We start from the raw sequence: 72,089 nt of genomic DNA on the forward strand, positions 1-72,089 counted from the left end.
ATGTTTGTGGGACAGATTATGATGTCGAGACTTGTGATGCGGATGTTGTTTGTTAGTGGTGATGATGGTATTGTTGATGTTATTGATGGTGGTGCTGATTATGCTGCTGGTGCTGCTGCTGGTGTTTGCAACCTTCGCACCATGTTCTCCAAAGCCGTCAAGAGAGCGCGAAGTTCGTTAACTTCTGCTAGTACACCGGAATGATTGGCGGTTGGAGTGAGCGAATGAACAAGATTTGTAATATGGGATAGTATATAATCGTGACGAGATACTCTAGAAATGAGAGAGAAAATGATGTTTCGAATAGGTTCACCGATAAGTGCTTCAGGTTCATCGCCAAGAGGGCAATTTGGTGTATGGAATGGTTCACCTTCTTCTTGTCTCCAGTGATTTAGTATATTACGAACCCATCCCCAATTCATCCAGAATAGATGATGGGAAATTGGTTGATCCATTCCGGTGACGCTGCTTTCGGATCCCGAATGGAAATCCATATCAGCATAACTGTCGGAATCTGAAGAATTCGAACTAGATGCGGAATCCATCTTGTATAATGGGGAAAATGAATTTTTGGTATGGAATAGATTATAGGAGTTAGATTTGGTACTCTTCAATACATAATTTACATATGTATATATAATACCAAAATCCCGTAAATTACGGAAAATCTTTGAAAAGATATCAGTCAAAGTTCGCAATAACATATATGCTAAGATAAGAATTCGTCTATACACTATCAATGCAGTAAATGCAGTAAAACGTGTCTAGACTTATGAATGATAAGCAGGTAATTTCCTAAGGATGATAAGCAGATGATTTCCGACTAGAAATGATAAGCAAAACTTTTGACATGTAGACACGGTCGAAGTCCAGACTCATTAATGCATCCTAATAACTACTAGTTAGACACACTAATGCAAGACCTGGTTCGCTACGACCACCGCTCTGATACCAACTGAAAGGACCCGTCCTAATCCACCTGGACGAAGTCATCAACATTTGGTCCCATTGCGATGATCGGCTCCAAGTAATGTCCTTATATTGAGCAAATGCACAGCGGAAGACTTAATTCGTACCTGAGAATAAACATGCTTTAAAGTGTCAACCAAAAGGTTGGTGAGTTCATAGGTTTATCATAACAATCATTTCAATATGTTAATAGACCACAAGATTTCATAATCATAAACATAATACACTCGCAAGTGTATGTAAAGCATTCTAAGTGGTTGAGCACTTGGTAACCATACTTAACATTTAATCAACGTCGCATATTCCCTTTATTATGAAATCTCACTACACCGTACCAAGTGTAGTCACCAAAACGAAGTACTGTGCAACCGTTGAATACTGGTCGTCCAGTCCGGTTGGGGTTGTCAGGCCCGATAGATCTATCAACAGGATTCGCGTTTACAATACCCATGTAAATAGTAGTTACCAAGCTACAGGGAAATATGCCAGTGGTACAACTCAACGTAGAATATATTTTTAAGTACTTGTGTCTATTTTGTAAACATTTATAAAAGCAGCGCATGTATTCTCAGCCCAAAAATATATATTGCAAAAGCAATTAAAAAGGGAGCAAATGAAACTCACTTTTGCCTTGAAGGTATTTAATTCGACTTGGTCTCCGATAGATATCACGAACCTAACCATATATATAATATATCAACATATTTTCTTATTAAGTAATCGTTACATATATATATACTTTTAATACTTTTAATATTTTCTTAGTCCGTAGTTAGCAGTCCGATGTTAGTGGTCCACAATTAGTTGCTTAAATAAAATAAATAAAGACCCCATCATATTCGTATTGATCAGAATTAATCTCGACCCATGGTACCATGTTGTCAAATGACGTGTTGCGTACATAAAGTACCGTGTTGTCAAATGACGTGTTGCGTACAATCATGAGGTCTTATGATTAATCTTCTCGTGTTGTTTACGGGTGGTCCTGAAATATATAAAATTAAATCATAAGTAATTATATATAAAATATCATATTAATTAGAAAAGATATGATTAATTTACTTTTTCTCCAAATATTTTCGTAGCTAAACTAGCTTCGGATACCCAATCTTGTTTTAGTCGTAGTTTCTTCATTACAACTCCATTTTTGTTGGTTCAACTTGCCACTTCCTTGGATCGAGTCAAATTTTAAGAATATGAACTGAAAATACCTTAGTTTGTATTTGAAATCATACGTTATAGGTCAAACTTATGAAAGTGATCATTTTCCATCATAAAAACAACATTTAATGATCATTTTTCTAAAAATACTTACACTTTGAGTTAAACCATGAAATTTTTATGTGTTAACATATTCATAAGAAATATCATTTTTCCAGAACATGAACTTCCAATTCAAAGTTCAAAATGGTTTTTAATTATCCAACCCAAAACAGCCCTCGGTTGCACTCCGACGACGTAGATTCGGTTTTTAAGATGTTCTTTGTAAAACCAAGTTATATCTTGTTAGGTTAACATATCATTATGATATATTACAGGTCTTGAAGTGTTTTAAAAGTCAAGTTAGAAGGATCTATTTAGTTTGCGAACAAGTTTGAAATCATTCAAACTATGTTCTTGTTGTTAAAATTTTATAACACAAAATAAGATAGCTATATGAATATGAATTGAATAAGATTATGAACAAGGTTACTACCTCAAGTTACTTGGTCAAAGTTACTGCAAAAGATAATAAATAATCTTGGAATCAAAGAGTGGTGGAGTTAGATCAAAAGGTTGGAAGTAAACTTCTTCAAATGGGTGGTTATTTTGATATGTTCTTGAAAGAGTTTTCTTATGGTGTTTAAGGCTTGTAATTGAAGCTAAATGATGGGGAAAATGCTTGGAGATGATCAAGTATGAAGTTAGGAGTATTTTAAGAGAGAAATGAGGGTGTAGGTATGAGAAAATGGAGTGAAGAAATGGTGTTCATTTATAAAAACGTTTTTAGTTTATAAAGAAAGAAAAGGATTCCTAATTTTGTTTTCTTACTAATAATTCATACTACTTGACAAATTCTAGTTACCTCATATCTAGGGCAGTAATAATGTTGATTAGGATGTTGATTTGATTTGTATATACCAATAGTAAATACGTATAGAAGCTGGGATGGGTACATATACCTTAGATATACGTATAGAAATCTTGAGGAAACGGAACGAGAATTCAAATATAGCTATCTTTTGTGAATATACTTATATTGTTTTATGTATTTAAGTCCTTAAAAAGTGATTAAATACATTATATATACGATACATGTATAAGCATTATAGATTATAAGTATATATATCAAAGAATGTTACGTATAGTTATCGTTTTGAAAACTTAAGTTAGTAGTTTCAAAATATACTTATAACTCATTGTCATTAGTACACAATGAGATGTTAAACCATCCTTAGATCATGTTAAATATATATAAATACATATATATACACAAACGTATAATTATCGTATGTTATATAGTTCGTGATATCATCGGTCATATTGGACGGTCAAACGTTGTGTAAAACTATTTTCAAAAACACAAGTCTCAACAATTTGGATTGCTTATAATGTTGGTATGGTTTAATTTATGTAAATATTAATCTCATAAGTATAATTTGGTCGGAAAATTCCGGGTCATTACAGATTCGACGAATTGAAGACGCAAACGACCAAAAAGCTTAAAAGTACAAAATACAATCAAAGAGGTTCCAATTATTGATAAGAAACGTCTCGAAATTACAAGAGTACAAGATTCAAAACGCAAAGTACAAGATATAAAATAGTACGCAAGGACGTTCGAAAATCCAGAAACGGGACCAGAGTCAACTCTCAACGCTCGACGCAACGGACTAAAAATTACAAGTCAACTATGCACATGAATATAATATAATATATAAATAATTCTTAAAAATTATATATATATATTATATTAATAAAATAAATCGTCGGCAAACAAAGAGCCAAGGATGAATGAGCTGGAATTTCAAACTCCGCGACTTGCGGAGTTCGAAGGCCAAATGTACCGCGAGTCGCGGAGCCCCAAATTTAGAAACTGCCTATAAAGCTCGCGCATTCTGATCGTAAAAATATATCAATATATATCCGTCTCTCTATCTATATTCGTAATATTTATATTTATAATTTATATTTTAATTTTAATTTTAATTTTAATCCTAATAATAAGGGTATGTTAGCGAATGTTGTAAGGGTGTAAGTCGAAATTATGTCCGTGTAACGCTACGCTATTTTTAATCATTGTAAGTTATGTTCAACCTTTTTACATTAATGTCTCGTATCTAAGTTATTATTATGCTTATTTAATCCGAAGTAATCATGATGTTGGGATAATTACTAAAATTGGGTAATTGGGCTTTGTACCATAATTGGGGTTTGGACAAAAGAACGACACTTGTGGAAATTAGACTATGGGCTATTAATGGGCTTTATATTTATTTAACTAAATGATAGTTTGTTAATGTTAATATAAAGATTTACAATTGGGCGTCCCTATAAATTACCATATACACTCGATCGGACACGATGGGCGGGGTATTTATATGTAATAATAATCGTTCATTTAACCGGACACGGGAATGGATTAATAGCCACTAGAATAATTAAAACAGAGGTGAAATTATGTACAAGGACACTTGGTATAATTGATAACAAAATATTAAAACCTTGGGTTACACTCAGTCGACATCCTGGTGTAATTATTAAACAAAGTATTAAAATTTTGTTACAGTTTAAGTTCCCAATTAGTTGGAATATTTAACTTCGGGTATAAGGATAATTTGACGAGGACACTCGCACTTTATATTTATGACTGATGGACTGTTATGGACAAAAACCAGACGGACATATTAAATAATCCAGGACAAAGGACAATTAACCCATGGGCATAAAACTAAAATCAACACGTCAAACATCATGGTTACGGAAGTTTAAATAAGCATAATTCTTTTATTTCATATTTAATTTCCTTTATTTTATATTTAATTGCACTTCTAATTATCGCATTTTTATTATTATTGTATTTAATTGCACTTTTAATTATCGTATTTTTTAATTATCACAAGTTTATTTTATCGCACTTTTATTATTCGCAATTTCATTATCGTTATTTACTTTACGCTTTAAATCAAGTCTTGGATTTATTTATTATTTTACATTTGGTTTTAACTGCGACTAAAGTTTTAAAATCGACAAACCGGTCATTAAACGGTAAAAAACCCCCTTTATAATAATAATATTACTTATATATATATTTGTATTTTTATAAAAGTAAACTAATATAGCGTTAAGCTTTGTTTAAAGATTTTCCCTGTGGAACGAACCGGACTTACTAAAAACTACACTACTGTACGATTAGGTACACTGCCTATAAGTGTTGTAGCAAGGTTTAAGTATATCCATTCTATAAATAAATAAATATCTTGTGTAAAATTGTATCGTATTTAATAGTATTTCCTGCTAAAATTTAATAGTATTTTATACCCCTTAGCTTTAACTATCAGTATGAATTTTCTGCACATCCACGGTTCCTTCTTCCACTTTCTCACGAACGAAGTGATACTGAACTCGTATATGCTTTGTCTTTGAATGAAATGCTGGATTCCTTGCAAGATGCAAGGCACTCTGGTTGTCACAAAATAGAGTGATATTCTCTTGTTTGTGCACGAGTTCCTCCAACAACATCTTTAACCGTACTGCCTCTTTAGTAGCGTGAGTAGCTGCTACATATTCTGCTTCTGTTGTTGATGTCGCCACAACTGACTGCAGTTTTGAAACCCAGCTTACAATTCCACCACAAAGTGTGAAAACATATGCAGTGGTAGATTTACTTTTATCGATATCATAATCTGAATCAACATACCCTTTGACAATAAATTCCGGTTCCCCATAACATAATGCAACATCTAAGGTTCCCTTGATGTATTTAAGGATCCTCTTTACTGCATTCCAATGCTCTTTACCAGGATTCGTCATGTACCGACTAACTACTCCCACTGCATGTGCAATGTCTGGTCTTGTACATATCATTGCGAACATTAAACTTCCCACTGCTGATGCATATGGTACGCGATACATCTCCTTCCTCTCGTATTCACTGCTAGGACACATAACGGAGGATAACTTGAGATTAGTAGGAAGTGGGGTTGAGATTGGCTTACTATCTTGCATATTGAAACGCTGCAAGATTTTCCTCAAATAATTCTTTTGAGAAAGCTAAATCTTCCTATTATCTCTGTCACGGTGAATTTGCATCCCTAGAATCTTGTTTGCGGCACCCAAGTCTTTCATTTCAAACTCCCTAGCCAATTGAGCCTTCAGCTTATTAATACGATCTTTGTTGGGGCCTGCAACCAACATGTCGTCTACATATAACAGAAAAATGACAAAATCATTGTCTCCAAACCTCTTGAAATATGCACAAGGGTCTGCATAAAGTCTGTTATATTCAAGGCTCATTATGAAAGAATCAAATCTCTTGTACCAGCATCTCGGCGCCTGTTTGAGACCATACAGAGATTTCTTTAACCTGCAAACCAAGTTCTTTTTTCCTTGTAGTTCAAAACCTTCTGGTTGAAGCATATAAATTTCTTCTTCAAGATTTCCATGAAGAAATGCAGTTTTCACATCTAGCTGCTCTAGATGCAAATCAAATGTAGCACACATCGCTAGAACTACTCGAATTGTTGTAAGTCGAACCACAGGAGAAAATATTTCATTAGAGTCTGTACCTTCTTTCTGAGCATATCCTTTAACCACCAGTCTTGCACGATACCGCTCCACTTGATCATCACCATTTCGCTTGATCTTATACACCCATTTATTTCCAATAGGTTTTCTACCTTTCGGCAATGGCACAAGTTCCCATGTTTTATTTTTATGTAGAGCTTCAATTTCTTCCTGCATAGCCGTCATCCACTGAGATGCATCTGAATGATTCAGTGCCTCGCGAAGAGTTGTTGGCTCTCCTTCCTCTGTTAGAAGACAATATGCAACATTGCTTTCCATAATATAATCTGAGTGCCACCCTGGAAGTTTTCGTTCCCGATTAGAAATACGAGTCGCTAGAGCTTCATCAATGACTACTTGATTTTCATCGTACTCTGGTACTGCTTCAGAAGAATCTTTATGAAATTCATTTCCAACCTGTATCGGTGTAGTTTCTTTTGAAGTGCTAACATCTTCAAGATCTTTGTCTTCTGTAAAGACAACATCTCTGCTTATGACTACTTTGTGGGCAGTGGGGTCCCACAAGCGATACCCCTTAACTCCATCAGCATACCCCAAGAACAAACACTTTCTGGACTTCGGATCCAACTTTGTCGTTTCTTGAGAATTGTACATTGCGTACACAGGACTTCCAAATATATGAAGGTCGGAATAATTAACTGGTTTTCCAGTCCACATTTCCATCGGCGATTTCAACTCAATTGCAGTTGATGGTGACCGATTTATCACGTAACAGGCAGTACTTACTGCTTCTGCCCAAAATGATTTTCCCAAGCTTGCAGTTGCCAACATCGCCCTTGTTCTATCTAACAAGGCTCTGTTCATCCGCTCTGCCACTCCGTTTTGTTGAGGAGTGTATGCTGTTGTGAACTGCCTTTTGATACCTTCTTGTTTTCAAAACTTATCAAATTCATCACCAGTGTATTCTCCTCCATTATCTGTCCTCAAACACTTGATCTGTTTACCAGATTCAAGTTCAACCCGCGCTTTGTAAGCTTTGAAAACTTCAAACACATCCGCCTTTCTCTTGATTGGGTACACCCAACATCTCCTAGTGTAATCATCAATAAATGATACAAAATACTTTGCTCCTCCTAGGGATTGAACTGGTGCTTGCCACACATCAGAGTGAACCAATTCTAGAATCAATTTACTTCTAGAATTTGATATGTTAAACTTCAGGCGATGCTGCTTGCTGATTACACAATGCTCACAGAAAGGTAGCGATACCTTTGTAAGACCAGGAATAAGATTTCTTTCAACAAGAATCTTCATACCTTGCTCAGACATGTGTCCAAGCTTTTGATGCCATGTCATAGCAATTTTATCACTTGAACTATTTGAAGCAACAGATGCTTCCGATTCCTGTACTGTCTCGCCTTTCAGAATGTATAAATTAGCACCCACTTTTTCTCCTTTCATAAGTACAACCGCGCCTTTCTTGATTATCATGATCTTCTCATGTATCACCATCTTACAACCAAGATCATCCAATTGTCCTAAAGACAATAAGTTCTTCTTCAAACCCTCCACGTGTCGAACACCTTGAATAGTACGAACTGTACCATCGTGCATCTTCAGAATGATATCTCCAATTCCAATGATCTTTAGTTCATGATCATTGCAACTGTATAAAGATCCTCCTGAGATACGTTCATATTGTTTGAACCATTCTCTTCTAGGGGTCATGTGAAAAGTAGCTCCCGAGTCAAATAACCAGACATCAACAAATGTTTTTCTGCCTTCATTTGCTACCACTGCCTCACTAACCAAAGCAGTCCCATCATCTGAAGTGCTTGCAATATTTCCTTGAGGATTTGAGTTATTTAAACTCCGACAATCCTTCTTCAGGTGACCTTTCTTGCCACAATTGTAGCATGTATAGGTCTTCTTCTTTTTAGACTTCGGTTTACCATGATTGTGACTCCCACTTGGGCCACGTTCCGCTGATCTCCCTCCTGACACCAATAAGGCCTCCACTTGTCGTGAACCGGCCTGTTTGTCCTCCTTGTTATTGCACCGATTTTCTTCTTCTAGAATAGCAGCCGCAACTTCATCATAGACTAGATACTCCGAGAGAACATTATTGGTTAAGTTAATAATGAGTTGATCATACGAGTCAGGTAGACTCTGAAGTAAAAGTTCAGCACGTTCTTTTGGCTCTATATTGCAACTTAATGAAGCGAGTTGAGAAAATAGAGTATTCAAAGAATTAATGTGCTCATTAACTGAAGTAGATTCATTCATGCGTAGCGCATAAAGTTTCCTCTTAAAGAATATCTTGTTGTGGAGTGATTTGGTCTCGTACAATTTTACGAGGTGATCCCAAATCTCTTTCGCCGTCTTCTTTTCTTCTATGCTAGACAAAACGCCATCTGCTAGTGCCAGATGATGATTTACGATAGCCTGGCCGTCCATCTCTTCCCATTTTTCATCAGTGACTTCGGCGGACCGTCCACTAATGGCCGCCAAACACTTATCCTTTCTCAGGATAGCTTTCATCTTTAGTTTCCATAACGAGAAGTTACTCCCGTTGAACTTTTCAATTTCGAATTTCGTAGACATTGCTATAATCACAATCTTCTTTTCGACAATACTATTTTTCTGAGAAATAGTACCCCGGAAACTTTTATCGAGTGAAAATAATCTTACTTATTTTCTGATGTGGACAATCCACTCCCGTGGCAACCACAGAGCATACGATAAGTAGATTAATACACACTAGATATTAGACCTTAGCTCTGATACCACTTGTTGAGAAAAGCGACACCGAATTATAGCAAACCGCTAGTAATAATTGAAATAACGACAATAATAGGACACCGAGATTTAACGTGGAAAACCCCAATAGGGTAAAAAACCACGGGCAAGGAAAGAAACGTTTCACTAATAAGAATAATAGGAATTACACTTCTCTCTAATTACAAGGATAAACACTAATCTTTATATCTCTTGTAATTAGGAGTTAACACTTTAACTCTCTATTAACTCTCTTTTAGTACACAAGAACACTTGTGATTTTGGGATGCTAAAATGAGATATATGATGCATCTATTTATAGCAAAATGGAGAATGTTTGGTGAGTATGAAAAGCAAGAGCCTCCATGGCAATAGTTATGAGCATAACATACATTTTTTTTTAAGGCGAAAAATTGAATTGTATTATTTGCAAAGCTCTTCATCAAAACAATGAAGATTCAATACAAGTTACAATGACGGAGACTTGCTCGGTCTAGATTGACAAAATGAAAAAATACAATGCGAATAATTAAAAACAAAGTAAACTTGGATTGTGCTCCCACACGTGAGATTGATTGCCATTACAAAGATTGAGATTTGAAGCCCAAAGAAACGTCTTTAACTTAATGCTACGAATTAAAGCCGAGCGACACGTGAACTTGCTATTGAAAATGAAATCGTTACGGGCCAACCAAATCGCCCAAAAAGTTGCGGGACCAATTAGCTTCCAATACTTAGAAGCTTTGATTCCCATTCCAAAAAACCAATCAAACGAGAATGCTTCTATTGAACCCGGAATAATCCAAGAGATATTCCACCAAGAGAATAATTCGGCCCATACTTTAAAAGACCATTTGCAATGTAACAAAAGATGGATGGTAGTTTCGGTGTTTTCCAAACACCAAATACACACATTCGCTTGAGAAGCCGGTAAAATATGTCTTTTAATGAGCACGTCTTTGACGGGAATACAATTGCGAATTGCTAACCAATGGAACAACATGACTTTTGTGGGAACGCTATTGCCCCAAATAACTTTCGGCCAAGTAGGAACAATGACCCCGTTAGAATGAATCAAAGTGCAAATAGCGTCGGACACCGAGAAGACCCCATTAGGTGAGACAGCCCATTCGATTTGGTCCTCAACCAAATCATCAAACACCACATACGACAAAACAGTAGACAAAAAATCAAGGTGCATGGTGCAAGAAAAAGACAGTGGGTGTACCAAGTTATAATCCCATTTACAATGATTGGACAAAAAAGGATCATAGACCTAAATTTGTTCACAGTAGCAAGCTTATCTCTACAAGATTCAAAAAGAGTAGGGAATAACTCTTTAAAGGGTCGATCACTAGCCCATCTATCATGCCAAAATAAAATGCAAGCCCCATTTCCTACTTTCCATTTCCAAGCATTGGACCCAATTATACCATTAAGAGAAGCATCACTTTGTAAATTAATCAAGTCCCTCCAAATAGGTGAGATTTGCGAAAGTAATAATGAGGAGGTATTGTTAATAAGTTTACCTTGGAATGAAGGATCGAAGGAAGAAGAAACAATTGATTTCCAAAGACAAGGTTTATGACAATTGAAACGCGCCCACCATTTGCAAAGCATTGTAAGATTTTTGATACGAAGAGGGGTGACTCCCAATCCACCTAATTCTTTAGGTAAGCAAACCGTGTCCCATTTTACAAGGCTAGTCTTCTTTTTTAAACAATCGCCCCCCAAAGAAAGTTCCTTCGATAACGCTCAAGCTTCTTAATGATAGCTAACGGGGCTTTGTAGAAAGCCATAAAATGAAGGGGAAGGTTGGATAAAACCGCGTTGACCATTACTAAACGACCACCAAACGAAAGGCATCTACCTTTCCACCCGGCTAGTTTCTTTTTGAATTTCTTGATGATTGGATCCCACATAGCACATTTGTTTGAAGTTAAACTAATCGGGATAACTAGGTAATCCATGGGAAAATAACCTACTTTACAATCGAAAATAGCCGAATAAGAAACCATGTCCTCCTTAGAAACATGAATGCCATAAAGAGTCATTTTTATGGAATTCATTTGAAGCCCGGAAACTTGATAAAACAACCCCAATATAAACTTAATACGATTAAGTTCACAAACGCTTGGTTGGGCGAAAATAATCGTATCATCCGCGAATTGCGAATGATTAATGACAAGATTATTAGCAAACCTACACCCCTTCAAGAAGCCATTACTCAAATCTCTTGAGAGAAGCTTGCTCAAAATTTCGGCAACAATGATGAACAAAAAAGAAGACAACGGATCGCCTTGTCTTAACCCCCGATCTAGTGATGCTTCACGTGAGGGTGAACCATTCACAAGAACCGAAAATTTGATATTTGAGATGCACGTTTTGATCCATGAAATAAACTTGAACCCGAAACCCATTCTATGAAGTACCAAAAGGAGGAAATCATGGGATATACAATCGTAAGCTTTTGAAAAGTCAAGTTTGATCAAAATGAGGGGACACTTTTTTAACTTTGCCATATGGACGACTTCGTTGACGACCATGACACCATCTAAAAGCAATCTTGATGGTACAAAACCGTTTTGATTTTCGCTAATAATTAAAGGGATAACGAGCTTTAATCTATTAGCGATTGTTTTAGCCAAAATTTTGTACGGAGCATTGATCAAACTAATAGGGCGCATTTGTTCAATCACTCTAGCACAATTGGATTTAGGGATTAGGACAATGAAAGACGAGTGAATCCCTTCGGAAAAGATGGATGTTCGTGAAATTGGTTAAACATTTCCATAAAATCGTTTTCAATGAAGGACCAACCTTTCTTAAAAAATTGTAACGAGTAACCATCCGGACCCGGTGTTTTGGACCCATCGAAATCCTTAATGACATTAAAAACTTCATTAGCAGAAAATTGGGCTTCAAGACTAAGAGTTAATTGGGCCGGGACCTGGGCTAAATTTAAAGACTCCCACTGTAAATCAATAAAACTTGAAAGTGACGGTTGTATCTTGAACAGAGATTCAAAAAACTCCACTGTGAACTCCTTAACAACATCAGGGTCATCTGACCAAACATTATCGATCATCATACCTGTAATATAAGAAGATTTCTGTCGTATACGAGAGACGATGTGAAAGAAACGAGTGTTTTTATCGCCTAGTCGCAACCACTTAAAACGAGAATGTAAACGCCTCTTTGATTCAATACGAACATAAAATTCTTTCTTTCTTTTTTTGAGAGCAACCAGATCGAACAATTCTGAATTAGATAAATCCCGCTGTTGAAAACACGTCTTCAGTGAATGGATGTTACCTTCGACAATTTTAAGGTTGACTTCATCATTATCTTGATTGGAAGAACTCCACAGTTTCAAATCCGCTTTTAAAAGACGCGATTTCTTTGCAATCTTAAAGGCAGCCCACCCCTGTACATCATATTCATTCCACAAGTCTTCACAGAATTTGAGGAAACCCGGTTTAAGGAACCAAGTATTATTGAATCGAAAAGGTTTCGGTCCCCAATTTGCTAACACATTTGCCCAGATCAACGGTTTGTGGTCTGATCGATCAGGAGGACCGGCTTAAAGAATAGCATCGGGCCATAAGAGGGCCCATTTATTATTAATAAGCACACGGTCAATACGAGAGAATTTTCCTAACGGACCTTCCCATGTAAAAACATCGTTGGATAACACTTGATCGATAAGATTAGCATGATTAATGAAACTGTTAAAAGAGTCAATGCTATTGAAATCAATGTTTTCGCGTAATCTTTCTTCGGGTGTGCAAACCGAGTTAAAGTCACCCAAAAAACATAAAGGACCCGGCCATTGATTTGCCATACTAGATAATTGAGACCAAATGAATTGCTTTTTGTGTTCGTTGTGGGGTGCATACACGTTAACAATAAGAACAATTTGGTTATTAGGGAGGTACCGTAAAATAGTGGCAATCCAATGTTGACGACACCAACTTTGAATCAAAGAGAAGAAGTCGAGTCTCCACATTGATACTAAACCACCCGAACGTCCATTTGCTTCCATTTGAATTGAATCAAAGGCGAAATGTTTCCAAACCTCATTAAGGGTGGGTTGATTAACTTCCTTGACCATTGTTTCTTGTATGGCTATGAATTGTAATTGGAACCGGTTAGCTATAACACCCACCATACGACCTCTTGAACCGTTACCGAGGCCGCGGGTGTCCACGAGGCGAGCCTCATGGCTTTGATTTAGGTGTTGGTGAATCATACTCGGCCATATTATGCATCATGGCCCTAAAATCTACTAACTCTTCTTGAAAGGTTAATTTCTTGCCCCCAAATTGAGAAGAAGAGATGCTTTTATTTTTCAAATCCTGTTTATCTCTAGTAACGTGGTTAATCTCATTTGAGGTATCAAAAACACCCTTTAAGAGTGGACTTTGTTCTCTCCATTCTTGATCTTTGTTATTGGTTTTGATGGGAGGTTTGGTTTCTTTTTGAAGAAAAGTGTTTTCGGCAGTGGAGGGAACACATCTAGCTTTTATTTTCTCACAAGAAGATTTACACCCTTTATCAATACAAGAGTTTGCCACATGGATTTTGGTGGGGCTAGAAGAGTTGACAATATCAACCAAGGAAGGGTGAGCAGCAGATTTGGAAGGTGAAACGGTGGAGTTAGGAAAAAGTGAAGATTTTGGGGAGTGGGGAGCAAGGGTAGGATAGTCATTAAGGTTAAGAAAAAAGGGGGCATGGGACCTAGGTGATGTAGGGGTTGAAAGAGGCAAATCACTTGAGTCAACATTGTCAGGTACATAAGCCACACTTTGTACCCTAAAGAGATTTGTTTTGATTTCTTTTTCTGCATTCTTAAACCCAACACCTCTGTCTTTTTGCTTTTTAACTGCACAAGAGACTTTTTCCATAGAGTTGTGAATGGCTCTAGGTACACTAGCCGAAAAGCTGTTGAAGTGTTTTTTAGGAGATTCAAAATTCAAACCTGTTTCTTCAACTTTAATTTCCCCCTCTTCTAGGATAATGACAGGAGGGACTTGAGCCGGAACCGGAGCCGACGAACCATTTTTCGGTGGGGTTTGAACATCATTAAAAGCATGAAAATCGGCTAAAGTAAATTCGTTATATTCGTCAATGATAACGTTATCAATTGTTTCTATGATATCCTCTTCATAGACTTCTTCAATCCAAAGCTTACCAAAGAAATTGTTTTCAATTTTGGCTTCAACATATTGACGGATATTCCCTGGATCATCAGTTTCTATAATTGCGTGTAACACATCGGGTCTCTGGAGGTTATGGGATAGTGTATCAACCTGAATCATTCGTCCAAAATAATTGGCGATTTCGATAGTGCAATTCGACGAGCAGCAGTTAAAAGGGACACCTCTAATGGCAATTTTGGTGATCCTTGAAAACTTGTTTGCTTTATCGGACATTGGAATAATATCAAGAAATTCCAAATCAGAAGACGAAGGGCCACTAGTCATACGTTTGTAACTAGGTTCGTCTTTGCAGCAAACAATATACCCGTAATGACCCCATGTGGAAACGGATTCAATGACTATAGATCTCTGTTTTAACCATTTGAAGAGTTTTAAAGCTTTAATTGGAGTTCTATCAACGATTAGGGCTGAAAGCTTGAGACGTTTGGTAGTTTCGAGGTTAATTGCAAGATTGATTCCAGGTTTCAAAAAGGTTGGGGGTGGAGGGTTAGGTTTAGGATCTACTGAACTGGTGGTATTGTGATCGTACCTGGGCACAAACTTGGTGTTCATGTCTTTTTTAGCGTAATTAACATATAAAGGACGACCAAGAAGGAAATTACCGTTCATTGTATTGACCACTTGAGAAGCTTGATCTATGGTTTGGAATTTGATGAATGCGAATGTTCTGTGCTGTCTCCAGGAAATGCCCAAAATTGTACCATGTTTGAAGAAAGCATTTTGAATGGATTGGGGATCAATCGTTGGATCTAAATTCCCCAGAAACAAAGTTGACTTTTTTGTAAATGAGTGATTTTGTGTTTTTGATTTTGAAGTATGCTGGATATGGATCTGGGTTTGATTTGCGAAAGGGATGGAATTTGGAAATGAAGGTTTGAATTTTGCATTATTGGTGTGGTTGTTTTGGGAGAGAATTTGGGGAACCATCTTTTTTATTCTCAAATAAGCTACAAGATGAGCATAACATACATGTGGTATTTGACCATTAAATTCACCAACTAAGGCCATCATATTTGACAAATTATTCACTTTCGGTGTTTTCTGTAAGATTTGTGTGGTATTAATCTAATTAATGTTATAATTATTATATCATTCAAAACTAGCCTTTTACTCTTCACATGATTATCAAATTACTAAAAGGTAGTTACTTAATTTTACACCTACCATCTTTATTTATATCAATAATATTTACTTGTTTAGTTTGAAGTGTAAGAATGAATGATGTACCCACGTGAAAAATAGCCGGAAATAAACAATATACGAATTTGGAAGTCAAATTATGTTGACTAGATCGCATATAATTATCAAGTCGGTGATTATAAATTTTAGAAAACATATATTTATAAAAATTATAATACGAAGTATAACAGAAAGTACCAGTGAAATGACTCGTAAAACCACGTATTTGTTTAAATCAAATAGTTTAATAATATATTTTAGATATTAAGTGAATGTAAATACTAAAGTCATTTAGTTAAATAACTCCTGAAACCACGTATTCCGACTAAGAAACGTGTCGTTGTTTTTACAAACATATCGATGTACTTAACTTTGTCTGAATAAATGAACTATATTTATTCTTTCACCACCCTCTTTCAATTTTCATCATAATTACAAGTAACGAACACAAGTAACATCAATATGTTTGCTTCAATTGTACTAGCAATATGTGTATCTTGTCTGAATAAATGAACTACATATTGCAGGTATGGTACTAGCAACAGGTATAGTACTAGCAACGAACACAAGTAACTTAGCTGAATAAATGATAAATTCTTGAACGATTATCCTCTTAGTATTATATAACGTGAAGCACTTTTTTGCGAAAAAAAAACAGATAGTCATATAGAAACAAGGTCATTTAAAAAAGACGTTCTCAACAAGGAATACAAAAAAGACGGAAGAAACAGGAAAGCTCGCACCTAGAAAACAACTATCTAAACGAAACTATCTATAAACGAGTCTCCCTAACAACCTGAAAAACCATATCGACAAACTAACCAAGCAAAACCGATTAAAACACGAAAAGAGGAATCACACCAAACTAACAATCAAAACAAACCCGACCACTCAACCTCGAGGACTCGCCCTTTTCAATTTACCGTTATCCATCTTTTTCAATGAATTCTCCCGGACCAATTTTCTATCTTGTACGATAACACATTGGCAGATACGTCACCCGGTGCGCTCTCGTCGGCCAAACGTGTCATCATAACATCGAAAGCCGCAAAAGCCTCTGTTGACATATTACCTCGCCCGATTGCCAACGAACCGCCATCTTTATCAACTTGGGGACTCATAACAAGTTTTGAATTGCGTTCCTGTAATCCAAGTCATAACCTTATCTTTAAGTTTATAAGTACCCGAAGTAGAAGTTTCGTTCATCTTCTTTCTAGACCTCGGATTAACTTCACCAAGCAAATCTTTAGAAACATCTTTATTCAAGACGTACCATGATTCACAAAAACCTTAACACGCAGGGATTTCGCAATCGCAATAGCATCTTCCACTACGAGCAATCAAGATCGGTAATGGCATATCTTCATTCGATTCTAAGTTCCGTTTAGCAAGCATTACTTCTTTCTTTTTAACGTGAAGCACTTGATAGTATTATGAATGAAACATTTATGGAACGTTTCTGAAAGAAACATTGTAATTTACAACATGGCTTGTTATTTAAAAAATTTCATGACTTGATATATAGATATTATCTTGTGCCACCAACATTCCGAAAGTATGGCGTCGCCCTTATGTTCATGTAGACGCTAAATTGCTTTATACACACTTCCCGTTTGTACACTTTCTCTTTTTGCTGGAATGGCCAAAGACACAGATTAACATGTAACATGTCTTTGCTGTTAAAAAAAACATGTAACATGTCACAACTCATAACTATCGGTATCGAATTATTGGTAGTAATATAAGAACAAAGTCCAGCCAATAAATAAATAAATTCTCTAATAACAGAAAGATATAAAAGTCCGAATAAATCTCATGAAAAAAAGGACAAAAATAACTATTCTTGGCACCTTCTCTTCCTCTCCCTCCTTTCTCATCATGTCTTTCTTTCTCTCCTGCAACCTTCCGTTCTTGTTTCCCATACAAAATCATCCCGTTGTACCGTTTTCCGAAACCTCAACGGTTGTCACCATTGCCTTGTGCAATAGCCCCTTCAATGGGCGCGCACTTGTACGTGCGCGCACCACTCTCAACCTCATCATCTTCTCCCATGTGGGCCCATTTCGGTCGTTTCATTGTCTTCCTCCTCATACTCACAATCTCAACCATGCATCTTGCGAACGCTTCAGATTTCGAAACGCTCATTGAGTTCAAGAAATCAATCAGTGGTTACAATTTAACCACCTGGAATACAACAATGACACCATGTGATAATAATGTAGCCAATTGGGAAGGTCTTCTTTGCACCAACGGGACCGTTTGGGGCATAGAACTCGAGGGTAAGGGGCTTAAAGGTAACATTGACACGTACATTTTGGGTGAATTGTCGTCTTTAGTTAGCATTAGTTTTAATGATAATAATTTAGAGGGTCATTTTCCTGATTTCGGAATGCTTGATGGGTTGAGAGAGATCTCATTGTCGGATAATAATTTTAATGGTGAAATTTCCGCCAACGCCTTCAATGGGTTGAAATGGCTCAAGAAGATAAATTTGGCGAATAATAATCTCGTGGGCCAGATCCCTAGGTCGTTGATTAGATTGCCTAAACTACAAGAGTTAATGCTCCAAGATAACCAATTCGAGGGCGAACTCCCGCACTTTGACCCAGGTAAGTTAAGTCTTGCAAATTTCGCCAACAACCATTTTCGTGGCCGAATCCCTGAAGGACTTCAGTCGTTTCCTGCAAGCCAATTTTCAGGTGAGTAAAAAAAAACACATTTTATATATCATTTCTTATAATGAATTCTGGATTTCGTCCTAATTGGATCTTTATGAAAAAATTCATACATGACGTGTTGATTTAGTATATCCGTATACATGATGATCAATCTCATGTAATCACATAACATCATAAGATGAACATGAAAGTAAACTTACTTAATTGTAGAACCGACTGAATTTTAGGATTGAATGATAAAAACATCGTTGGGGATTGTCGATTCAAATAATGATGTCAATAATCATGTGGAGGAATTGCGCTCGTAGTTAATGGTGTTTTGTGAGAATACTTAATTGACACATATTGAGAAAATGACCACGTCCCTTCATTATATGTTTTTTTAGCCAAAATAATGAATACTTTTATAAAAAACGAAAAACGTTTTCGAACCGAAAACAAATTCAACGAGAAATACAAGAAAGAAACATCGAGGAAGCTCGTACCTAGAAAGCGTCTAAACAAAAGAACTATCCCAAGCCTCATCTGACCTAAACCGATCTCGAACCTAACTCACTAACAAATACTAACAATCTATATCAAAGAACAACGAATCCAAAATGATGGTACGACTCATGAACCCGATAAAGACGAACTCAAATATCTTTTATGAACATGCCGAATTTTTCCTTTTCGGCGCCTTGAACCAATTTTGACGTCCCTTCATTATATAGTTATGGTGGTAAAATGCCACATAATAGATGGATATTATAACATGATGCTCGTGAAGAATAACACCCTAAATATGCATAAAGATGTCTAAATATATAGGATGAACATTATTAATGACCTTTTCTCAAAAGGGTCTTCTAAAATTTTAAAAAAAGGTGTCATCTTGGTGATGTTTTTTCACTTCTTGAAACAGGTAACGACCTTTGTGGAATACCGTTAGCAGAATGTCAAAGGGATGGTACTGCAACCACTACGGTCATTATAATAGTGTTGGTGTTGGCAACATCACTTGCAGCGTTGGTTTGGGCTATTATAATCTTATGTCGTCGCCGACATCATGAACTTCCATCAGGATATCCACACAATAGTTCAATAATTCTAACAGCATCAGCTAATCTTAGCACGCATGAGAAAGGGGAAACGTCAGCTCAAAACGGAAATAAACCGGATCTTACCATGAAATTGACTTTCTTGACCGATGATGAGCATAAATTTGAGCTTAAAGATTTGTTGAAGGCATCAGCTGAGATACTGGGAAGTGGGATGTTTGGATCCAGTTATAAGATTGATCTCAAAGATGGGAATGTGATGGTGGTGAAAAGATTCAAGCAAATGAATAATTTCGGTAAAGAAGAGTTTTGCGACCATATTAAAAGATTAGGCAGGTTGAGACATCCTAATATACAACCAATTGTTGCTTTCCACTACCGAAAAGATGAGAAGCTTTTGGTTTCTGAGTATGTCGACAACATTAGCTTGTCTTATCATCTCCATGGTATGTTTTTATTCTACATGCATATCTTTTGAGATTTGCTAACGACGGGGCTGTCATCAACGTGCATAAAATGATCGTAGAATTCAATAACCACCACTATAAAGTCAATGTGTAACCACCATGTACAACCATTTTATGCACGTTAACGACAACCCTAAGGGCTGTGGTTAGCGAATTTCATATCTTTTTTATTATATCACCTTCTTCAACTCCTTTTTACAAGAAAACATATTTGTTGCAAGAAAAGAGATCTCTTAGTGATGAATCATAAATGTTTAAACGGGTAAACGGGTAAACGGATGAAGTTTTCCATGTTCAAGTTAGCTAGGGAGGTCAAGTCATTCTTTCGACTCAGATGTACGCGACCTAACCAGAGTATCCTCATAACCATTTCCGACCATTTGTGACCTCATGTGAGGGCATAAAGACAAGTTACCACTAGGCCACCTTGGTGAGTCATATATGTATATATAACTCTGATCAATTACTTTACATTATTTGTTTTCAGGCAACCAGTCAAATGAAAGTCAAAGCCTAGACTGGCCAACTAGGTTAAAGATAGTAAAAGGAGTAGTAAAAGGGCTTCAAAATCTTTACACAAATCTACCGAGCCTTATCGTACCACATGGTCACCTAAAGTCTTCAAACGTCCTTCTCAACAAAAACTACGAACCACTCCTCACTGATTATGGCTTAGTTCCCGTAACCAACCAAGAACACGCACGTGATTTCATGATGGCGTACAAGTCACCCGAATACCAACAACTCAGTCGCATCTCAAAAAAGACAGACATATGGTGTCTCGGAGTTTTAATTCTCGAAATTATGACCGGGAAGTTCCCGCCCAATACTCTTCACCAAAGCAAAGGGCACAATACTGATCTTACCGATTTCATCAACTATATATCAGAACAGTTCAGTGTTGATATGTTTGATAAAGAAATGTCGGGATTCGGTAAGAGTCGTGAAGGGGAGATGATGAAGTTGTTTAAGATCGGTTTAAGTTGTTGCGAAAAAGATGTCAAAAAGAGAATCGATATTCAACAGCTCGTGATGAAGATTGAGGATGTAAAGGAACGAGATGGCCCTGAAGATGATTTTCAATCGACTTATAATGATTTTCAATCGACTTATAGCAGTGAATAGTAGATGCGTTGATTTGATTCAGTACACAGTTCATCACTTATTAGTAGACGAGCCCTTGTTTATCATGTTCCTTCGCTAAAAAACGGTTACGGCCTTACGGGAGACTAACCTCGAGAGCGGTATATATTCTTGTAAACTTTCCCCTTATTATTATGGCTGCAATATAGCTAGTTGCACATTCAATGTAATAACATTTGATGCAAGTTTATCCAGTATATAGGTTACACTGTGATTTCGGTCAATTTAATTTTACCAAACGCAATTGGTATGATTATATTCATCTGCTACATCAGAGTATAAACTACTGAACAATAGTTGAATGTGAACTAAGTTATCTATGTTATCAGCTCAGTTATCTTAGAGAAAGGGACTACTATAAGCTTAGGTGCTATTTGTTTTTTGAGATGTTTTAGGTGCTATTTGTTTTTTGAGATGTTTTTGTAAAGAAGATTATATGTATGCTGAATATTTATGCTAAATAGTGAAGACCGTTTGTTTTTATGTCTACAAAATAACTTAATCCGTTTGCAGACAGGATAAGACATTATTTTGTCTTATGTCTTCAGAAAAACAAACAGTTTGCAGTAAAAATGTTTGCGGGCGAGACATAAGACATAATAAGATATGAATACTGAAAAACAAACAACACCTTAACTAAAATGGATATTGTTCAAACAGGACGAGGGGATTAACAGTAACCCATTACATAACCAACTTTGCGTAACCTCATAAACAGTTTGATTTAAAGAATAGGGATCGTTATTTACTTATTTATAAAGGATTAACTATTTACAAAAACACAAAAGGGAAACAAGAAAATGTTTACCTGGCGCGTTTTAACCATCTAAAATCTTTACCCGTTTTGACCCCTTATCTCTAGGTATTCATAATCTTCCGTAACCTGTAATACGTCAGTAGTTCCAGAAGACTTGATTACTCCGATACTTTTTCTTAAGATATACCGCAATCAATTCCTTATACGTCCATTTCTTTTGCCCTCTAAATTCCATAAGTGCGTCTGAACTAGAATGAAAATCGCCTTTTCCCATAACCTCGAACACAATTGGGTCAGTTAAAACAATAGCACAATCATTCACATTCATTTTTCGTAACACAAAATCCAAATTCCTCCCTAATCTCTTATCCAAATACGCATCAACAATACAACCATACGTAACAAGATCCGCATAAATTCCATCACGGTTCATATGCTCAACGCTTAGATGAAGATCCCAAAACAACGACATCTTTGAAAAAGCCACAGCCCGAATATTAAAAGTAGTAATATCGGGATAGAATCCAGTTTCCACCATATTTATAAACTCTCGTTGTAAACTCTTCATTTTAAAATTTGCAGCATACGATAATAATAATAGATTCCAAAGCAGATTACCCGAATTTCTTCTACCAAGACCAACTTCCCTCAAAAAGTTACCTAATTTATGAAACTTTTTATCTCGTATATAAGCATCAGACACAGCCATAATCCCGTCTTTTTCTATTAAAAATCTTGCACTTTTCAGACGCTTGTAAGCGTTTTCTATCATCGTTATTGAACCAAAACGACTATAATACACGATATAAGCATTACCTATAGCAGAATCAACATAAAATCCCTTCGAGACCATATCTTTCAATGTGTTATCCATCAGCTCAAGCTCTCCTATCTTACCGAAACAAGAAACGGTGTGTGCGTACACTTCACGTTGTAAACGTGGATGCCTAACACTCGTCTGACGTACAGTTCTGATTACTTCATCGAAAAGCCCAACTTTCATATAAGCATCTATAAGTTGTGAAACTACATGAATATCAAGATTATAAGAACTGTTTATAATGTCATGCCATAACGCATTTGCCTGAGTGAAATTTCCATTATTTGCATAGTATAACATCAAAGCTGCCAGGGTTGGATAATCGAGAAGAAAACGTTCATCTTGCAATCTGAGAACTAGCTCATTAGCAGTACGGTTTAATCCGTTTCCGGATAATAAACTTTTTAAACCAAAAGTATAATCCTTATGATTATCAACCTTTTTAATCGATCCATACCGTTTAAAGTCCTGAAATCGAAAGATCCAAAAAGAATCAGGAAAGGGACAAAAACCACATGATGAATTATCCCCATTACAATATGAAAACCTTAAACTCCTTGCGAAAGGTACAATGACTTTCACCCCAATTTCTCTTGGACTTTATGAATAAACATGATTTTTCACCATCAAATAGTGACATAATTAGCTAAATTATCTAATAATTAACTTCTATTTTCATTATTTTTTTTTAACATTATGTATAAAAGTTAGCTGAATAGTACACATAATTGTTCCAAAAATTAATTATAAAGAAGAAAAAAAATGATGTAATAGTTAGACAAATATAAACAATTGCAAAAACATAATAATTATGCACACACACAAACAAAAAGATGATAGAAAATGGGTTACCTTATTAGATGAACCTCTTGTAGTCTGTGAATTGTGGTCGTTACGGGTGCAGATCACCTTAAAAGGAATCAATTTGGTTTCATCAGAATGAGTAACAGAGATAGCTTTCATATCTGAATGAATCAAATGTGTGTTGTTCATATATGGTAATTGGGGATTAGGGTTTTGTAATTTTGAATATAATGAGAGAACGGGAAAACAGATTGATAGAAGTAATTTACAACTACAAATATTGAAATTTTGAAGCTGAATCAAATGAATGGTGCGAGTATACATAAAACTGGTGAGTGGGTTTATCTTTTTAAGTTTTAACTAACCTCGATATTTTAACATTTTCTATGTTGACTAAATAAAAAATAAAAAACTGCTAAGAGCACCGGAAGTGGTGACTGAGCTCACTTGGCATGTCAGGCGTGACTTGCAGAGTCAAAAAAAAATGGGAAGTGGTGACATAATAATTATAATTATTATATTTAAAATTTATCAGTTAGTGTGTTAGTTAGTGTGTTAAAATAATAATTATTATATTTAATATATTATTCCTTTGAAAAAGAAAAGCAAAAAAAAAAAAAGAGGGGTAAACCTCGTCGCATGGGTGACTAACATATGGGTGACTTGCCCAAGTGAGGTTCAAGGGGAGTGGGTGACTAGTCACTTTGTGTGGGACGGATGGGGGACGGGGCAAGTGACTACCACCACTCCCACTGCTCTAAGTCCTAATTTCCACCAAAAACTGTCACATTTGCTTTTTCTGTTAATTGATTTCTCATTTTCTTCTTATCATATACCTATCACATACCACTACCGATCACGTCGACTCCTTTACTTAGTTAATCCCGCTTTTCACAACACAAGCTTACGACAACCATGCAACACAGCCAATGGCGAGTCTACTTAGGGCAAGTGGGGTCTTTTGACCCCATTAAATTATTATTTTTACATATAAAATACTATTAAAATAACTTAGGACACCACTAAATTTATAGATAGGACCCCATATAATTTTAAAATTGATGGTTTTAGGGAAGTAAATACCATTTTTTAGAAGAAAAAAAATATTAAGTATCACTCACATTGTATAGGACCCCGTTGAATTTTGATCTTAGAATCGCCACTGAACACAGCTTACCTTCTTCTCTTCCGGAGAAAAGACTTTATTATTATTATTATTATTATTATTATTATTATTATTATTATTATTATTATTATTATTATTATTATTATTATTATTATTATTTCCTCCTCATTACATGCCCCATCTTATTATTATTATTAATAATAAATATTATTATTATTATTATTATTATTATTATTATTATTATTAATATTAGGATTTTTATAAACATAGTCCTTAGAGCTATGCTTAAGAAACTAGAACATGCATAATTGATTTGTACATAACTCAAAACCACCTCAAATAACTATCTTAGTACTTATAATGTACAATAACCAAAGCTTGAAGTTTTTTCTTAAGTATAGCCCTTAGGGCTAACAATAGAAAAATCCTTATTATTATTATTATTATTATTATTATTATTATTATTATTTATTACACTAATTGGCATGAGCATGAAACTATTTATAAGGGCATCTTTATCTTTTTTATACTATTTATTTAGACAATGGCGGAGCTAGTAGGGATGCTTGGGGTGTCAAGCATCCCCTAATCATGTTTCCTGTATACACTATATAATTTGTATTTCAATGGATAAAAAATATTTTCAAGATTCAAGCATCCCTTATAGAGGCGGAGCCAGTAGGGTGGCGGGGGTGTTCAACATCTCCTAACTGTGATTGTATTTGATACGGAGTATATGCTTGCATTTTTATGGAGAACTTTTTAGTTGCAGATATATTAATTTAGGGTTTGGTTATTGAATGTGCAGGTGTAATTTGGGGGAGGAGACTACTCTCTCTCAATTTTAAATTTAGTCCCTCAACTACTGGTTTGGATTCAATTATAGCCCTTCGAAATTGTGTAATTGTCATTTCATCAATTTGTCAATATATACTTCGTATATAATTTCTTTGTAATGGTCGATAAACACCTTTTTTAATATTCCAAATACGATTGTGAACTTTTAATAGTTGTAAAAGAGTCGAGAACAAATTTTTATGTATATTTGTTAAAGACTTTAGTGGCCCACTAATATTAGAGGATCCATTAGTCCATATCTCAATTTTTTTTAAAACATAAGTGTGGATAGATATTGAAGCTTTTATTATCCGTAAGTCTACTGTTGTAAGCCTATAATTACGATAAAGAGTTAAAGACGATTCACTAATTTTGTGAGTCTAGTTCTAGTCTACGGAGTAATTGTTTTTCTTTTCAAAGTTTCTTTAGTTCATTAAATCTTTATTGTTTATATATATTTAACTTATACAATTATTATAACTATTTTTTGTCTCAAAACCTAAATATTTTGACCCAAAAACATCAAATTTTGCTCAGAATTCTCCAAAATTTACCCCAAACCCTTGCCCCAAAACCTCCATTTTTTGCCCCAAAAACCTCCATATTTTACCCAAAAAATTGCTGCGGTTTTATTTTTTTTTCCCCGGTGAAAAAAAAAATACTGCTTCCGTCACTGTTCGTAAGCATCCCCTATTCTGTATTCCTGGCTTCGCCTCTGTATTTAAACATATTTATGTCTTTGGTCCATGCAAGGTTGAAAAAGACGCGAGACGGGGCCGAAACGGTAGCGACCTTAAATTGTCGCAACGGAAAAAACGGGGCCGAGATGGGGTCGAAACGGATGTTGACTAATGTTGACTTTCATATATAAATATATATTTACACATATTTTAGAGCTAAAAAACCTTCGTTGACAAGTTTGTACCTATAATTGCTATTAGCGTTAATATAATACAAAATGGAATACTAAACTAAGTCAATTTTGATTGATTTGACCGACTTATGACCGATTTTAACAGAATTTCTGACTTTTGATCTGCGTTGACCCAATTTTTCCTGCATTTGACCTGACTTTTGACCGTTGACCAGCTTATAAGAAAACGGGACGGGGTCGAAACGGTTTAGTCACCAAAACGCCGCAACGGGCGTCGCAACGGACGCAACGGACGCCGTTTACAACAGTGGGTCCATGTACTATGTATAAAACTCCATGTTTACTCTTAAACGTTTTTTGACGTGATTGGTCCTCATAGTTTATACTATAACACTAATTAGCATGACATTATCCATAAGGGTATCTTTGTTATTTTTCTTTTTTATTTAGACATAATTGCGCCTTTGGTCCATGTGATATGTATCAAATTACATGTTTACCCTTAAACTTTTTTTTGACATCGTTGGTCCTCATAGCTTACACAAGTTAAGCGGTTGGTCCCCGAAGCTAGCAACCGTTAAATTATATAAATATACTAATCCTCATGAGCTGTCACTCTTTGCAGTTGCAGCCCCGTAAATACCCCAACTTCGGGATTATTTTTCCCTTTTCGTCACAAACCTTTTTTTACTTCATTTTTCATTCCCTTATTTTTTTAACTTTCAATTAACCGACCGCTAACTAATCAAAATTACCGATCATTAACCGACCGAAGCCACTCCGCAACGAATAGCGGATTTATTTCCCTCGTTGTTGTTGTTATTATTACTTTGTATTAATATTAATTATGAATATGAATATTATTATTACCCTTATATACTAATAAGCATGGGGAGTTTTGTCGTTTGCTTCACGGATACCTCAAAAACGACATCCGCTCCTCCTACTAAAATTAAAAGAATAAACTCAAAAAAAATGTACAGATTCATCACCAACTTCTCTCATCTCTTCTCCCTTGCGACCTGTTCTTCTTCAAATCTAGGGTTTTCACCTCTTTCGCAACAATTGCGATTTAACCCTTAGTTTTTTTGATCTTGTGGGTGAACAATCATGTGACCCGACGGTTTATCATTTGGGTCGAGGCGGTTTCGATATAACCCTTGGGTTTTGAAATTTGTGGCTTTTTGTTTGTGCGATAATCATCCAACCTCAGGGTTTTGGATTTTGTGGCTTTCTGTCCTGGTAGCGAAATTCTTGAATCATTACAAACCGGTAGGTTTTTGGTCTTCGATGTCTAACAAAAGGTATAATTCTTATTACAAATTCTTATTGGTTAATAGATTTTTCTACGTTTGATGTTGCTTTTTGTTGTGCCTTGATTTGTTAATATAAATATTCAGTTTCACCCTATTTATTTGCTTAAGAAAATTGTTCTCTTTGGCAGCTGAATTTCTTTGTTATTAAGACCAATTAGGTTAAGACTAATTAATCTAAATGGCAAATATGTGTACCGTTAAGGGCTATTAAGTTGTAAATTTAGACATCAATGGTGTTTGCAAAATTAGTTGGTAACAATATTTGATTATCAATATCATATGCTGCCGTATATATGAACATCCAAATTTTAAAGTTTATGGGTAAAATAATGTGGGTCAGGTTCATTTAAACCCCAAATAAAAACATGTATTATAATAGTAATCTAAATCTAATTTTTTAAGATTTGTATTTGGAGGCTTTTGAAAAAAAAACCCACTTTCAGCGATTTCCAACGTTTGTGACCTACTCATTTTCCGGTTGACTCTTTAATGATACACAATGATCCAAACCACCTCTGGATCTGCAGTATCTAATTTTTTTGTTCTGGTGCAGTTTAACAGTGGCGAATTTAATGGAATTGAACAATATGCTCGAAACAAACGTATACAAGCAACATTAACAATATTTTATAATCTATTTTGTAACGCCCGTCCTTTCGAGCTCTATTTTCAGGCGACTATTTACATCGTTTACAACGGAAGCACTAAAAATTACAATTTTATATCGTACATCTACATCTATTTACAGCGGAAGCTTTACATTTAACGTTCCTTACACAAATGTCTATAAAATAAATAGATGAGCATTTCCGAAACTTATAAATCTCTATCACTTCTATCTCGTCTTTAAGGCCCTGCTTCAACTTAATTTCTTGAACATTTAAACCTGAGATATATGCAATAACTATAAGCCTAAAGCTTAGTGAGCACGTGAATTTTGCTATAAAAATAACACATACACAATGTCATGACATGCTCATTACATAAAAAGACATACTGAGATCTCCGTGTTAATGCGTAACAGAACCGTAATCATTTTTCTGTATTTTGATCCAATCTTAAAAATATGGATCACGTTCTCTGAACAACATGAAGCCTTGCTAACACGTGTTAAACTATATACTTTCGTATCGTAACGGCCGACACACATTAACCTTTCATAATACATATACATATATCACATGCATAAAAAAATGTAATATAAATACATACAACATCTCTAGCATCTCTAATGCAACATTTACTATATTAACATACATACTAGCATATATCTCAGTTTTCGTAAATAACACGGTACTCACATTGGTTTAATTATAAATGCATTTGAAATAGAGATTGAATAACGCTTCATGGGCTTGTACAAACAGCTTCTTAACTTGTACTACATGCTTGATTTCTTGTACTCTTCTTACTTTAACTCTTATTCTTAAATAAGATACTTGTACAACTTGTTTAACCACTTGTACTCTAAGCAACGTACCATAACCAACGTACCATATCATAATTATGTATATACATGGCTTCATGTGTTTTCATACTTAGCTGGCATACTCTTTTTACTTAAATATATTGACTGTGCTTTCCATGCATATACCATAAGCTTCTCTACTTGTCCTTTTCTTGAATGAAACCTTCTACTTCTTGCTTTTCTAATATCTACTGCTACTACTACACTTTCTTCCTTTCAAGCTTACACAGTACTAATAGTAGTAATGTCTTAAACCCCTTTTTATTTCTTGTCTGCATATATAGAATGTAGAGAGTGAAAAGAAGAATAGTTCTTTTTTAATTACTCCGTATTATCTATCTCTATTTTACGGAAAAAAAAGTTTTCTTCTGCGCACAAATTTCTCTCCTGTTTATCCCCTTTAACCACCACCACCAAAACCCTTACTGCTCATCCCTTTAATCACCATCACCAACACGCCGTCCGGCATCTCCTTTTGCCGGTTTGTAGCCGTTTGTCTTTCTACATCTCCGACCGCCGGCATCTCGCCGGTGGTTCAGCTTTTTTCGCTTTATGTGTAATAAGGTCGTCCACCGTCTCCTTTTTCGGAGACTGGTTCTTGGTTTCGGTACGCCGTTCGTCCATCGGTTTCCAGGCGGCGATTCTGGGTCTTTTGTGCTCGGGATCTGGAATTCTTTAGGGTTTCGGAGTTGCAGGATCTAGGGTTTCGGTTTTCGGGTTTGGAGGTTAGGTTTCAGCTACTTCGATCTTGCCTCTTTTCGGTGTCGGTTTCTCACTGAAGGTGATGGTAGGCGGCGATTTCCGATGGAAATCTACTTCACTTTAGGTATGATTCTGGCTTCCGTTTTTAGGGTTTGGTTGTTTGCAGTTGATTTAGGTGTGGACGTCTTTTGTGATGAAATTCGGTGGATTCTGGCAGTGTCTGGCGGTTTCCGACGGTTTCTGGCAGTTTCCGGCGGATTCTGGTGGTCTCCGGTGACTGACCTGTCGCCGTATGCTACTAACGGTGATTAATGAGGTAGTGGTGGTTGCTGGCGGCCTTGTTGTCGCTACAATCATCGTCGGTCCTCGGCAGTCACTATTGGCTAGTGTATAGTGGTGGTTAGTGTCTGGCGACCGTCCGATGGCTTCTCGAGGTGCTGGCGGCAGAAAGTGTGATGACCCGTCCAAATCCATTTGGACGAATACATCATTCATCAATTTCACAGTGAGGTACTGACCTCTACATGATACGTTTTGTAAACATTGCATTCTTTTGAAAAAGCACACCATAAATGAATATCTAATTCCAAGGTTTTTGACGTCTGACGATTTCTACATATAGACAATCACCGTAAATAATAGTTTACAATACTACATCCGTTGACAATGCAGTCAAAATAAGATACATGGTGATGAATTTGTGAATGCAACGTTTTCTCGAATAAAGCATGTATGACTCCATGCACATAGCTTGTATAACATATAAGCAAACAGCGGAAGACTTCTAGGAACCTGAGAATAAACATGCTTAAAAGTGTCAACACAAAGGTTGGTGAGTTCATAGTTTTAATGTTGCGCATAATATGTATATAAAGGTGGATCACAAGATTTCAGTTGTTTCATCCAGAAACGTTTATCAAAATATTCTACAAAATTGAGCACCCTGGTAACTAAACTTAACGTATATATAATAAGTACCCCTGTTTTAACATACATGCAACCAACATGTACAATACACGCAAACCAATGTGTATTAAACTCAAATAGCATACGTCCGCTTTATAGTTCAGGCTAGGGTCTCTATACCTGGAACGGACGGGGATGTCAAGCCCTATGGATCTATACACTACTACTCGCGCCCACCAGTTCTTATAACCGACAGTTACTAGTTACCAAAGCTAAGGGATTTTCGGTTCAAACTCAGTGTAGAATTTAGTATGTACTTGTGTCCATTGCGTTTAAAATAAAGTGCATGTATTTTCATCCCAAAAATATAGATTGCAAAAGCAATTAAAAAAAGGGATCTATAAACTCACCTTAGCAGCACATAAGGTCATTCACCGAAATGTGACCGAAACTCGGAATGCAAAATAACCGTAGATCTCCACCTAGAGAACATATGTTGGTCAATACATGTCTAACAATCTAGGTCAGGTCATAGTGTATCACAATCCTAATGCTCGAGACCGACATGCAAAAGTTAACAAAAGTCATCTCAAAAGTCAATCTGACCCAATATGATCTTTAAATCTATACATGTTTATTATATTAACATAGTATAAGTCTTGATAATTGAACGAATTTATAGTTTATCAAACTCAAAATATTATTTATTTCAGGAGTTATATTATATTTGATTTATCATGGCAATCGAAAATATTTTATTATTTCACGTAGTTTTCCAATACTTGTAAAATCAGATTATAGTGTTTATAAAGCTTTAAAACATGATAAGACAGTCAACTTTGACAATTGTTCAACAAAACAAGACGTGTCTTATATAAGAATTCATTTACTCGACTAGCAGTATCCAAAAATCCAATTTATTAATCTTATAAACAAGTTGTTTAAATATTAATTTACAGTTTCCAACACAATTTCAATTAACGTCAAACATAATTCAGTTGACCATATCTTTTAATCTGTTCATCGAAATCACGCGATTTCTAAATGAAAAGTTATTAATTTTTCGCCAGCTTTCCAATAACATGCATATCATATACCTTATATCAGTAGTATATGTATTAAATTCGTGATTCATCATAAAACTATCTAACGATGAAATTTAGCATACAAGCATGTATAAACATATATACTCGAGCACTAGACATGGATATGCTATTAATATATAAAAGATAAGATATGAATGCTCACGTATCAATATTGTGATTCAATATTGCAGGAAAGTATGTAGACGCAACGGAGATGATAAACGCTAGGTTGACCTTTGACTCATGATCATAACCCCCAAACAATACCCATAACCTCCATAGTTATAACCCATAATTCCCTTAGCTTTAACCCGTTTTGAAAACACTCGAACATCACTCCGTCGTAGTATTTTATGTATATACTAATAATAATAATACTACTAATGATAATAATAAGATTAATAATAATAATAATATTAATCTTAATAATAATAATAATAATAATAATAATAATAAATATAAATAAATAATATACGGAGTAATGTGAGATAGAGCGATTGAAAGTTTTGTGAATTTTTCGAACCAGAATTCGTTCGATATATATAGAATAAATATAATAATATAATAATATAAATATAATATAATAATAATAATATAGAATCAAAAGTGACAATTAACATTCAATAATATCTGCCGACAGTTTTCGCGGACCAATATTTCGTACTCTGTTGCTAATAATTGACGGGTAAAAGTATAAATAAAAAATATTCCACTTTTTATAATTGAATACATATATTTATTTTGGTCTTAAGCTTTATAAAACTAGTTGCAAAAAGATTCATTTATTTATAAAATTACTATATACGTTCAATGTAGCGTGTACGTACTAGTCTGCTGATCATTCTGTGCCACCGTGAATAATTGAATTCGTTTAATTCAAACGAATTAACGATTTTTAATATTTTTAAAAGTCGTGTTTATTAAATACTTCAAGGGTATTTTATGTAACTTATAATTAATATTTACTATCATGTCGCTTTCATGTGAATAGTAAATTAATTAATTTCGTTTCATTTACTATTCATATGAATAGTAAATAAATTAATTTCGATTCAACTATTTAAGTTACATTGTTGTACGTTGTGCTTTACAACTTGTACATCTTTGAATTAACTTCGTGTCTTCTTAAAAACTAAAAAAAAAATACATCATAAAAATAAAACGATTATATACGTAAACTTTTTAATTCGAAACTGCATCATTCAATAGTAAATTTTTATCAGTTCGTATATAAATATTATTCGCATGTTTTCGTATACATATATATATATATATATATATATATATATATATATATATATATATATATATATATATATATATATATATACACAATTATATAATTATCATAAGTTACGACGTTCGTGAATTGTAACGACCCTGGTTTTCCAACGTTTATTTATTAATAATTATTATTATTAATACTTGTGATGAAACGAATGTACGTTATTACATTTACATGTTGCCATGATTGCCCGTACTTGACTTTAATTGCCCGAAACGTCTTTGTGACACACGAAACTTTCACGAATAATATTTTTAGATATTATTTGCATTCATGATTAAGTTTTATTAATCATTTTAATTAACTATGGTTATTAGTTAGTTACTTGGGCTTTAATTGGTTTAACTTGTGAATTAATGAAACTTGGGCTTGTTTAATGTTAATGGACTCATGAATATGAGCTTATAAACCCACCCTACACCTTGTTGGATTAACTAGCCCATTTATACTACATGCAAGTATCATCATTAAGTGTAACTAGTTAGTTTAAGGTGATTGGAATCTAGTTATACATCTTCCCCATGAACTAACCCCTAATAACCAACTTTGTAAGACTTTACATGCAAGTGACCAAGGAATAAATCCCTCCCCCTTGGAGCCAAAAGCCGTCGGCCTTTAGGCCTTTTGATGGGGTTTTGGTTTCAATTTTTCATTACTTGTTTACTCACATTCTCTCATTCTCAAAAACACTCTCAAACTTGCAACTTTCTTTCTCACTTTTTCTCTCTTTTCTCTAGTTCTTGTAAGTAAACTTGAAGCTTTTTCTTCCTTTCTTTTTCTTTGTAAAACCGTGACCTTACACCTTAAATCATCATCATCTTTGTTCTTTGTTGTTAATTGTTTGTAGTTGTTAGTTGTTGTTACTTTGTTACTTGTTATTATTTACTTATTAGTTTCCAAGAATCAAACTCTTTAGTTTCATTCTTCATAATATCTTGAATTTTCAAGAACACAAGAACATAAACTTACTAGTTCATGATTCTACATTTATTGTTTCAAAAGTTTGTAAGTTCATAGTTGTTAAACTCATACTTGTAATTCATGTTAGTAAACTTTAAAGTTTACTTTCTTAAAGATCAAACTTTGGTTTGAATCTTTAAAGTATGAACAACCATGACATATTAACTTGTTTAATTAGTTTGTTATTTCATTTACTTGCACTTTAATTTCATGTTTGTTAGTTTAAATGGTCAAGTATTACAAGTTAGTCTTGATCTCATACTTTCTTGAACTAAAATTAACTTTAAAAGTTCAAGAACATGTAAGTAAGCTTTCTTTAATTATAACTTTGTACACTTATGTTAGATCTAGACTTTTGAGTCTTGGATCTTCAAGATCAAACTAAGAACTATGTTCTACAACTTAAGATCTTGATTTCATAAGTTCACTTTCAAGTTTGTAACTTATTATTAGTTTTAAAGTTCATGTATGTGTTAGATCTAAGACTTTGATGTAACTTTAGTTCATCAAAACACTTGCAACACTTAAGTGAGTTGTGCTTCATGTCTTAGACTTGCACTTGGGTTATGATGGTCAAACCTTGGTGAAAATGATGCAAACACGTCAACGAGTTGTACACTTGAAGCTATATGCATCAAGGATGAGAACCATGATAAGCATCGAACACCAAGAACCATCGGAACCTACTGACCTGTCTGTTTTCTGTATTCTGGGTCTGATCAGTAAGACCTGGGCTGTTGTGATTATGATTTTCAAATATCTCTTTTCTAGTAGATAATTTTTCATATAGGACTCGTCTTAATCCGAGTTACGGTTTAGGATTTATGGCCCTCCGATCGTCACTATGTCCTTTTAACGTTGTGCAGAAATTTCTGACCTACTCGTACTTAGACCATCGCCACGGTCAAACGAAGACGAGTTTGCTTCTGTAAATTTTATCACACTTAAAGGACTCATATATGGAGCCATGGCCACTGGTCTCACCTTAATTCAGTAAGGGTAGAGGCCGTGGTGACTGATCGAAGTCAGCCTTTGTTTTAAACTACTTTCATAAACGAAACCTACTTTACACCTTTTGTTTGATGATGAATGATGATGACCTTTAAGACCTTATTTACATACTTTTAAAAATTTTCGGACGATTTACTGACTTAGTACTATTTGACTTAGGTTGAGGACCCGTTTGGACGACCTTCATTACTTGCTTACTTTCCGAGTCATACTTTACCGCTACTTTATCATTGTGAGTTATAGCATTCCCTTTTTACTTTAACTTATTTTGGGAACTGAGAATACATGCGGATTTTATGTTTTACATACTAGGCACGAGTACCTAAACTTATATATGTGTGGGTTATATAACGTCAGAAACATTCCCTTTAGCTCGGTAACGTTTAGTCATTGGTTTTTGAACCGGTGAACGCGAATCTTAGATATGGATCCATAGGGTTTGACATCCCCACTCGGGCTAGTAGCGCTAGCATTTAATGAGTGTTTAATACTTCGTAGACATACGCACTTGCCAAGTGTACTTTCAGGGGGTATAAACGTTAAGTTAGTTACCAAGTGCCCACGGTTAACATATACTTTATCATACTGTTTTGAAATGCTCTTTGTAGCACTGAAATCTCGTGGCCTACCTTACATACTGTTATACTTAAACTATAGCTCACCAACATTTGTGTTGACATTTTTAAGCATGTTTTTCTCAGGTGCTTAAGGTTTGCTTCCGCTGTGTACTAGTCTTGCCGTAGACACCCGCTGCTCTAGTGTTATCACCGCATGAACTGGTTATCTTGCATTCAAACTTTAATACTTTTGAACTACGTTTTGTAACGACCTAAGGGTCTCATACATTTATTCATGCTTGCTATCCGTAGAAGCATACCGTTGGTGTAAAACAATTGACGTCGATTATGACGTCATCTTTTTATCGTGAATGCAACTTCTTTTATTACAGCATGTAGTACTTAACCTTGTAATGATCCTGTTGTTGATGATTCGTACACGATGGTTTTGTACGGGGCATCACATGAATCGTCGGACAAACAAGGTGGGCAACAGTTGTAACATCCCGCATTTTTCCGTTAAATTATTTTAACGCCCGTCTTTTTTTTAGATAATATCTTTCGTATTCTAAATTCGTATCTTTCATTAACTAGCGTTCTTGATATTTTCGTTATTCGATTATAATATCTTCCGTTTATTCTCGCGTATTTAAAATTAATTTGTTTGGTTAATTCACGCACCCGCTTTTAAACTCGAGTGACTAAATTCGCCATTGGGCCAAAGTGGCAACTAGTTGAACTAGTCACCACTCTTCCTCACCATTCATTCATTCACCTCCTCATCCTTCATACTTCCACTTTTACTCTCAAACACCCAAATCATTCATTCATCATCTAAATTCGATCTAGGAAGCTTGCAACAAAACAAATTACATATTCGTGATCCTCTCTTCATCCTCTACATTTTGGTACCAATTTCATATCGTTTGGGTAATATTTCTAAAACTCTAGATTTCATGTTCTTAGTGTTTTTGACTAGAAATGGTGTTAATTAGTGTCTATGGCTCAAGTCTAAGATGAATATGTGTTTGGTTTGCTCGATTTGTTATTTTGAGTAACTAGCTTGAATATGAAAAATGGGTGTGCTTAATCTTGAATTTTGAATGATTAAATGTTGTTTAAATGTTAAAGTTCATGTATTAAAAGTGTTACTAGCATCATTAGCTTCACTTTGATGTGTAGGTTGATTTAGAAAAAGCTTCATTTGCAAAATGGTTGAATTCATGATTTTGGTTAGGGTTTGATGAACTTTGAAATGAACTTTTGATGCGTTGAATACTATGAAATGTTATTAGTAAGTGTTTAGTTGTATTGTATGTTTAATTACCTTCAAAACGGCATATCACATGTGTAAATTAGATTCCCGAGTCATGGAATGCATTTTTATGAACTTGAAACTTTGATAATGAACTTTTAACGATCATTCGACGAGGTTTTTGTTTTTATAAATGATGTTTTTGTTTGATGAAATGTGTTTAGTTGTATTCTTCGTCAAAATACCTTTCCAACGATATAAGATACGTGTTTTGAATGTTTACGGTTCATAAGTTACGTTCGTTTGAAGTTTGGTTCGAGACTTGTTTTTTTTCAGCAAAACCCACCTGATCAGGCACAGATGCGGCGCATCTGAGAGGGATGCGGCGCATCTGATGCTGATTGCCCAAAAATCTCGATTTTCATTTAATTCTAACTATGCTACGCACCTCTGATTGACATGAAACTTGGCCAACATGCTCATATATGACTTCTAAGCTTAGAAAAATAGTTCGGGACCCGACCCGAACGTGTTGACTTTTTCGTTGACTTTGACCAAGTTTGGCTTTTAGTCAAACTTAACCAAATACTCATGTGATCATTCTAACATGCTTTTATACTTATATCTTGCATGAAACTTGACAATGTGATTCACATGCTATATATATTCGAGTCGTAACGAGCCACAGGACTAATCGAACACATTTCGCCCGACCTTGTGTAGTAACTGGTTAATTGATACAGCTTACTTGTTTAGGTCGAGGCTAAGCAACTTTCATGCACACGTTTACTTTGTGAAGTACATTTATACTCGTGCACTCGAGGTGAGATCATAGTCCCATCTTTCAACAACTTTTATACTTTTAAATCATGGGATGAGAAACATATACAGTTTTATACTACATACTTTTATACTTTGAACACAAGTACGGAAACAAACATTCCACAGCGAGTTAGAACAAAAATCCTCAATTCGATTATCATTAGCTACACTTGCAGGGTGTAAGCGAGAACTTATATTGTGTGGCCATACGGGTTTGACAAACCCTCATTCGGACGGTTCGCTACCGTTGTGCGGATGAAATATATTTTCAAGAAACAGTGTATGTTCTAACACTATTGTGATGGGGTTCTATGGAAGGAAAGTTAAGTCTTCATAATTGGGTGCTCGCGAACATACTTTTGGAATGCAAACGATTTGGATAATCAACGTTATGGAAATACTAAATCTTGTGGTTCAAAAACAACGATTACAAATACACCTATGATTTCACCAACGTTTTTCGTTGACAGTTTTCTATATGTTTCTCAGGTTCAAGAATGGCTATTTGATACATGCTTTCGCACACTTTGATTACTTGCTTGGAGTCAAGCATACATGCATACGCTAGTGATAGCACTTTTGGATTCAAACTTAAAGCATACATACTTACGCTATTTATAGCAACCGTGATTTTCAACTTATTATGTCGCAAATTATTTCATTTATACTCTATAACTTTTGTAAACTTAAACTTGTTGTCGAACCGTTTGGTAAACTAAACTTTGTAAGTCTTGTATGTTTCAAATGAATGCGACATAATTTTGGTCAAACGCGTCTCATATAGGGACTATGACCACGTAATGGGACCAAAGTTAATGGCGCCGTCAATGACGATTTTGTCGGGTCGTTACAACCGTTATATAAAACTCATTTACAAAAGTTTTAAAACTTGTCAAAATGCATTGCTTATCATGACGAAAATATTAAATCATATAGAGTTTTGATTTAAATAAGTCAAAATTTTCCGGGTCATCATAGAAAGGAACTCTGGTCTCTTTCTGGTTGTTGGCGGCCTTTGGAGGCTATCAGAGGACGCCGTGTACCGGATTCCACGAGGTAGTTTCTGCCGGTGATTCCTTGCGGTTGGCGGCGGGAACTGGTTTCTGGATCCACGGATTTGGAAACCCTTCAAAAATTCGGTGTGAATGGCTTGGCTTCTATTGGTTTGGCTGTGCGTTTGTTACTGTTTAGTGGTCGTTTCATTGGTGTGTTCATATTATTCCCGTAGGCGAGTCTGTTTAGGCGGACTCGCTGTTGTTGCCGGCGTGTGTCGATCTAGTTGACTTTGAAAAATAGGCCTCGGGTTTGGTGCTGCTGGAGTGCCCGTCGTTCATATTTGTGTACGGCTGTTGAGTAGTAGGGGTTGCGGGGTTGAATACGAGCTCGGTTTTATGGTATATTTAGATTTAGATTTGGTGATTATACGTTGTTGTGGCGTCTTTTCATTTTCATTTTGCTCGTTGTCTTTCAATCACTGTAATCGTCCTGTGTATAGGACGATAAGAGCGAGCTTTTTCAATTTCAATCATTGTCATTTGTATGTTCCACCAGATCGTTACGATCTTTATATATATATATATATATATATATATATATATATATATATATATATATATATATATATATATTAATATTTTTGCCGAAAAAAAATCTATCTCTATTTTATTTCCACTACTGTTTTTACTTAATCCACCTTAATATACTATAATACCCTTAATGATGAGTTACACAGATTTCTTGTAATAATCAAACAAGGGGTATTTTTGGAATAAAGACATCAAATGATGGTGGAAGAAACAATTTTAAAGGTGGAAATATCACCTCCCTTACATATATAAATCAAGTTTATCATTAGTCTAGGCTTCTATATCTCTTGCATGTTGGACAACACAATTAACTAGACTTAATATGTGTCTCTTCCAGATGGTTAGTCATTTAGGTGTAATAGAAGTCACCCACCTTACATGCTCTAACTCTTTCTAGACCTTTGTGTAGGATAACAACTAATGTCTTACCTGCTTCTTTTAGTTATATTGAGGCTTTAAATTCTTGTACCATAACTATATTGTATTGTATATATATACATTATTATACCTTCTATCTAAAAGGCAAAGTCCAAGTGAATAGTAACTCAAAAGTTTCACAAACCACCCCCACACTTTTACTTACTTACATTTTAACCTCAAAAAAATATTAGTAACCCAAGCGTTTCACAAACCACCCCCACTCTTTTACTTAATTACATTTTAACCCCAAAAAATTATATAACAGCTAACTTTATGGTTTTTACAAACTTATCACAAACTTTTAACATTTTATACTTTAACCATTAAACTTCTCATTCGTTATATCTAAAAGGCAAAGTCCAAGTGAATAGTAATTCAAAAGTTTCACAAATCACCCCCACACTTTTACTTACTTACATTTTAACCCCAAAAAAATATTAGTAACCCAAACGTTTCACAAACCACCCCCACTCTTTTACTTAATTACATTTTAACCCCAAAAAAATATATAAAAGCTAACTTTATGGTTTTTACAAACTTATCACAAACTTTTAACATTTTATACTTTAACCATTAAACTTCTCATTCGTTATAAATCGACTACATACTTTATATACTACCTAATAGACAAAAAAAATTAATAGTCGCCAGTGATGCTTTCGTTCTTTCACTTTTTCCCCCCTTTTCCACCTTTTTTTTTAAAAAACCCTCATAGTTTGTTCAAATATTAAAATCGACCCCCAAACTGGGAGTAAAATGTCAAATACTAATTTTCATAAAAAAATTTAAAAAAAACTACACCCAAATATTCAACGGGTCATATCTTCTCGCTCGCACCGAGTTAAATTTTTCTGAAACCATCGTTAAACTCGAAACAATTTTAGGAGCACACTGTCACTAACTATACGCAAATCAGACGCTTTTTAAAAAACGCTAAATATTTGAGGTACTTTTCATACACGTCGATTTTGCGTTAAATTTTTAAAAGTCGACAATTCCATAGTGAAACGCGGAGATGTAAATATATTGTTAATTTAAAATAACATTTAAATCTTTCATGGATTATAACTTTTAGTTCGACTCGAGTTGCGCTTCAACGATATCATCGTTAGCCACAAAATAATTTTACAAACTAAATGCAATATAATACATTGAAAACCGAACCCCGGCGCGAAGCGAGGGTTCGAACACTAGTTAGAGCAAATTTGGGGTACTACTGGTGAATAGTACCCCTTTCAAGCTTAATTGAGTTGTACGTTTTGTAGAAACAGTTGTACCCACAAGGCTTTAGCATTAAGTTACAATTTTTTTTTCCGCTCTCATTTTCCCCTACCATTTTTTTACCATTTCTTTTATAAACTTAAAACACGATTTATTGAAATTATGAATAAATCATGTCATATTTAAAACACAAAAACATCAACGGATGGATAGTCAGACGCCTTACATGGGTATATAATATTCGTGATTTCGAGTCATGATAGCCTTTTTTTCAAATTATTTTTTCCTTTACATTTGAGCAAATACCGTTTACTGTTCATCAACAGTAGGGGTATTTTTATCCTTTTACACAAACTTTCACTCCTCTTCTTTCTCACTCCAGAACCTTCTCCCTCATTCTTCCACACTCCACTTCACCTCACTCTACTTCTCCAGCTCCTACCCACAACCAACCCCTCTCTACTTCTCGACGCCACCTCACCGACACAGCCACCATCGTCTCCTTCGCCCCATCATCACCGGTGTAACCGCCATCGTCATCATCACCTTCAGTAAGTCATAACCCTGTTGAGACTGATTTTGTCCCTGCGGTCGCTTCGGGTTTGACCTGTGGTAATATGCATCTTCCTTATTTATGAAGGTTTTGGGTACAAAGTCTTTTTTTTCTGCATATAGGTATGTTTTCGCTGCCCCATTTTTTTTGGTCCTTTCCTCCGTATCCTTTTTCTCACCTGATTGTGGTATGTTTTATGTTCTCTGATTGTTTGTTACTCTCATTATTTTATATGTTATGTCAGTTATTTGTTACTGTTATTGTTGATCTTTGGGATTGATAGTTATTTACTCTCTGAGTGTTGCCTTTGCATACAAGGTGTTTGATTAAATGTCTGATAGAAATGTTTGTTGTTGTTACAACATGTTTTTTAGTACCTGTACATGGAGTTTTATTTTGTATCAATTTCTTGCTGTTAATATATTTTTTTTTTTAAAGGCAAATTTCTTGCTGTTAATTGTAATGTGTCCTTTTTATATTTATATGTATTGTTTTAAAATCATACTGAAACTCAATGACACCATCTAACAACAAAATAAGTAATTAGTTTGTGTTGGATCAGAAGCTGCTGATTTACACAACATTACACGTGTTTTTTTTTTTTTTTAACATATCAGTGTTTATCAAATAGTATTGATGAAGAGTATGCTATTTTGAACGGTGGCCGCAGCGGCGACGACGGCAACAGATAACCCGAAAATAAAGTATGTGTAAGGTAATCGTTCATTCAATTGTGGTTGTTTGCAGGCTTTAATCGGAAGGCTCAACGGAGTAGCTGAGCTGTATCATCGAAGCCATGAAGACAGTTACTCATCGATCCCCCGAAAAGACCGATTCAATTTATGGAAACGTGTCCACTGACGACTTCAATTTATACATCTAAACTAACTGTTTATTTCGTCATCTGTACTCTTCGGACGTCTCTAAACAAGGGGTTAGCTTACATAAGTTTCCTTCCATTATTTCAATATACTTTTGTTTATCATTCACTATGCATATCTATTAAACTTCTGTGATTTCAACAAGTTTGAATAGAAATGATTTTTTCATTGTTGTTTCAGGTTAGTGAAATTGCCAAAATAACTTACAACTTTTTTTGGCTGAACAAGTAATCGGCTTTACTTCTTTTTTAGTTGTTTCTGAGTTATGTGCTAACTGATTCATTATTTTCATTTTTTTACAATTGACATTTGAAAGGTGTTGGGAAAAAAAGATGAATATAAAGTAGCATTTATAATAGCAGTCGTCATGAGCTTGCCATGATGAGTGTAGCTTTGTAGCTATTTCATCTTGATTTGGCTCCCCATCTATTTTTTTTCTTCCAGTTTTTATAGTCATTTTTATACAATAGGCAAGTTGTTGCAACAATTTGAAGCCAATGGGTGGTAGTACAATTTGAATAGAAAAGACATGTACCGATTTGTTGATCTCTTGCGAGTGTCGAAAATCGGGGAATGAGGAACAAGGTGTAATGGTATTCATGAGATCAATTGTTAGAATATCTTGCTAATTATGTTTGCAGTTGCTAATGGTCTGTTTTTTTTTCCTTTTTTTTTTCCAGATTATGTGCAAATTTACATATCCTTTTCCGATTTGCGACTGCTGTTCTCTCTTCTTTAGGGTAATCTATTTAGTTGTTGTTATTGTTTTTGTCCATTTGTTTTGTATTATTATTGCTTCTGATTTTTTGTTGTCTTCGTTATGTTATTGCGAATGTTAGTTATATATTTGTTTGGTTTTGTGTGTCTTAAATTGGTAACGAAAACGTAATCAATAGCCTTAACTAATAGGATGTTTAATAGGTATCGGCAGAGAAGAGATAAAAACAGTAGTGTTATGTTGATGTTTAATAGATATGGGCAGAGAAGACATATTGTATGCGCACTGGTATGTCCTTTTCAAGTTAATGTTTTGTTTAATTTCTTGCTTGCTTTTGTGGTTTTTTCAATATGTATTATTTTGTGGTTGTTGAGTGGTTTATGGTTAATGATGTTTTTCTTCTAAGTTACACACTTATATTTGCGATACTGATTTGGTTTTTTGGCGATTCTGGAACCATCTCCATTGCCTCCACCTGTGGCGATGGTGGCGATTTTTGGGATGGTTAATGTCGTCGGCCGGCGATCTATCTGATGCTTTATGTCAATCGGTTGCTAATGGTGAAAGTCAGGGTTTAATTTCTATTTTTTTTTCTAACTGATGCTTATCGATGAACGGCTTCCATTTTTTAAGCGATTGATGACGGCCAAAGGTTAGGGTTAAATTTATAAACTAAAGATGCATTAAATATGTTACGTCATATTCTGTTTTTACGACAACCTTTTTCCAGGTAATTCATGGCTCTTTACTGTTTTTTTTTTTGTAGGAGTATTGTGTTAAATATGCAGTAGGATAATTGTAGTAACTACTATGTATCTTAATATCTACAGAATTCCAATGTGGGCATGTGTTATCATACGCTAATGGTGTCGGGCGTGTATCTTCTTTCGAGTCGTCTCATGTTGTGAGTGTGTCATTTTGTTTGCAAATAAAAAAGGGCATTGGTACATGAAAGTTCCTTAAACATCTCAACCTTAGACGCGAGAGCCTTGAGAGCAAATGTACTTGACCCACAGATGCAACTGGGTTGAGATTGCCACCTATGGTTAAATCTATCATCTACTATTTGTTGTTAAGAGAAAAGTATTAAACTTCATAAAAAGTAGTCTTTTATATCATATATTTACGACTGCCTGGTAGCACTACAGTTGCTATTGGATGTCACTGTTCTACTAACCAGGTAAACCTCAACTTCAACTCGATCTGTTAAATTTCATGTTACTTATTCTGAGATTCGATGACGAAAGTTTCACCGATTTTAAAAAATATGTTTAATTGCTATTTTGGAAATATTAACACTGATTATATAAGCTTAAAACAATAAAGTAGTAGAAACTGATTGTGATTAGTAAGTTACCTAAGGAGTAACCTGCTTATTTTTACTATAAATAATCAGTTTCAACAACTATTTGAAAGCATTTTTTAATGAATACACACTTAAATAAGTAGTTTTCTGTTTACCTACAGATAAATTCTTGGAGGTGAATATCCCTTCAATGAAAGTTCGACTTCTCAGTGTTGTGAGTTCCAGGAAGTATGATATGCCGAGTTCACAGGCGCTAGGTACTATTGTTTTTGATAGTGGTCACAAGACTATGGGGGATTGCGATGTTGTTAGAGTACAAAGGCGGTATGTCTTAGGGAGTCAACAAGTTATATCCACTATGTACTCACTATACCCGTTCACATTTCTGTTTGGCCAACCATGTTATGTAGAAACATACGTATGATTCTATGTAAACCTACTATAAACTTTTGTGAACTATGAAGCTATGTATGATATGTATTATCCTGCGCGAAATATTCCATGTCAAATTGGTCGTTTCGTAAATCTCAAAAAACATAACCGCAACAACGTGCGGTAGGCCATCTGCTTGTTAAAAACAATTCTACATACAAATAAATAAATATCCTTTTCTTTTGAACTAACACATAGGAGTATATATAATATAATGTGTATTTTCACATATTTACATATAAATCACCATAATTTGTATAATTCTTCTAGACAACGTTTCTAAAATTTGGGATGTTACAAATCTATTATCCTTTAAAAAGTTTCGTCCTCGAAACTGATATTTTCTTAAACATAACTTTTCTTTACTATAATAAGCTTAAAATTTTCGTTCAGTTTTCTGATCACATACCGTCAATTTTTTATTTTATTTTTTCAAATACGTGTCATGTCTTACACTCTTTGCCAAGCTCATTAATTATTCATCCAACTTACATAAAATAATAATAATACATTAAATTTAGGATGTTACAAGTCTATATTTCTTTAAATAGTTTCGTCCTCGAAACTTATATTCTTAATAATTCAATACTTTTTATCTGTTACTTTCTTTGTAGAGATGTCTTTTTAGAAACTTTCCGTTTTCTCTACCATCTTTACACAATGAGGTAATGTCGAGTGCATATACATAAATGTACATTTACAGCGTCGTTGGCCGGACGTCACTGTCAATGTATTTTACATGTGTATACTTACTCAAATTATGTACGTAACGTACATTATTTTCTTGTATAACTTTTGTAATAAATACAATACTCTTTAAGATAATCGAAACACCCCTTGTATTCTTATGTTCTTAGATGTACACTTTTGATATCAAAATCTTAAATCGTACACTTGATTCTTACTCTTTCAGTAATGTAATGATAAATTATGTTTTAGTGAATACATCGAATGGAACTGTAAATTTCTTTCTTTCGTACCAAGTAATTAGTGTAAATGCACTAATACTTGTAGCATGACTGGTCGGTGCCCCGACATAACCAAGTATATATTAGTATAAAAACACTTATACTGGTTCTGTAAATCAGTAACTGTAGCTGTAAGTCGGCGTCCCGACATCTGTAACTGTAACTGTAACTCGGCGTGCCGATATCCGTCGATGTATCACACTAACATATCATCTCTTTTAAAACATACATTTAAAACTGGACTATCTCTTTTATAAGGCGTAATTTTTAATTACACCAGTTTCTCATTCATCTTTTAGTAACCACTTTTTAAGTTTAAAACTAAGTTAGTCACTTTTTCTTTATTCTCTTCTTTTCATAAGTTCATACATTAATTTTTAAGAAGAATTTTTTCTTCATGAGCTTGTATTGTAAGCTTTGTTTGTTTTTACTTTTAAACCATTTACTTGAAATACTGGTTATTTCTCGTATAATATAACATTATATTTACTTTCTCATTTACCATGCTAACATTATAAGTCATCCATGATCTCTACTAATATAGATTATGCCTTGCATATACATACTCCAATAAACTCCTAATGTATTTTGATTAAATCATGGTTATAAAGCTCAATGCTATTTACCATATAAAATACTCATAATCAATAAATATGAATGTATAGTTTATCAAATTCTTTGTATCTTAGACTCATAACTTATACGGAGTATAAGCTTAATATTTCTTTAATTCATATTTTTTGTAACAATAACATGCTATTACTGATCATAATCTTTTTAAAAAGTAATTAACTTCAAGTCTAAGATTGTCATTCTTTCTTTTCTTTCATAAGCATTATACATCTTGAACTCATTTTTATTTTACCCTTCTCAATATTAAATTACCATGACGTATTTGCATCAAATTATATAGTCAAAGTAATTTGACAACTTTCTTTTCTTTAATTTTATTTTTTTTTACACTTCAAACTTTAATGGTTCTAATAAAAGGCTTATAAATTTAATACAAATTTATCATCTATATCGACGAAGGAGTTTAGTATAACTCATCCCAATGACCATATACTATAACTTCTACTATATTAGAGCCTCAAATCACTCATGTATGTGGTCGATATGTGATCTCACAACTCCCACTTTCTCTTCTACACATGATCTCTTTTATGTTCTTTTCTCTAGCTAGTTTCAATGGAACAACCATTTAATATCTATTGTCTCTAGACCATTTGTCGTAAATTATCCATCTTGACAATAATTAAACTTGTCATGTAATTAAACACTTTATATCTCTAAGAAAAAATTACGCCGGTAGTACCTGTGGTTTGCACACTTTTGCACACTTTTGCACCGATACACCTAAACTTATTTTTTTGCTTGGTTAGTACCTATGGTTTGCAATTATAACTGCTGTTGTACCTGAATCAAACGGCAGTCAATATTGTTAGTTCTAACCCTCACATGTGCACCTCATGTGAGGGTAATATGGTCAATTAAGTTAAATATCTGCTTAATAAAAGAAGTAATAGGTGTCTGCGTAATAAAAGTTTGATACAGGACTACCTCATCAGACAAAAACCCTAATCTGTTTTGGCCAATTTTTTTTTTTTTTTTTTTTTAAACGTAAGTTTTGGCCAAATGTATGCCCACTGAACATTCTGTTTTGGTCATATGGCATTGCAGCAATACGATTCTGGCCATTTTGGTCATATGGTAAATGACTAGTTTTTTGTTAAAGTGCAAATACCACTTTACTTAATGACCAAAAGACCAAATGACCAAAAAACACCAAATGAGCAAGTAAACTAGTTTGGTCACTTTGACCCACTTAGTCAAGATCAATCAACAGATTCAACAAGGTGGTGACTTTGACCCACTTGGTTAACATCAGTCAACATAGTTAACAAGTTTGGTCATTTTGACCCACTTTGTCAACATCAGTCAACATAGTCAACAAGGTGGTGGCTTTGACCCATACAAGGTGGTGACTTTGACCCAACAGTTTTTTTTTTTTTTTTATTGTTTTATTATTATTATTATTATTATTTTTTTATTTATTTTTTTTTTTTTTTACCTAACAGCAGATTCAATATCAGTCAATATATTCAAAAACATTCAGTCAACTTTATAAGTAAATTATGACCCATTACATTTTTTTGTGCATTCTGACCATCAATGCTAAAAATATAAGTGCATTCTGACCCAAATTCGTTTTAGTACATTCTGACCATAAGTGCTAAAAATATAAATGGTCACTCTGACCCATTACATCTTTTAACTTGTTTTAAAAATGTTCATTCTGACCCGTTAAACAGTATTAGTATTAGTGTACTGCTTTTTAAAATGGTTAAACCCTAAAGCCTTACTACCTAAACCCTAAAGTCATAAGTGCATACAGATGGTCTTTTACATCAGTCAACTGTTTTATACCCATTAAACCATAAGTGTTAAAAATATAAATGGTCATTCTGACCCATTAAAACAGTATCAGTCAACACTAAAGTATTACTACATAATCCCTAAAGCATTATTACCAAAACCCTAAAATTGTTAAACTAAAATATCAGTCAACTTCAGTCAACTTTTTAAAAACATTAAAAATAAATAAAACCACAAAATTTGCATTCATTTAAAAAGGTTCAAAACCATAGATAGAAGTCAACACCAGTCAAAATAGAAAATAATTCAAAAACTAGAAAATAAAAGATTCATAACCATAAGTGCATACAATGCATCATAAACATAAAAAAAAACACATATTTAGCCACTGCTTGCACCAACATTCAACTTTGTCTTCTTAGTTCCACCACTTTGTTTCTTTTTTCTCTTTGATCCACTGTTTTCTCCAACACCACCACTATTTGTGCAACTTCTTTGATTATGCCCTAATTCACCACATTTTCCGCAACGAGTAGTTTTACCTTGTCTGGACAACTTACCACCTGAATTCATGCTTGCCTGTTCATCTAGAGCTTTTCTCCTATTTTTTTTTTAGTCTACCAGCTGTAGCCACAATTAAAGGTGGAAGTAGTTTACTAGTCACCAATGATTTACCCCACGGATGCATACTATTCAAAGGATTAATTTTGAAATTGTAAGTGTTCCTCCAAGTTTCTAACCAATATACACGATGAACCCAACTTTCTAGGCGACCAACACGTGCACCAAATGCACGCATATGGTACAATGCAGCTACTGCATGTTTACATGGCATTGCAGTGATTTCCCACTTTCTACAAGCACACACTTTTGCATTCATATCAACAACACATTGATCATTGTGCGGGCCACTAACTTGGTACAAATGATCACCATTCCACATAACAGTGTATTTTTCAGCTTGCTTCTTGATACCATTAAACACTTTAGTTGCTCCAGGGGTTAAAGGACCATCAGATTTGGATATCATATTATTGACTGTCACGATCCTTTTCATCAAGACTCCCTAATATACTCTAAAGCAGTTATGATAGGCTTATCTCTTGCATCAACTAACCACCTGTTTAGAACTTCACACATATTGTTCAAAAGTACATCTGTCATTGCCCTACCTGTTTTAAAAATATAAAAGTTGTAATTAGGAGAATGTATTCAGAAAATGGTTAAGATTTAACAAGATACAGACCTGAAAAGTGACTTCTTGCCCAATGATGAGATTGTATATCAACTAAATATTTGTAACAGCCTTCACTAAAATCCTTCAATTTCTGCATTTCTTGTTCAAAATGTGGCACTGTTGTTGCTGTTGCACATTTCCATAGCATTTCTTTATAGGCAACACCACTATAATTTTTCTTCATGTTTTCATGTATGTGCCTCAAACAGTATCTATGCTCAGCAAACGGGTACAAGCTTTCAATTGCTGGTAACAAACCCTGTAATTTGAATTACTAGTAATTTAATAAACATTATGATAACATATATACTAAAAATAAATTATGAAATAATTAAAGGTAACATACCTTTTGTCTATCACTTGTGAATGTAAAGTTTGATCTTTCATTTAGATCTAAATCTTCACCTAAACTATTTAAGAACCATAGCCAAGAGTTGTATGTTTCTTTCTCAACAATTACATAAGCCACAGGATATATCCCATTGTTTGAGTCAATACCAACAACAGTGAGTAGTTGACCTCTAGCTGGCTCTTTCATAAAAGCCCCATCTAAACCAATCAAATCCCTGCCTAAAGCTTGAAAGCCACTTTTCAATGGTCCTAAGCATATATAAACTCTTTTAAAGATCATACCTGTTGCATGTTCATCAGATGGTTCTGTTCCAACCTTTACAGTTGTACCTGGATTAGCTTTTTTAAGTTCCACTAAATAATCCCTTAAGTGAGCATATTGTTCAGCATAATCCCCTTCCACAATTGTTCTTGACTTCTTTAATGCTCTGTATGCCTTCATCTTTGACACTTTCATTCCATATTGTGTTTCAGCCTTTACCTTAACTGCCTTTGCTGGTAATCTTGGATTTGAGGGAAGTTGTTCAACTAACTTTGTTGCAAGAAAGTCATATGTGAAATGTGTAACATCTCTAGACCAAGCACATATGTGTTTATCCTTATATGTTACCACTTGCCATGTTTCTGAACCACTTCTCTTTGATACATGAACTACCCACATGGCCACATGCACTCCACATTGTTAAGTGCTTTGTTTCTCCAAGATTTATTACCCTTCTCTTTATCAGAATCAACAATTACATTCTTGCCTTTCTGTTTATTATTACTCATTGTTTCTTCCTTTGTTTCATTCACTTTTACAACATCTGCTTTTAACCCTCTACAAACTGCTCTAACCCTCCTATTATCATTATATTTAAACACAATATCCCTCTGAGTTTCAATGGCATGCAATCTTATACATTCAATAGCTTCATCTTTTGTCCCAAATTCTTGACCCAAATACAGATTATTCTTTGTCACATCCAACACCTTTTTTTGTTGCAGACTTAATTCTTTTAACTTCTTCTTCCTATCCCCTTCAATATCATGTTCATACTCAAGTTCACTATCAAACTCATCATCATTCAACCTTTCAATAGTAACTATCTGTTGATCAGTGGGACATAAATCAATAGTTTTAGAAGCATTTCCCATGAATTCAATATCTTTGTCAATGCTACAATGAAAGTCATTCATATCAACATCAAAATCTTGTACTTGATTATCTTCATCAAGATTAAAATCAATATCATCATCTACACTTTCTTCTTTACCTGTCTTATCTTCATCAACATTCAAGTCACTCTCATCATCCTCACATTGTTCTTCTCCTATGTTATTCTCAATCAAAATTGTCACTATATCATCAACCTTTGTTACTTCATGTTCAACAAACAAACTTATCTCTTTATTTAACCCCACATGCTGCTTCAAATTGTTAATATCATTTTCTGTACTTAGTGGTTCTAATCCATAATCCAAATTTGAATCAGGTAAACAAAAGTGGTATGACATCTTAGAATTGCAATCATAACCAAGATCTACCACCATTTTTGTTAACTCCTTAACACTAAATGTATCACTTGCAACTAAGTCGAAATAAGTTGTCTTACCATTGACATAATCCCTACGTGGAGGATGAGTAAATTGGCTACCGTGATGTAATTTGATTGTAAAAAGTCCAGGATAGTCAGCTAAAAAAAAAATTTTAAAAAAAAGTTCAATATCAATGAAACAGTAGCAATTCAATTAGAAAAAAAAAACATGATGAATACGACATCTTACCATATAAATCGCTGAAATCAAAGGAGTCTGATTCGTTTCGCATATGATATAAAGTAGAATCCATCTCGTGAGCTGTTAGGGTTACTGTTTTTTTTTTTATGATGAACCCAGAAGGAGAACAAACTGTCGCATAATATATTTTGCTTCTAAGTTTACGTATTGTTTATCATGTATTTTACTAGGGATACAATTGTTTGATGAGACAAAAATACCCTCACATGCAATGCACATGTGAGGGTTTAAACTAATAGAGATAACGGAAGTTTGTATCAGGTACCACAAACGTTACTCTTGCAAACCATAGGTACTAACCAAGCAAAAAAATAAGTTTAGGTGTATCGGTGCAAAAGTGTGCAAACCACAGGTACTACCGGCTTAATTTTTTCTATCTCTAACTTTTTTCTCTTCTCTTACATCATATTCTCTTTATTCTTTTGTTTTAAACTTCGTTTCATTTATAATAAAGCAAAGCCACTTTATTAAAGATAGTGATCTATCATCCGTTAATTCTTTAATGGTAGTACTTTGACACTGCATCGGTATCATAATTCTCGTTATTCATTTGAGAGGCTCTTTTCATCGTATTTTAGTTTCTTTACGGACACCATAATTTAAGAATGTCATACTGTATTTTTAACTCAATAAATTCAACATGTCACCGATCATACTATATCTAGCTTTAGTTGTTTTGCATTTACTTTGACTTTCAGTTTACTTGACATTGTATGCCATAGATATTTAATTTTTAGAAATAAAGACAAACTTAACTTTCTCTTTGTTGAATTGTGTAATTCCTAGCTATATGGAGAAACCTTAAGCTTCCCATCCTCTAATTTGTTACAATTTGTCGTTACTATAATATATATATATATATATATATATATATATATATATATATATATATATATATATATATATATATATATATATATATATATAGTGGTAGGAACAAGAGGGAAGTAACCATTCGGGAGAAGCAAAAACTTTTTTTTTTTCGTTTTTTGAAAAAACTTTGTTCACGAACATTATAGATGAGATGAAAATATGAACATTTAGTAGAGACACTTTGTGATAAATGTTTTTATTTTGGCGGAAAAACGCTCGAAGAAGTAATATATAACAATTATCGTATTTTTCGAGTGTATTTTGAGGTTTTAGCTATTGGGGTTTAGATATTAGGGTTTAGATATTAGGGTTTATAGGGTTTAGATATTAGGGTTTAGAAATTTAGGGTTTAGGTTTTAGATTTAGGGTTTAGATTTAGGATTTAGATTGAGTTTTTAACACGAACGGTTTAGAGTTTAGGGTTTAGGGTTTAGGGTTTGGTGTTTTGGGTAAACACTGTAGTGACCCGAACTTTTCCATGTTTATATATATATTAAATGAAATTGTTATTTACATGATTAAGTGTTTCCAACATGTTAAGCAATCAAACTTGTTAAGACTTGATTAATTGAAATAGGTTTCATATAGACAATTGACCACCCAAGTTGACCGGTGATTCACGAACGTTAAAACTTGTAAAAACTATACGATGACATATATATGGTTATATATATAGTTAACATGATTTTATTATAAGTATGTATCTCATTAGGTATTTTAACAATGAGTTATATACATAAAAATGAGACTATTAATTTAAGAAACTCGAAAACGATATATATAACGATTATCGTTATAACAACGTCTTACTAGGTACATATGAATCATATTAAGATATTGATACACTTGGTTAATTATGTTAAATGATAAGTAAATATATTATTAAGTGTATTAACAATGAAATACATATGTAAAAATAAGACTACTAACTTAATGATTTCGAAACGAGACATATATGTAACGACTATCGTTGTAACGACATTTAACTGTATATATATCATACTAAGATATATTATATATCATGATAATATAACAATTTAACATCTCATTTGTTATAATAAACAATGGGTTAACAACATTCAACAAGATCGTTAACCTAAAGGTTTCAAAACAACATTTACATGTAACGACTAACGATGACTTAACGACTCAGTTAAAATGTATATACATGTAGTGTTTTAATATGTATTCATACACTTTTTAAAGACTTCAAGACACTTATCAAAATACTTCTACTTAACAAAAATGCTTACAATTACATCCTCGTTCAGTTTCATCAACAATTCTACTCGTATGCACCCGTATTCGTACTCGTACAATACACAGCTTTTAGATGTATGTACTATTGGTATATACACTCCAATGATCAGCTCTTAGCAGCCCATGTGAGTCACCTAACACATGTGGGAACCATCATATGGCAACTAGCATGAAATATCTCATAAAATTACAAAAATATGAGTAATCATTCATGACTTATTTACATGAAAACAAAATTACATATCCTTTATATCTAATCCATACACCAACGACCAAAAACACCTACAAACACTTTCATTCTTCAATTTTCTTCATCTAATTGATCTCTCTCAAGTTCTATCTTCAAGTTCTAAGTGTTCTTCATAAATTCCAAAAGTTCTAGTTTCATAAAATCAAGAATACTTCCAAGATTGCAAGTTTACTTTCAAGTTTTATAAATCCATTCCAAGTAATCATCCAAGATCAAGAAACCTTTGTTACTTACAGTAGGTTATCTTTCTAATACAAGGTAATAATCATATTCAAACTTTAATTCAATTTCTATAACTATAACAATCTTATTTCGAGTGAAAATCTTATTTGAAATTATTTTAGTGTCATGATTCTGCTTCAAGAACTTTCAAGCCATCCAAGGATCCTTTGAAGCTAGATCTATTTTTCTCATTTCCAGTAGGTTTATCCAAGGAACTTGAGGTAGTAATGATGTTCATAACATCATTCGATTCATACATATAAAGCTATCTTATTCGAAGGTTTAAACTTGTAATCACTATAACATAGTTTAGTTAATTCTAAACTTGTTCGCAAATAAAAGTTAATCCTTCTAACTTGACTTTTAAAATCAACTAAACACATGTTCTATATCTATATGATATGCTAACTTAATGATTTAAAACCTGGAAACACGAAAAACACCGTAAAATCGGATTTACGCCGTCGTAGTAACATCGCGGGCTGTTTTGGGTTAGTTAATTAAAAACTATGATAAACTTTGATTTAAAATTTGTTATTCTGGGAAAATGATTTTTATTATGAACATGAAACTATATCCAAAAATTATGGTTAAACTCAAAGTGGAAGTATGTTTTCTAAAATGGTCATCTAGACGTCGTTCTTTCGACTGAAATGACTACCTTTACAAAAATGACTTGTAACTTATTTTTCCGATTATAAACCTATACTTTTTATGTTTAGATTCATAAAATAGAGTTCAATATGAAACCATAGCAATTTGATTAACTCAAAACGGATTTAAAATGAAGAAGTTATGGGTAAAACAAGATTGGATAATTTTTCTCATTTTAGCTACGTGAAAATTGGTAACAAATCTATTCCAACCATAACTTAATCAACTTGTATTGTATATTATGTAATCTTAAGATACCATAGACACGTATACAATGTTTCGACCTATCATGTCAACACATCTATATATATTTCGGAACAACCATAGACACTCTATATGTGAATGTTGGAGTTAGCTATACAGGGTTGAGGTTGATTCCAAAATATATATAGTTTGAGTTGTGATCAATACTGAGATACGTATACACTGGGTCGTGGATTGATTCAAGATAATATTTATCGATTTATTTCTGTACATCTAACTGTGGACAACTAGTTGTAGGTTACTAACGAGGACAGCTGACTTAATAAACTTAAAACATCAAAATATATTAAAAGTGTTGTAAATATATTTTGAACATACTTTGATATATATGTATATATTGTTATAGGTTCGTGAATCAACCAGTGGCCAAGTCTTACTTCTCGACGATGTAAAAATCTGTGAAAGTGAGTTATAGTCCCACTTTTAAAATCTAATATTTTTGGGATGAGAATACATGCAGGTTTTATAAATGATTTACAAAATAGACACAAATACGTTAAACTACATTCTATGGTTGAATTATCGAAATCGAATATGCCCCTTTTTATTAAGTCTGGTAATCTAAGAATTAGGGAACAGACACCCTAATTGACGCGAATCCTAAAGATAGATCTATTGGGCCTAACAAACCCCATCCAAAGTACCGGATGCTTTAGTACTTCAAAATTTATATCATATCCGAAGGGTGTCCCGGAATGATGGGGATATTCTTATATATGCATCTTGTTAATGTCGGTTACCAGGTGTTCACCATATGAATGATTTTTATCTCTATGTATGGGATGTGTATTGAAATATGAAATCTTGTGGTCTATTGTTACGATTTGATATATATAGGTTAAACCTATAACTCACCAACATTTTTGTTGACGTTTAAAGCATGTTTATTCTCAGGTGAATACTAAGAGCTTCCGCTGTTGCATACTAAAATAAGGACAAGATTTGGAGTCCATGTTTGTATGATATTGTGTAAAAACTGCATTCAAGAAACTGATTTCGATGTAACATATTTGTATTGTAAACCATTATGTAATGGTCGTGTGTAAACAGGATATTTTAGATTATCATTATTTGATAATCTACGTAAAGCTTTTTAAACCTTTATTTATGAAATAAAGGTTATGGTTTGTTTTAGAAATGAATGCAGTCTTTGAAAAACGTCTCATATAGAGGTCAAAACCTCGCAACGAAATCAATTAATATGGAACGTTTTTAATCAATAAGAACGGGACATTTCAGTTGGTATCCGAGCGTTGGTCTTAGAGAACCAGAAAATTTGCATCAGTGTGTCTTATCGAGTTTGTTAGGATGCATTAGTGAGTCTGGACTTCGACCGTGTTTTTTTAAAAATGATTGCTTAACATTTTTGTTGGAAACTATATATTATTAACATGTATATATTATGTGATATATTAATCTCTTAACATGTTTGATATTGTGTGATAGATGTCTACCTCTAGCACAAATCCCATTGACTCACCTAATAATAACGAAGAGTCGAATATATATTGGACTGATTCACAAGTTCTCGAAGAAGAACCGGAAGAAGAATCAGAACCGAAAGAAGAATCAGAACCGGAAGAGGAGGAACCGGAGGAGGAAATAGAACCGGTGGGGGAAATAATAAAACGGTTAAGTAAAAGAAAATCCTCAACCAACCGACCAAGGTTAATTATGGTCAATGGTGTTTTCGCCAAGGAAGCAAAATATTGGGAGGATTACCAATTCTCCGATGAGAATTCCGATGATGTTATAGAAATTACCCCAACTAAATTTAAAAAGGCAGAAGAAAATAATAAGGGAAAGGGCATAAAAATAGAGAAATCTAATTCCAACCCCGATGAACTTTATATGTATCGTCAACCCCCGAAGCCCTTATGTTGTAACAATGACCCGGGAACCTCTAAACCACCAGGTTTTTCTAAACCGTTGTGGAAAACGACAGCTCGTATTAGGGGAACATCATATATCCCTAGAAACTTGGCAAAACGAACCAAAACCGAAGAAGAAGAAACGAGCGAGTCGGAATAAGATAGTTGTATTCGTGTGGTGTAATATATGTAATATAGTGTGCTTATGCTTTATGATATATGTAAAAATTGCTTGTATTAATAAGTATTTTTTTTTATGAATCTAACTCTTGTCTATTTTATAGTATAAAAACACAAAATGGATAGACAACCCAATATTTTAAGAGACCTACCCGGAGACATGATTGATGAAATCTTGTCTAGAGTCGGTCAGAATTCTTCGGCACAACTATTTACGGCGAAATCAGTTTGTAAGACATTCGAAGAACGTTCCATGAATGTCTTGGTTTATAAGAGACTTTCGTTTGAAAGATGGGGGATATAACATTGGGAAACCCATAAGTTACGATGTGCTTACTTTGACGCATATATTGCGGGGAACCCAAATTCTATTTTACGCAACGGGTTAAGAAATTATTTTGACTCAATGTATCCGAATATAGGACTTCATGATTTAGAAAAAGTGGCTAACATGCAACATAAAGAAGCATGCTATGCTTACGGGTTAGTAATGTTCGATTCTCACCAAAGTGAGAAAAAGAACATCGGGCTACAACTATTAAACAAAACGTTCCCACAAGTGACGGAGTCGGTAATTGGGGTAAGAAATGAGGTTTTTAGGTTATTACGAGACTGTTGGTCATTACGTAACCCTCGTCCCTTTGACGACGTTACAACACGCTGTCTTATCAACGGCCATAACGGTTATGTTCCACAAGACCAAGGATGGGAAGTAGTCCTAGTAAAACCAGAATGCATGACTTGTTTCTGGACGTATGAATTACGTGTCTTTATTGCCTTTGCTGAACGACTTGTGTACTAGCTAGAATTATCTTCACAACTATCTTGTATCAAAGTTATTGTGTGCTATATTTCATGCTTTATGTAAAATAAGCGGTATTGTAAGTTTGTAAAATATTGTATAAAAGTTTGAACGCGAAATATTATTATAATCAATTTTTCATATAGAATTGTAATAGTTGAATTGTATATTAGCTACTAAGTATGAACTTAACGGATAGGTACTACCCGAATTTAAACTTATAAAACGCTAATATGAAAAAAAGCTTTTATAAATGAGTTCATATTATGCTACGAAATACTATTAACTACTCTTAATATTCTGTATGATTAACTTGTTCCATTTGACTATTTTGAAGGAAATGGCACCGACTACTCGACACACCGTGAATATGAATGAAGAGGAATTCCGTACTTTTCTAGCTTCAAACATAGCCGCAGTACAGGCTGCGCTACATACCAACAATAACCTTGGATCTAGCAGTACAGGAAATCGTGTAGGATGCACCTACAAAGAATTCACTGCCTGCAAACCTTTGGAATTTGATGGAACCGAAGGACCGATCGGATTGAAACGGTGGACCGAGAAGGTCGAATCGGTGTTTGCCATAAGTAAGTGTACTGAAGAGGACAAAGTGAAGTACGCTACGCATACCTTCACAGGTCCTGCGTTAACATAGTGGAATACCTATCTAGAGCAAGTGGGACAAGATGATGCGTACGCACTACCGTGGTCAGCATTCAAGCACTTGATGAACGAGAAATACCGTCCCAGAACCGAGGTCAATAAGCTCAAGACAGAACTTAGAGGGTTACGAACCCAAGGATTTGATATTACCACGTACGAAAGACAATTCACAGAATTGTGCCTATTGTGTCCGGGAGCGTTCGAAGATGAGGAAGAGAAGATCGACGCGTTTGTGAAAGGATTACCGGAAAGAATCCAAGAAGATATAAGTTCACACGAGCCCACCTCCATACAACAGGCATGTAGAATGGCTCACAAACTAGTGAACCAGATTGAGGAAAGAATTAAAGAACAGACGGCTGAAGAGGCCAATGTGAAGCAAGTCAAAAGAAAGTGGGAGGAAAACGGTGATAAGAATCACCAATACAACAACAACAACAGCAATTACAATAATAATCGCAACAATTATCCCAACAATCGCAACATCAATCGCAACTATAACAAACGGCCCCACAACAACAACAACAACAACAACAACAGCAACTACAACAATCATCCCAACAACAATAACAACCGCAACAACAACAACAATCAGAAGCAGCTATGCCAAAGGTGTGAAAAGTATCACTCGGGGTTCTGCACCAAATTTTGCAACAAGTGTAAAAGAAATGGTCATAGCGCGGCGAAGTGTGAGGTCTACGGACCAGGGGTTAACAGAACGAAAGGAACAAATGGTGTCGGAACGAGTAATGGCGGAGCAAGTAGTGTCGGAGCAAGTTATGCCAATGTAGTTTGTTATAAATGTGGAAAACCGGGCCACATTATTAGAAATTACTCGAACCAGGAGAACACGAATAGACAAGGCCGCGGAAGAGTTTTCAATATTAATGCGGCAGAGGCACGGGAAGACCCGGAGCCTGTTACGGGTACATTTCTTATTGACAATAAATCTGCTTACGTTTTATTTGATTCGGGTGCGGATAGAAGCTATATGAGTAGAGATTTTTGTGCTAAATTAAGTTGTCCATTGACGCCGTTGGATAGTAAATTTTTACTCGAATTAGCAAACGGTAAATTAATTTCAGCAGATAATATATGCCGGAATCGAGAAATTAAACTGGGTAGCGAAATATTTAAGATTGATTTGATACCAGTAGAGTTAGGGAGTTTTGATGTAATAGTTGGCATGGACTGGCTGAATAAGGTGAAAGCAGAGATCGTATGTTATAAAAATGCAATTCACATTGTACGAGAAGAAGGAGAACCCTTAATGGTGTACGGAGAAAAGGGCAACATGAAGCTACATCTTATTAGTAATTTGAAGGCACAAAAACTAATAAGAAAAGGTTGCTATGCTGTTCTAGCACACGTCGAGAAAGTACAAACTGAAGAAAATAGCATCAATGATGTTCCCGTCGCAAAAGAATTTCCCGATGTATTTTCGAAAGAATTACCGGGACTACCTCCACATCGATCTGTTGAATTTCAAATAGATCTTGTACCAGGAGCTGCACCAATAGCTCGTGCTCCTTATAGACTCGCACACAGCAAGATGAAAGAACTGCAAAGCCAACTGCAAGAACTATTAGAACGTGGTTTCATTCGACCAAGCACATCACCATGGGGAGCTCCAGTTTTGTTTGTCAAGAAGAAGGATGGTACATTTAGGTTGTGTATTGACTACAGAGAGTTGAACAAACTTACCATCAAAAACCGTTATCCACTGCCGAGAATTGACGACTTATTTGATCAACTACAAGGCTCGTCGGTTTATTCGAAGATCGATTTACGTTCTGGATATCATCAAATGTGAGTAAAGGAGGATGATATTCCAAAAACTGCTTTTAGGACGCGTTATGGTCATTACGAGTTTATGGTTATGCCGTTTGGATTGACTAACGCACCAGCTGTGTTCATGGACCTTATGAACTGAGTGTGTGGGCCATATCTTGACAAGTTTTTCATTGTTTTCATCGATGACATACTTATTTACTCAAAGAATGATCAAGAGCACGAAGAACATTTGAGAAAAGTGCTAGAAGTATTGAGGAAAGAAAAACTGTACGCTAAGTTTTCAAAGTGTGCATTTTGGTTGGAAGAAGTTCAATTCCTCGGTCACATAGTGAACAAAGAAGGTATCTGTAGTGACCCAAACTTTTCCATGTTTATATATATTAATTGAGATTGATATTTACATGATTAAATGTTTCCAACATGTTAAGCAATCAAACTTGTTAAGACTTGATTAATTGAAATATGTTTCATATAGACAATTGACCACCCAAGTTGACCGGCGATTCACGAACGTTAAAACTTGTAAAAATGACATGACGATATATATATGGATATACATATGGTTAACATGAGATTATGATAAGTAAGTATCTCCATAAGTATATTAACAATGAGTTATATACATATAAACAAGACTACTAACTTAAGGATTTCGAAACGAGACATATATGTAACGATTATCGTTGTAACGACATTTAAATGTATATATATCATATTAAGATATATTAATATATCATAATATCATGATAATATAATAATTTAACATCTCATTAGATATAATAAACAATGGGTTAACAACATTAATTGAGATCGTTAACTTAAAGGTTTCAAAACAACACTTACATGTAACGACTAACGATGACTTAACGACTCAGTTAAAATGTATATACATGTAGTGTATTTAGATGTATTAAAATACTTTTGGAAGACTTCAAGACATATATCAAAACACTCATACTTAATGAAAATGGTTACAGTTACTTTTCCATTCTTTTCTTTCATCAAGAATTCTAGTCGTATTCTTACCCGTATTATACACAGCTTCAAAACGTACTTACTATGAGTATATACCAATAGGAACTAGCATGGGATTCCACTCTTGATTATGTCATGTATGACTAATCAATTTTAACTTCTACCATGAGCTAGTCAACTAACTAGAACTCCTTTTAACCCCACTCACCACTCACCAATTACCACTCATCATTCACTCCATTTCACTTCCAATTCTCTTTCTAATTCTCTCTCAACACACACACACACTATTATGAACGTATTTTTCCAGTATTTAATCATCATCTTCATCAAAAATCACTTCAAGAATCAAGCTATAATCATCATAGGAAGAACACTTCAAGAACGCTTTAAAAATCCCTTCAAGTTTACTAATTTACTTCCAAGCTTTCTAATCCATTCCAAGTAATCATCTAAGATCAAGAAACCTTTGTTATATACAGTAGGTTATCTTTCTTATTCAAGGTAATATTCATATTCAAACTTTGATTCAATTTCTATAACTATAAACTATCTTAATTCGAGTAAAAATCTTACTTGAACTTGTTTTTGTGTCATGATCCTACTTCAAGAACTTTCAAGCCATCCAGGATCCTTTGAAGCTAGATCATTTCTTGTCACTTCCAGTAGGTTTACCTACTAAACTTGAGGTAGTAATGATGTTCATAACATCATTCGATTCATATATATAAAACTATCTTATTCGAAGGTTTAAACTCGTAATCACTAGAACATAGTTTAGTTAATTCTAAACTTGTTCGCAAATAAAAGTTAATCCTTCTAACTTGACTTTTAAAATTAACTACACACATGTTCTATATCTATATGATATGCTAACTTAATGATTTAAAACCTGGAAACACGAAAAACACCGTAAAACCGGATTTACGCCGTCGTAGTAACACCGCGGGCTGTTTTGGGTTAGTTAATTATAAACTATGATAAACTTTGATTTAAAAGTTGTTATTCTGAGAAAATGATTTTTATTATGAACATGAAACTATATCCAAAAATTATGGTTAAACTCAAAGTGGAAGTATGTTTTCTAAAATGGTCATCTAGACGTCGTTCTTTCGACTGAAATGACTACCTTTACAAAAATGACTTGTAACTTATTTTTCTGACTATAAACCTATAATTTTTCTGTTTAGATTCATAAAATAGAGTTCAATATGAAACCATAGCAATTTGATTCACTCAAAACGGATTTAAAATGAAGAAGTTATGGGTAAACAAGATTGGATAATTTTTCTCATTTTAGCTACGTAAAAATTGGTAACAAATCTATTCCAACCATAACTTAATCAACTTGTATTGTATATTATGTAATCTTGAGATACCATAGACACGTATACAATGTTTCGATCTATCATGTCGACACATCTATATATATTTCGGAACAACCATAGACACTCTATATGTGAATGTTGGAGTTAGCTATACAGGGTTGAGGTTGATTCCAAAATATATATAGTTTGAGTTGTGATCAATACTGAGATACGTATACACTGGGTCGTGGATTGATTCAAGATAATATTTATCGATTTATTTCTGTACATCTAACTGTGGACAACTAGTTGTAGGTTACTAACGAGGACAGCTGACTTAATAAACTTAAAACATCAAAATATATTAAAAGTGTTGTAAATATATTTTAAACATACTTTGATATATATGTATATATTGTTATAGGTTCGTGAATCAACCAGTGGCCAAGTCTTACTTCCCGACGAAGTAAAAATCTGTGAAAGTGAGTTATAGTCCCACTTTTAAAATCTAATATTTTTGGGATGAGAATACATGCAGGTTTTATAAATGATTTACAAAATAGACACAAGTACGTGAAACTACATTCTATGGTTGAATTATCGAAATCGAATATGCCCCTTTTTATTAAGTCTGGTAATCTAAGAATTAGGGAACAGACACCCTAATTGACGCGAATCCTAAAGATAGATCTATTGGGCCCAACAAGCCCCATCCAAAGTACCGGATGCTTTAGTACTTCGAAATTTATATCATATCCGAAGGGTGTCCCGGAATGATGGGGATATTCTTATATATGCATCTTGTTAATGTCGGTTACCAGGTGTTCACCATATGAATGATTTTTATCTCTATGTATGGGATGTGTATTGAAATATGAAATCTTGTGGTCTATTGTTACGATTTGATACATATAGGTTAAACCTATAACTCACCAACATTTTTGTTGACGTTTAAAGCATGTTTATTCTCAGGTGAATACTAAGAGCTTCCGCTGTTGCATACTAAAATAAGGACAAGATTTGGAGTCCATGTTTGTATGATATTGTGTAAAAACTGCATTCAAGAAACTGATTTCGATGTAACATATTTGTATTGTAAACCATTATGTAATGGTCGTGTGTAAATAGGATATTTTAGATTATCATTATTTGATAATCTACGTAAAGCTTTTTAAACCTTTATTTATGAAATAAAGGTTATGGTTTGTTTTAAAAATGAATGCAGTCTTTGAAAAACGTCTCATATAGAGGTCAAAACCTCGCAACGAAATCAATTAACATGGAACGTTTTTAATCAATAAGAACGGGACATTTCAGTTGGTATCTGAGCGTTGGTCTTAGAGAACCAGAAAATTTGCATTAGTGTGTCTTATCGAGTTTGTTAGGATGCATTAGTGAGTCTGGACTTCGACCGTGTTTTCTTTAAAAATGATTGCTTAACATTTTTGTTGGAAACTATATATTTTTAACATAGGAATATTATGTGATATATTAATCTCTTAACGTGTTTGATATTATGTGATAGATGTCTACCTCTAGAACAAGTCCCATTGACTCACCTAATAATAATGAAGAGTCAAATGTAAATTGGAATGATTCGTGGACTGATTCACAAGTTCCCGAAGAGGAACCGGAAGAAGAGTCGGAACCGGAAGAAGAATCGGAACCGGAAGAAGAATTGGAACCGGAAGAAGAAATAGAACCGGTGGGGGAAATAATAAAACGGTTAAGTAAAAGAGAATCCTCAACCAACCGACCAAGGTTAATTATGGTCAATGGTGTTTCCGACAAGGAAGCAAAATATTGGGAGGATTACCAATTCTCCGATGAATCGGATTTCGACGAGAATTCCGATGATGTTATAGAAATTACCCCAACTGAATTTAAAAATGCAAAAGAAAATAATAAGGGAAAGGGCATAAAAATAGAGAAATCTAATTCCAACCCCGATGAACTTTATATGTATCGTCAACCCACGAAGTCCTTAAGTTGTAACAATAACCCGGGAACCTCTAAACCACCAGGTTTTTCTAAACCAATGTGGACAACGACGGCTCGTATTAGGGGAACATCATATATCCCTAGAAACTTGGCAAAACGAACCAAAATCGAACAAGAAGAAACGAGCGAGTCGGAATAAGATAGTTCTATTCGTGTGATGTAATATATGTAATATAGTATGCTTATGCTTTATGATATATGTAAAAATTGCTTGTATTAATAAGTATTTTTTTTTTTTTTTTATGAATCTAACTCTTGTCTATTTTACAGTATAAAAACACAAAATGGATAGACAACCCAATATTTTAAGAGACCTACCCGGAGACATGATTGCAATCTTGTCTAGAGTCGGTCAGAATTTCTCGGCACAACTATTTAAGGCGAGATCAGTTTGTAAGACATTCGAAGAACGTTCCAAGAATGCCTTGGTTTATAAGAGGCTTTCGTTCGAAAGATGGGGGATATCACATTGGGAAATCCATAAGTTACGATGTGTTTACTTTGACGCATATATTGCGGGGAACCCAAATGCTATTTTACGCAACGGGTTAAGAAATTATTTTGACTCAGTATATCCGAATATAGGACTTCGTGATTTAGAAAAAGCGGCTAACATGCAACATAAAGAAGCATGTTATGTTTACGGGTTAGTAATGTTCGCTTCTCACCAAAGTGAGAACAAGAACATCGGGCTACAACTATTAAACAAAACGTTCCCACAAGTGACGGAGTCGGTAATTGAGGTAAGAAATGAGGTTTTTAGGTTATTACGAGACTGTTGGTCATTACGTAACCCTCGTCCCTTTGACGACGTTACAACACGCTGTCTTATCAACGGCCATAACGGTTATGTTCCACAAGACCAAGGATGGGAAGTAGTCCTAGTAAAACCAGAATGCATGACTTGTTTCTGGACGTATGAATTACGTGTCTTTATTGCCTTTGCTGAACGACTTGTGTACTAGCTAGAATTATCTTCACAACTATCTTGTATCAAAGTTATTGTGTGCTATATTTCATGCTTTATGTAAAATAAGCAGTATTGTAAGTTTGTAAAATATTGTATAAAAGTTTGAACGCGAAATATTATTACAATCAGTTTTTCATATAGAATTGTAGTAGTTGAATTGTATATTAGCTACTAAGTATGAACTTAACGGGTAAGTACTACCCGAATTTAAACTTATTAAACGCTAATATGAAGAAAAAGCTTTTATAAATGAGTTCATATTATGCTACGAAATACTATTAACTACTCTTAATATGCTGTATGATTAATTTGTTCCATTTGACTATTTTGAAGGAAATGGCACCGACTACTCGACACACCGTGAATATGAATGAAGAGGAATTCTGTACTTTTCTAGCTTCAAACATAGCCGCAGTACAGGCTGCGCTACATACCAACAATAACCTTGGATCTGGCAGTACAGGAAATCGTGTAGGATGCACCTACAAAGAATTCACTGCCTGCAAACCTTTGGAATTTGATGGAACCGAAGGACCGATCGGATTGAAACGGTGGACCGAGAAGGTCGAATCGGTGTTTGCCATAAGTAAGTGTACTGAAGAGGACAAAGTGAAGTACGCTACGCATACCTTCACAGGTTCTGCGTTAACATGGTGGAATACCTATCTAGAGCAAGTGGGACAAGATGATGCGTACGCACTACCGTGGTCAGCATTCAAGCACTTGATGAACGAGAAGTACCGTCCCAGAACCGAGGTCAATAAGCTCAAGACAGAACTTAGAGGGTTACGAACCCAAGGATTTGATATTACCACGTACGAAAGACGATTCACAGAATTGTGCCTATTGTGTCTGGGAGCATTCGAAGATGAGGAAGAGAAGATCGACGCTTTTGTGAAAGGATTACCGGAAAGAATCCAAGAAGATATAAGTTCACACGAGCCCGCCTCCATACAACAGGCATGTAGAATGGCTCACAAACTAGTGAACCAGATTGAAGAAAGAATTAAAGAACAGACTGCTGAAGAGGCCAATGTAAAGCAAGTCAAAAGAAAGTGGGAGGAAAACAGTAATAAGAATCACCAATACAACAACAACAGCAATTACAACAACAATCGCAACAATTATCCCAACAATCGCAACATCAATCGCAACTACAACAAACGGCCCAACAACAACAACAACAACAGCAACTACAACAATCATCCCAACAACAATAATAACCGCAACAACAACAACAATCAGAAGCAGCTATGCCAAAGGTGTGAAAAGTATCACTCGGGGTTCTGCACCAAATTTTGCAACAAGTGTAAAAGAAATGGTCATAGCGCGGCGAAGTGTGAGGTCTACGGACCAGGGGTTAATAGAACGAAAGGAACAAATGGTGTCGGAACGAGTAATGGCAGAGCAAGTAGTATCGGAGCAAGTTATGTCAATGTAGTTTGTTATAAATGTGGAAAACCGGGCCACATTATTAGAAATTGCCCGAACCAGGAGAACACGAATGGACAAGGCCGCGGAAGAGTTTTCAATATTAATGCGGCAGAGGCACAGGAAGACCCGGAGCTTGTTACGGGTACGTTTCTTATTGACAATAAATCTGCTTACGTTTTATTTGATTCGGGTGCGGATAGAAGCTATATGAGTAGAGATTTTTGTGCTAAATTAAGTTGTCCATTGACGCCTTTGGATAGTAAATTTTTACTCGAATTAGCAAATGGTAAACTAATTTCAGCAGATAATATATGTCGGAATCGAGAAATTAAACTGGTTAGCGAAACATTTAAGATTGATTTGATACCAGTAGAGTTAGGGAGTTTTGATGTGATAATCGGTATGGACTGGTTGAAAGAAGTGAAAGCAGAGATCGTTTGTTACAAAAATGCAATTCGCATTATAAGAGAAAAAGGAAAACCCTTAATGGTGTACGGAGAAAAAGGCAACACGAAGCTACATATTATTAGTAATTTGAAGGCCCAAAAACTAATAAGAAAAGGTTGCTATGCTGTTCTAGCACACGTCGAGAAAGTACAAACTGGAGAAAAGAGCATCAATGATGTTCCCATTGCAAAAGAATTTCCCGATGTATTTCCGAAAGAATTACCGGGATTACCCCCACAGCGATCCGTTGAATTTCAAATAGATCTTGTACCAGGAGCTGCACCAATAGCTCGTGCTCCTTACAGACTCGCACCCAGCGAGATGAAAGAACTGCAAAGCCAATTACAAGAACTTTTAGAGCGTGGTTTCATTCGACCAAGCACATCACCGTGGGGAGCTCCTGTTTTGTTTGTCAAGAAGAAAGATGGTACATTCAGGTTGTGTATCGACTACCGAGAGTTGAACAAACTTACCATCAAGAACCGCTACCCACTACCGAGAATTGACGACTTATTTGATCAACTACAAGGCTCGTCTGTTTATTCAAAGATTGACTTACGTTCCGGGTATCATCAAATGTGGGTGAAAGAAGATGATATTCCAAAGACTGCTTTCAGAACACGTTACGGTCATTACGAGTTTATGGTCATGCCGTTTGGTTTAACTAATGCACCAGCTGTGTTCATGGACCTTATGAACCGAGTGTGTGGACCATACCTTGACAAGTTTGTCACTGTTTTCATTGATGACATACTTATTTACTCAAAGAATGACCAAGAACACGGTGAACATTTGAGAAAGATGTTAGAAGTATTGAGGAAGGAAGAATTGTACGCTAAGTTTTCAAATTGTGCATTTTGGTTGGAAGAAGTTCAATTCCTCGGTCACATTGTGAACAAAGAAGGTATTAAGGTGGATCCGGCAAAGATAGAAACTGTTGAAAAGTGGGAAACCCCGAAAACTCCGAAACACATACGCTAGTTTTTAGGACTAGCTGGTTACTACAGAAGGTTCATCCAAGACTTTTCCAGAATAGCAAAACCCTTGACTGCATTAACGCATAAAGGGAAGAAATTTGAATGGAAGGATGAACAAGAGAAGGCGTTTCAGTTATTGAAGAAAAAGCTAACTACGGTACCTATATTGTCATTGCCTGAAGGGAATGATGATTTTGTGATTTATTGTGACGCATCAAAGCAAGGTCTCGGTTGTGTATTAATGCAACGAACGAAGGTGATTGCTTATGCGTCTAGACAATTGAAGATTCACGAACAAAATTATACGACGCATGATTTGGAATTAGGCGCGGTTGTTTTTGCATTAAAGACTTGGAGGCACTACTTATATGGGGCCAAAAGTATTATATATACTGACCACAAAAGTCTTCAACACATATTTAATCAGAAACAACTGAATATGAGGCAGCGTAGGTGGATTGAATTATTGAATGATTACGACTTTGAGATTCGTTACCACCCGGGGAAGGCAAATGTGGTAGCCGATGCCTTGAGCAGGAAGGACAGAGAACCCATTCGAGTAAAATCTATGAATATAATGATTCATAATAACCTTACTACTCAAATAAAGGAGGCGCAATAAGGAGTTTTAAAAGAGGGAAATTTAAAGGATGAAATACCCAAAGGATTGGAGAAACATCTTAATATTCGGGAAGACGGAACCCGGTATAGGGCTGAAAGGATTTAGGTACCAAAATTTGGAGATATGAGAGAAATGGTACTTAGAGAAGCTCATAAAACCAGATACTCAATACATCCTGGAACGGGGAAGATGTACAAGGATCTCAGGAAATATTTTTGGTGGCCGGGTATGAAAGCCGATGTTGCTAAATACGTAGGAGAATATTTGACGTGTTCTAAGGTCAAAGCTGAGCATCAGAAACCATCAGGTCTACTTCAACAACCCGAAATCCAGGAATGGAAATGGGAAAACATTACCATGGATTGCATCACTAAATTGCCAAGGATTGCAAGTGGTTTTGATACTATTTGGGTAATAGTTGATCGTCTCACCAAATCAGCACATTTCCTACCAATAAGAGAAGATGACAAGATGGAGAAGTTAGCACGACTGTATTTGAAGGAAGTCGTCTCCAGACATGTGTGATGACCCGGAAATTTCCGATCAAATTTAAACTTTAATCTTTATATGTTTCCGACACGATAAACAAAATCTGTAATGTTGAGTCTCGAAAGTTTTGAAATCTGTATTCAAGTAATCAATTACCCTTTGACTATGCTCAACGATTCGCGAACAATTGTGTGTAAATAATTATATATTATAAGTTAAATATATATTAATGAAATGTTATGTGATTTGATTATTATGAAAGAAAACTTAAACACATATTTAAAACTGTTATTTAAGAATAGGGAAGTAAATTGTATATATATAAATTGTCAATATTAGCAAAGTATTAAATGTCACATACTTTGAGTTTATTTGTTAATATATATAATAAACACATAAAACTTGATATTTAAAAACATAATTTAACATAGTAGTTTGAATATATATATATAACTATTACTATATGTATATTGTTAAAATGTATGAATATTAAGTATACATAATATATATTATAAAATTTTTTAATACTACATAATTAATAAAATATAATATTAGTATATATAAATACAAGATAAAATATGCTCATTATTACTTTTACCATTAAAACAAATAATTAATAATAATAATAATAATAATAATAATAATAATAATAATAATAATAATAATAATAATAATAATAATAATAATATCAGTATTATGAATCTTATTATTTTAATATATAACATATAAAAATAAAAGTTAATACATTTAATTTATCATATTAGAATTAATATTACTAATATCATTATTAATATCATTATAATTATCAGTAAAACTATAATAATGATATCCACTTAAAAGTTACTAATATCAATAATTTTTTATTTCTTATTATTATTAGCATTATTAATAATAACAATATAATTATTAATAATGTTTGTATTTATTAACTAATAATAGTAAATGGATTATAGAAGTCGATAAATAATTACATTAATTTGGTAAGCATTACTTTCAGCTTTACATAATTCTGTTTCTATCTTCCAATCCGTTACCTATCCATCTCAATCTCGATCCCAAATATAACTTGCGTATTATTTACTACAATTGAGAAAGAATTAAAAACAGATAAATACAAAATCTGTTTGCTTGTGCAATCTGCTTTACATTTTCTTTATTTCTTTCGTACTGGATTGATTCTGATTGTCTCCAGTTTGTTACAAGTCGACATCACACATCAAATTATGAATGAATCGTGTGCTGTAGATATCGTACGAATCTGTTACACTTCACTTTCTGATTTCTATATTTTTGTTTTCTTCTCCCTGGATCGTATATCTCTGTAGACGCCTCATATCACATTATGAGACTCTTACTCTCTTGCAATCTATCCATATAGTTACACATACACATAGAGATGTAAGGAAAAATAAAACTTAAGACACAACACAAACAAACACTCACCTCGGGTATCACCTCATATCACCATCGATAACTCTTACATCGTGTTAATTGCTACTACTTACGTGCCTGTTCTATATTTTTATCGTGAAGAACAACAACACCATCCGTCACCTTTCACCCAAACAAACCACCATTGAATTATTCAAATACCACCTTGTTTTCTATTGGAATCGAATCCATGAACCACCACAGAACAATCGTCACCATCATCAAGACCCATTTATTTCTATTATTTCATGTTACTCACCTATTTCTATTCTTCTGTTTAAACATTACAAACCACCTCAAACCCATCACCTACAACCACCGTTAAGCCGTCAATTTTTTTTCTTCTTCTTCTTGAAACTCTATCAAACACCTGCTTGATTCTGATGCTACTGCAATACGCGTAAGTTCCTATTTCTTAAATCATGCGAACAAAAGAAATTGATGAGGAGATTATAAGTGACAATGAATATATAAAGGATATAGTGGTTTGGAAAAAAATAATTGTTTTATGGATCGTAAACCCCACAATGTTTTATTGTCGAGTGATTTAATCTACAAGATGATCAACTACTTGCACGGATCATCCTGTCTTCTATTACACGTTTTTTTTTCTTCTATTTGGCCGAAGCACTTGGTAATATCAACGAATTTTGCATATCCTCTCTTTTCCTTGGTGGCCAAAATATACCAAACCATTTACCCCACTACAACCACTTGTTAAATTGTCATTCCCATGGGCCGAATAAATAAAGAAAACAATCATGATGAATACCATGAGTGAAATGATGCGTTGGAATTACTAGTACAGACGAACCCACAACCTTTTGTTCATCATGCAATTTATATAAAACAAATTTAATTGGTTATGGGGCCATGTATTGTTTTGGCCGAACATGTGCATGGGATATCATTTGCTTTTTCTTCTTTATCTATGGTGGGACAAGTTAACAAGTAATGGCAGACAACCAATTCACAAACAACCCA

The 72,089-nt window shown here is 34.4% G+C and overlaps 2 protein-coding genes across 3 annotated transcripts; one reads left to right on the forward strand and one right to left on the reverse strand.

The window, feature by feature from the left end:
* Positions 1-17,639: 17,639 nt before the first annotated feature.
* On the reverse strand, positions 17,640-23,810 carry LOC139885590 (pentatricopeptide repeat-containing protein At3g42630). 2 transcript variants are annotated; one of them, XR_011772004.1, is made up of 3 exons: positions 23,633-23,810; positions 22,012-23,248; positions 17,640-18,556 (listed from the first exon to the last, which is right to left on the reverse strand). XR_011772004.1 is itself a non-coding variant. In XM_071869343.1 (2 exons), the coding sequence occupies exons 1-2, from the start codon at positions 23,771-23,773 to the stop codon at positions 22,097-22,099; spliced, it is 1,293 nt and encodes a 430-aa protein (XP_071725444.1). In that variant the 5' UTR covers positions 23,774-23,810; the 3' UTR covers positions 21,890-22,096. The 2 variants fall into 2 exon arrangements, 1 of the variants encoding a protein (XP_071725444.1); XM_071869343.1 differs by lacking the exon at positions 17,640-18,556 and having other exon boundaries at positions 21,890-23,248.
* On the forward strand, positions 17,872-21,300 carry LOC139885589 (pollen receptor-like kinase 2). The gene is made up of 3 exons (XM_071869341.1): positions 17,872-18,574; positions 19,458-20,039; positions 20,548-21,300. The coding sequence occupies exons 1-3, from the start codon at positions 17,872-17,874 to the stop codon at positions 21,183-21,185; spliced, it is 1,923 nt and encodes a 640-aa protein (XP_071725442.1). The 3' UTR covers positions 21,186-21,300.
* Positions 23,811-72,089: the final 48,279 nt, after the last annotated feature.

Source organism: Rutidosis leptorrhynchoides, chromosome 1, assembly GCF_046630445.1.
Source record: "Rutidosis leptorrhynchoides isolate AG116_Rl617_1_P2 chromosome 1, CSIRO_AGI_Rlap_v1, whole genome shotgun sequence".
Lineage (NCBI taxonomy): Eukaryota > Viridiplantae > Streptophyta > Magnoliopsida > Asterales > Asteraceae > Rutidosis > Rutidosis leptorrhynchoides.

Bases quoted from the DNA above. Each gene is read 5' to 3' on its own strand.
- LOC139885589 (XM_071869341.1), top strand. From the start codon at position 17,872: ATGGGCGCGCACTTGTACGTGCGCGCACCACTCTCAACCTCATCATCT. The intron at 18,575-19,457 runs GTGAGTAAAAAA...TTCTTGAAACAG, and splicing joins TCCTGCAAGCCAATTTTCAG to GTAACGACCTTTGTGGAATA. The intron at 20,040-20,547 runs GTATGTTTTTAT...ATTTGTTTTCAG, and splicing joins CTTGTCTTATCATCTCCATG to GCAACCAGTCAAATGAAAGT.
- LOC139885590 (XM_071869343.1), bottom strand. From the start codon at position 23,773: ATGAACAACACACATTTGATTCATTCAGATATGAAAGCTATCTCTGTT. The intron at 23,249-23,632 runs GTAACCCATTTT...TTTCGATTTCAG, and splicing joins CAAGAGGTTCATCTAATAAG to GACTTTAAACGGTATGGATC.